Raw genomic sequence first — 72089 nt, 5'->3', positions numbered from 1 at the left:
TCTGGCTCCCTCCGGAGAGCCCACTCCCTGACTTCTATACCACTGCCCTTTCCCTTTGCTCCTCTAGTCTGCAGGTAGTACCAGCTTCCCTCTGGCACTAATCTCTTGATTGTCTCCCCCTGCCCTTCTAGCCCCTCTGAAACAAGACCCCATATTAACTTCCCTATATAAATGTACACAGGACCTCTTCCTCTGGCTCGGAACTGACCGATTCGGTGGGGGGAAGCCTGGAGACTGCCCCACCATCTCCAACTGATCGACACGTGGGTGAGGAAAAAAATCCAAACCTGCTTCCGGCCTCACCCCGTGATCAGCCTCTAGGGGACCATCTGGCGAATCTGCCACAACCCCATCTATTCCACAATACCTTTATCTCCTCTTCCCCCCGGAGAAAGAAAGCCTCAGCCGTGGACCTGAGTACATCGTGAGACTCTCTGGGAATCCTGGCAACACACCGGTAGGACTGGGATGGAAGGTTGAAAAACCCCAAAGGATATGGTGACAAAAAGGCAGAGAACTTCAACGGCACTGGGGAAAGAAGGACTGTAAGAATTACAGAGTGATACCTTATAAAATGTATGGCTCCTTTAGAAAACAACAACAAAAAAGGTGATCTAGTCAAAGCTCAAATTGTTTATTCTAATGGAACTTCAAGATCCCAGCCTAATGACTCCTCCAACTCCAACCTGGCCATCCTGCTAAGTTACAAGTAACTTGACATCTTGGTTATGGAGCATTTTACAATGATTTCTCTGCAAATTATGAATGCCTCCTCAGTTTTTCACGTGTACAATATTTTTTTTTAAGTTTTTTAACGTTTTTATTTATTTTTGAGACAGAGAGAGACAGAGCATGAACGGGGGAGGGTCAGAGAGAGGGAGACACAGAATCAGAAGCAGGCTCCAGGCTCTGAGCTGTCAGCACAGAGCCCGACGCGGGGCTCAAACTCACATACCGCGAGAGCGTGACCTGAGCTGAAGTCGGCCGCTTAACTGACTGAGCCACCCAGGCGCCCCACATGTGTACAATATTAACAATGTCACTGCTTCTACTTCTAAGCATTTGGTGTCACTACTGAATTGTGAGTTTTCCCCTTGTGTGTGCTGCTTCCCAAGTATCTTTATGGCTTTTTAAAAAGCATAACAGAAATGGTGACTTCCATCAGTATTCAACAAACTCCAAAGACCATAAGTGAAAGGTGAAAACTCAAAATGCACAAGATCATCGTTTTCACATTAAGTTATGTGGGTAGAGGTTGGAATGGTATTGGCCTTTGGCAGAGGAACACTGGCCAGGGCGAATGAGGGAGCTTCCTGGGATGCTGGAGGTGTTTGACATATTGATATGGGTTTAGTTACATCAGTGTGTGTGTGTGTGTGCATATGTGTGTACACACACACACATATATATGGGGTGTACACTTGAGACCTGTGCTCTTTATTGTATGTATGTACACATCAATAAAAAATGTGAAAATAATCATTTTCCAAAAGACCTACAACTTCAACCCCTGAACAGTGGAAGTAGAGATTCCTTTCCTAAAATATGATTGCTACACCATCATTTTAAAGGACGGGCATTTTCATGAAATTTGGCAGTTGCGATGGACACACAAGTTAGCCCAGGGTACATCTACTGGAGAGCAAGGGGTGGGGGGCCAACTACATTAGACCATGTCTCTCGGGTCTCAGGCTTGTCTAGGAAGGCCTGGAATTGCTTCTTGGGCACCACATTGAATGTCTTAATGGGAATGAGTCTCAGGTATGGAGACTCTGTGAGGGGTATTTCCATGCAAAGTTTATTGAGCAGCGTGTTCGGGATGGACACTGTCTTTGGTGGGGTGAAGGAAGCAGGGTCGGGTTGAGGAAGAAGTTGAACTGTGATGCAGATAAAACCAAGGCCTCATCTGCGGGGGAGCTCCAGAATGGGATGCAGTCTGCTTCTGCAGAAAGGGGTTTACTAACCTGGGGCAACTACCAGGGAGAGGACTCTGTGAAGAGCTGTCAGCTTCCAACATTTCCAACCACCAGGGGAATGAATGCTTCTGTTCTGAAATAGAGGCTGGATCTGGATGGTGCCGGAAGATTCCACTAACAGGGTGGAGGCAAAATAGACTTTGCTCTAACAGTATCTCACCACCCAAAACATGTCAGCTATGTGTTTAGGAGACCTGGAGTGAAGGTTACAATCACGGGCAAAACTACAGTAGTTCATTCAATAAGGTTGTCATTTGGCATCTAAAGTAGCAGGATACTGAGCCTGCAAATACCATGTAGTGAAAATTCGATGGCCTGAGGCAGAAACTCAGGGGCACCTTCTAGTTCCTCCTGCCCATGACCTCTTCTGTTGGGTCACAGCCAAGAAGGACAACCAGAGCTGCAGGCTCATCTACCCAAGGGGCATTCCCCCTGAGTGCCGCCATGTTGGGGGGAAAAGCATCTTTGTGCAGGCTGCAAATGAGTTTTCGTGAGGGGACAGGAGTTAATTAGTGTGCTTGGGTTTGGGAAGTTGGTGACAAGCTGCCACTTTGCATTCAGCAGTTCCCTTTCTGAACAGGTGGCAACTGACTGACAGGCATTCTCTGAAGTGGAAGAGGACATCTGTGTTTTTCACACTGTAGAATACTGGATATTTCCAAGTTGCACATTTGGGAAAACAGCTGAATTGCCTTCTAAGTTCCTCATGTTATGATACAAATATCCATCTGATGCACAAACATGTAAGAGGCATGTAAGCGGGGTGGGGGGCGGCAGTTTAAGCTAGAAACAACTAGACCAAGTCTATGAAAATACAAATAAAAACCTAAGGAGTGGAGACTATTGATATCAGAAGAGGAGATCTCCGCAACTAAAAGAAAAAGATATGGAAACAAAAATTATACATACAATGGTCACCAAAATCTACACTAAAAATTTTCCACATTTTGTCTCTCCATGCACACACACCACACACACCACTCACAATCTGAGACTCTGGAACAGACCTGCCTCCAGCATGAAATCAGCCAACTGTCTCAGAAGAAAAGCTAAGCCAGCAACTCACAAGAAGAAATCGTATCGTACAATGAGCTCCGTAATTCTGGAATATTTAACCAGTCTCCCTCCTTCCTCTCCAAACTGTGCTGTGAGTGCTCATAATTTATAGGCCACCATCGATAATCAAAGCCATCGTGGGATTGAAAATGACAATCAGATCAGGCATCTAAATTAAATGGCAATAGGAGTTTCTTTCAGAGGATCCATTACACTGAAGGAATTCTGCTAAAGACACCAAGACATTCACTGAGAACACCTCAGAGCAGGACTCAAACTGTGAACAAAATGGAAAATGTCTCAAAGAGCTCTCAAAATTAATTAGAAAAATTAAAAGAAACCTGAAAGAAAGCCACCATGTGGGGAGGATGGAAGTGGAGAGAGTCAGCCTAAGCCCACGTTTAGGACCACACCCAACGTCTCCCTCAGGAACCCAATGTCTCCCTCAGGGAGATGACCCTGAAGGTACCAGCAAGAGACTCTACTGACAAAAGGTTTGGTTGCTGTTATGTACGATTTAAAAAAAAAAAAAAACAAAAAAACACCAAAAAACAAAGAGCCATTTATTTACTTTGATAAACTGTGTCTCCCACAAGCAGCAGGTTATCTCTCTTTTCTGTTTCTTTCTACCAGGAGGTAAAAACCACTAGAAGTGGTTGAAGATACAGCATTAAAAGTCACTGATCGGGCAAAAAAAGGGGCCATAGATCAAGAAACCTGTGGTTAGTCCATTTTGAATATAAATGGGAACTTCTAAAAGGCCATTAAGGAAAACAGCCTGGGAAATGCACATTTTTTTTCTTAGTTTTCCTGGATAAAGCCTTCTGCCAAGGGCCAACAAGACCTGCCAGGCAGTGTTAAGTTGAGGAACCTGGGACATTTAATGACCAAAGTTATCGACTGAGAAACCTAGGGGCCCAGCCTGTTTCCATTTTGAAGGGGTCATCATGCCTCCTTTGTCCTTTATGGCCATAGCAATTGACAGCGATTGACAAGGTCAGAGATGGGCCCCTGATCCCAAGATAATTGTAGGCATTGGGACAGTGGCCTAGGAAGCAGCCTGACCTAAGAGGCTCCATGCACGACATGGAGACTAACCACTCAGACCCTTGCTCGTGGGAAGTGTGGACTTCAGACCTATCTAGAGGGTAGACAATGCAGAAGCTGAGATTCCCAAAGAAAGAAGGTAGCAGCCATGGGCAAGGGAGAGGACAGAGAATTGGGGGCAGTAGGAGAAACAGAAACAGAAGCACAGAAAGAAATTAGTGGCTCTCTCAGACACTTGGTCTAAGACTCCATGGATTTGGTAGAGTAGGAGCAATGGGCATCAGTGGCTGGAAAAAGTAGAAAGACTGGTTTGGTAACCCCATAAGATGAAGACCCCAGGAGATACTGAGGCCTCAAATGCTCAATCTCTAGAGTGACTGCATGTCTCCAAGCGATGCCCAGTTCTTTCCCATCCTTAGCTGTGTACTCATGAAATGGCTTCCTTTTGTCCTCATTTCCTTGGGTATTATTAAAATAGACTTGATTGACTGTGGTAAACTCAGAGAGTCTTGGCTCCTTGTAACTGCAAAGCACCTCCTTGACACACTAGCGTAATAGTGTCAGACATGATGGCAAACATTGCTTATAGTGCATTCACTGATGTGTCCTGTGACTCCATGGCCTAGTATGATCAAGTCCGTTGTGTTGTACGCACTTGCAACTGTTTATCCCCTTTCCTACTTTCTTGGGGGTTGGGGGGTGGTTATTGTGATCAGAGCTAGATGATGTGCCCATAAAATGGGAGTCAGCATTCACACCATAGGGCCTATGGAAATCTATGATTTCATCAGGGAGGTATTTGTGGCCACCATGATGAGGTAGAGGTGCTTGTCTATATATCCACACTCAGCTGTGTGTGCCTACTGTTCCGGGGTCTGGATGTTATGGTCTCTGAGGTACACAGCATTGGCAGCCCCAGGTAAATCTACAAGGTACATTTGTTTCCGAGAATGTCTCGGACATTTGGTATATGGACATCTACAGGCTTCCATTTGCTCCAAGTCATAAATGTTAACAGATACAGGAGCTGGCTGAGACACGTCACATGGCTTGAGACCTGTCTGCAAAAGGCATTGACTTCGTAACGTCTGCTCTTGGTGGTGGGGGCTCCACAGTGGCACCCACCTCATGACATTGACAGCTGTGTATCCATTCTCCTCCGCTTCCCAACCCAACTCCCTCAGCTTTCAGTTACCAACATGTCAATTACAGGCACTGTTACAGTTTAACTGGATGTGCTACTTCCTGAAAGGGGGAATGGGAGAAAAAGAAACTGGGGGTTGCCCTTGAAGAACAAAGATACCGAATGCCTATCTACATGACACACATTGTCAAAGACAGATGGGGGATGCTTCCTCCATTTTGGAAGAATGTAATCACCTGAATTGGCCCAGTTTCAGACTGAAGCCAATGGATGCACAATGGATGCACCATCAGTACTTTTTGTGATATTTTTTTTTTTACCTGCTTCTTCCAAAAACAGAAATAAATCCTGAAGGAATAAACTGGGGTTTATGCTCCTCAGAGGAAGAAATAAGGGTGAGAGTAGCTCATTTCCTCATTAAAAAAAAAAACAATACTGTTCTGATCTTGAAATTGCTCTTTCTTGTAAAACAACAAAAGGTGGTGGGGGGGGGAATGGGAAAATATGTTTATTATTTGAGTCAATGACAGGATTAATAAAAGTCTGATTAATAAATAAACAGAAATGGAAAAAAAATGATACAGTTTTCTTATGGCCCACATTCCAACCATTTCTTTTTGTCCCCTCTTTTTCTTTTAAATATCCCCCCTCAGCACCCCATCCTACTCCCCCCACCAGCTTTGGGAAGACAGTATTATTTTAATATTAATGTTTTCTTTTAACAGCTATGGAATAATCGGTGGCAGGATGATAAACCGAAGGAGGAAAGAGACCACTGAACTCAGAGAATTCACATCAGTTTTTTGAAAAGCGGGAAAAACAAAAATATCCATCTCAAATCTCAACCCCCTATCTTCCCGAAAATGTCTTTCTTTGGATTTGCTCTTGCATAAAAGTCTTTACCTAGGTTTGAAAACCAATTCTCCTTTTTTCCTAGAACCAACCAAACATTGAGTGTGTGTAAAACCATGGTAGCTTTAAAAAAAAAAAAAAAAAAAAAAAGATAATTATCAGAGGGAAGGAGGAGGAAGGAAAGAGAAAGAAAATAAAGAGATATGACACAAGGGAACTGGGCCAAATGAAGACAAAGCAATGCACTTAACCCACCTGGAGAGCAAATCGGACCAGCAAGGCGCTCTCAGCCAATGGCCTGGGTCTGCGGCGGGGAGGAGAGTCGGCATGGGTTCATTTGGCCGAGGAGTGTGTTTCATAAACCTTACGGTGCAGCTATGAAAGCTATCAGGATCTTCCCACGTTTCCTGTCATTCCGTGGAGATTGGCTGCTGGAGTGTTGTGTGGGGGGGAGTGGTGGGGAGTGGAAGTGGAGGGGGAAAGAGGGTGGTTGAGTTGTGGAAGGGGGGACTGGCTCGGTGGGGAGTGGAATCACACAAGAATTTATTTTAGGTGCATATACAAAATGCAATGAGGAAAAAAAAAAACCCCAGTGTATTCCTTTTGGGTCATGTGAGGGAGCCACTGGCAAAGATAATAATATACGCGAGGGGGAGAGAGAGAGCGCGAGAGAGGCAAAAGGCTTTCTATTATTCGGGACACCGGTGAAGCACACTGAGGCAGCTGGAAGATTAAATTAAGTATTATATCTGCTGACCCTATTGCCATGGTTACCGGACAGCGGAAAATATTAATCAACCCAAGCCTTTTCCGATGAATGTGCTTGAAAAAATACAATAAATATAAATATATATGTATATCCTCCCTGCTCTGCTGTCTAAATGCAGAATGCCAGCCAGTGAACCACCTGATAGTGGAGATAAACAAATAAAAAAAAGAAAAATTCTTGCCTCTCTGGGAAGGCTTACGTCACCTACGGGAGGCAGGGCCTGAACAGCAGGGCTGACCATTTGTTCACTTTCTCTTTAACTGATTTCTTCTCCTATCCCCTTCAATAATGAATTCTAACGTCTGGTTTGATTGTGAAGTCAAGGGGCTACAGCTCTGTCTCCTTATTCTGAGAGGAGACCTGTCCACCAACTACCTGGCCAGTCACCCTTGTGCAGTAACTAAACCTGAAGTGCACTGGCCGGGAGAGAAAAGGCAAACGGGATACATATAAGTAAAACCAGAAGCCCAATAAGTCAAGATAAGATTGAAGAGATTTTAGTCTGCTTGGCTGTGAGTCGCAAGGATCCCTTTACTTAATTACTCCCCAGGCTGAAAACTTTGCTTCTTGTACCAGTGTCAAGTCTTCACAGCCGCGCCCAGTCATTGCTGGTCCTAGATTTTGCTTCTGCTCACTTTACCCCCAGCAGCGGACACTGTGAGACTTTCCTGCCTGCCTTGAAAGGTACCGTCACTGTTCCCACGATGGAAAACTTGAGGACTTGCAGACTGGAACCAAGGAATATGGCCACACTAACACCAATGAACTCACTGGAGCAGAATCTTTCCTGCTCGACGCATCAGGATAGATTGCCACTCTGCTACTAAATAGTTTCTTCTCTTCCGTTCAGTATTTCCTGAGTTCCCGCTATGTGTGAGGCATCCCGTTGGACAGTGCATGAGGGATATGGAGACAGTAATGACTGAGGAGCTTAAATTACAGCAGGATCGGCGTCAGGGAGGTGGGAGCCTTGAAGTTCGTCTTGTTCAAACTTCACCATTTTACAGATGAAGACCTGGAAACCCCAAGTGGATAAAGGTGTGCTTCAGGTCCCCAGATGCTTTGTTGTAGAGCAGATCTTGCAGAGAATCTCCTAAGCCCTGGGCCTGATCTGATCTGAGATGCCAAGATTTTTTCACAGCAAGTTTATCTGTCTTTTCATGAAATGCTACCGGTTCCAAACCCCCCACGGTGCCACGCAGCCTGGCCCTGACCCCGATATTTAGGGATGCCGTAGGAAATCTAATGGATAAGTCCCCTCCCATTTTCTCCGTCCTATCCCTTTCTATATCCCATACCTTCCTAACTCTGTTCCCCTTGAAATAAGTAGGATATTTTGGACATATAGACTCAGTTTCCAGATTTCTTTCCCTTGCTGAATACTCACATCCTGTCCCAAGAAATGCTCTGAAGTTTAGCACAGATGTGCTAACAGAATGCCATGCAGTTTAGCCAGAATGATCCTGGCTATGAAACCAAAGCCGGTCTGTCAGGCCTGGCTCTGACACCCCCTTAGCCAGAAGCCGCAGGGGTTCGGATAGCTTTTCTCCTACTTAAGCCTTCACCACATGTAGCCCTGGCCAAGACCAATCAGCCCTCTCTTTTTGCTGAGGTGCAATTTTACACAGTAGGTGACATTAACTCGGTAGCCGAGTCCCCACGTGCAGCCACGGCAACCACAGGGTCCCAGTAGATGACAGGAGGCAGCGGGTTGTACGATCCTGTAAATTATTTCCCCATAGTAACAGCAAGATTACACACTTTAATATGCATGTGGCCTCAGAGAGCCTTCTCCTTGGCTGAACCAAGGCGATAATGTGCATTTTGTGTCCAGAAATCCATTCTAAGCCATGCCGTGTGAAATAGTCAGCATTCCCTGAAGGGTTCCAACATGACTCTTCTCACCTGGCTCCTTCCACAGACTTCCACACAGAGTGCTTCTTCCTCCTCAGCCTCCCTTTGCTTCTAGGTTCTCCAGTTTTGTAATGACTATCTTGGGAGAGACTTCGTGCCCTTCCCAGTTTCAGCAAAGCTCTTTTGTTCTCATGTCTGTCTACACTTTTTTTTGCCTCTTTAGACAAACACAACCTGAGTTGGGTGTCCTCTTTTTTTAAGGAGAAGAGCAAAATTGTTTCAGTAAAGAAAAAGGGGAAATAAAATAGAAAAACAAGGTGGTGTAGATGATCCAGAATGGATTGTACCTACTGTATACATGATAATCCTAGGTTTATGAGCTGAAAGCCATATTCCCTTAAGTTCAATACAAAATACCTCTCACCCTGTAGTGACTTAAAATTTTGTTTTAAATGTTTATCTATCTTTAAGAGAGAGAGAGAGAGAGAGAGAGAGAGAGAGCGAGCGAGGGAGGGGCAGAGAGAGAGGGAGACGCAGAATCCAAAGTAGGCTCCTGGGTCTGAGCTGTCAGCACAGGGCCCTGTGGGGGTCTCCAACTCACAAACCATGAGATCATGACCTGAGTCAAAGTCGGAAGCTTAGTCAGATGCATAACCAACTGAGCCACCCAAGTGCCTCCCGTAGTGACTTTTTAAGTAACAACTTAAACTAGAAAGTTCAGAGGCACCTGGGTGGCTCAGTCAGTTAAGCATCTGACTTCGGCTCAGGTCATGATCTCACGATTCATGAGGTCGAGCCCCACATCAGGCTCTGTGCTGACAGCTCAGAGCCTGGAGCCTGCTTCAGATTCTGTGTCTCGCTTTCTCTCTGCTCCTCCCCTGCTCATGCTCTGTCTCTCCCTCTCTTAAAAATATATAAATATTAAAAAAAGCTTTAAACTAGAAAGTTCATGGTACCTGACCTAGCGACAGATACAAGGGAAAGGGTAGTAGATTCAGTGGCAGAGAAGGAGTATGAAATTCAGCTCTATAACTTTTTACTTGTAAGACTAGAGACAAGTTTTTAACCCATGTAATCCATAGTCGCCTTCTCAATAAAATGGAGTAATTATAATGAGCGTATAAAATGTTTGTAAAATTAAATTAGATTAGTGCTTAAATATAATAGATGCTCAACAAATATGAGGACCAAGGCAGAAGGCAAGGGTAATAATACACGCAGTCCTTTTGCGAATGCCTAAGGATGACAATTTGGTTTTGATATAAAGTCACTTTCCCCAAATACCCATTGATCCTATTAGCTAACCAGACCCCTCACAATCCACATGGTGCTCTAAGAATATCTCCCAAAGCCCACAGATAGAGGGATTAGTGGGTTCATTCTGCTACTAGGATGCTGAATTAATTTTCTTAGGCTTCAACTCCTTCATCTGCAAAATGGGGGAGATGGGCCACGTGGAAGCTCTGGAGAAAAATGTCAACATTTTATGAAAAGAAATTAGATTGCTTAGTGAGGGCTAGTTTTTGCTCCTCTTCATATGCCTTAACACAAAGGGGTGGGGGGAAGTTGAAAAGCATGTTCCCAGGAAGAAGATTTGAGCATACTATCATGGAGTACTCAATGCAGGTAAAAGGATATCATACTTGAAGCACGGACATTCATTTCTTCAGTACCGTCATTACACAGATGTGAGTTAGGCAGAGTAGAACATAGAAACAAGGCTTTCATTTTATCACATGGAACCAGTTAGGGAAATAGCATGACACAGTCCAGGGGAATAGGACACAATGGAAATATACACAGATGCAATGGCACTTTATTGTCCAGACATAAATGAAAACTTTGGCTTAGCAAGACTTAGGCTTTAAGTGGCACAGATTGAAGTAGTATGTCTCTTTTCCTTTGCTAAAGGAGGTTGTGTGTCTTTGACATTTCCACCAAAATAAAAACTGTGCTGAAGGTCCATGATGTCTGTTGGATGAATCTGGGAAAAAGATAACCCTGTGCCAAATGTATAAAGGCTCAAACATGAACACTCAATGCACCCTTCAGACTCTTGCTCAGAGAAATTCAGTGCCAATGGGTCAAATCAATTCCAAAAGCAGTTTCATAAAGAAATACACATTCGCATAGTTGATACTAATTAATCAGATATTTTCAAGGTCTCATCTCTGGCACAGCTATTTTGACTTTGGCCTTGATATTCATGGGTACAAATTTGTTGTAATGGTAGCTACTAGAACTGAAAGACTTCATTTGTCAATTGTTTCTTCTTTTATTTATTTATTTTTTTTTTAATTTTTTTTTCAACGTTTTTTATTTATTTTTGGGACAGAGAGAGACAGAGCATGAACGGGGGAGGGGCAGAGAGAGAGGGAGACACAGAATCGGAAACAGGCTCCAGGCTCTGAGCCATCAGCCCAGAGCCCGACGCGGGGCTCGAACTCACGGACCGTGAGATCGTGACCTGGCTGAAGTCGGACGCCTAACCAACTGCGCCACCCAGGCGCCCCAATTGTTTCTTCTTTTAAAAATACCCTTCCGCCTCCCTATCTGAAGAACTTCTACACATCCCCTAAAACCCAGATCCCTTTCTGTTTCTGTAAATGGCATGACCACACTACCATCACCTCGTTCTCAACTGTTCTTCACTGTGGTCCCCTTCTGCCCCAATCCATCAGCCAATCCTTTCAATACCCTTCTAGAATAAAAGTCACCCCACACAGTTATGCATGATTTGGGCTCTGACTACCTCTCCCACTTCATTCCCTTCTACTCCCATCTTGGTCTAGACAATCTTGCTTTCTTTTTGTTTCTCAAGTGTGCCTAGAACATTTCTTTGAGATTGTTCTCCGTCCCCACTCTTGTTGCTGATAGCCTGCTGACTAGGGTTAGACTTCAGGAGATTCAAGAGGGGGAAATAATGGTCTGCTCCAAGAATAGCTTATTCACGGAAAGAATTCAAGTTTTTGTAGTAGAGCATGGAGCATCCAAGAGAATGGGTCTAAAGGGTGTTGAAATAGGAGGGTTGGAAAATAAGGCAAATAAAGGGAGAAGTGAGAATACTCTGTTAAGGTCTGACAAAGAAACCTGGACCCAGTCCTCATACTTGCCCAGGCTAGTTCCTAAAAGCTTAGGCATGGTGATAGCCTAAGACAAATGGTAGAGAAGTAGAACTGCTTTGACACTGTATACAGGGGAGGGTCAGGAGGATCAGGAGGTAGGAATGTTAGAATAGACTTATTATCTGAGACTAAAGAACCCACTGCCTGAGTATGTTGCCTAGGAAGACCCAGAGAACACTCCCTTGGTTGAATCAGTAAAGAACACACTAGTGAGACTGGCAGTGACGTCCCTATGAAACTAATTGGTGGCTGTCCTCTACAGGTCAGGGTAAACAAAAGAAAATGCTATCTTGGAATAAGATTTCACTAATTTTAATGAGGAATACAGGATTCTGGAATGGTAGCGGTCAGACGGTGGTATTTAACCATTCAAGGCAGGACGGTTAAAATTACTGTAATGGGCAGCAAGTCTGAACAGGCAATCAGAGATCCATGGAGATGGCTAGAAATCATGTTGTTCTCATGGGTGAGATAGATGGGGACAGCTCTTTGAGAAGCAGCCCCTGGTGTGCAACTGAGCCTGAGTAGTGACTGAGAATCTGATCATGGAACTCAAAGTAACTGTGTGACTGGAATTGCCTTTCATGAGTGGGGTATAAGTAGAACCATTAGTCGCAAGGTTGGATAAGCAGTCCAACACATAATTATACAGTAGAAGTGGTAGGTATATTTAGGCATAAGAATATCAAGAGTTACGTGAACAGATGGCCAAGATCCCCAATGTCAACTAAATCTGTTCCACTGACACCTCCCCTCAATCCATACCATTTGCTCATAGTAGAGGTATTTCCTTAGGACCAGATGATGGAGGAAGAAAGAACTTGAGATTGGTTCATGGATATGTTGACACAGCATGTTAGCATGAACTGTAAATGATCTGAGAGCCTCACTTAAGAATGGTCTACAAGACAGTGGTGATGGGTCATTCTCCTGTAAAGTGGAGAATGTCTGGCCATAAATTTGGGGTGAAGATAAAATGATGGTTTGAATTAAGATATATAAATACTCAAGAGCAGTGGCAAATGCTTGGTTGGTCAGGAGCCTGGAAGGAGCAAGACTGGGAGATTGAAAACAAGGAGAGCTATGAAAGAGACACAAAGCAGGTGGATATTTTGTTCATGCCCACCAGAGCGGAGGCAACAAATAACCAGGAGGGCTCATCCTGCAAATATTAGCCATTCTCTCTCTTCTGCTAGGTCAGGTGACCAGTTCTGTGGGGGCAGGAAGGCTGGACGATGGAAGGAAAAGGTTTCAGAGAGGAAGTGATACTTTAGCCATAATGAAAAGGAATCTGTATTTGGTAGGTGATGATTACCACCACCACCACCACCACCACCATCACTACTACTACTACTATTAAGTAGCATTTATTGACGGTATATGATGTGCCAAATACTAGTCTAAGCATCTTATACCCATTTTCCAATTTATCCATCACAATAACTATGAATTAGATCCTATTATTATTACCATTTTATAAATGATTAAGTTGTATATTCTGTTTTATTATTATTATTATTATTATTGTTATTATTATTTCCTTCAACTAGTGATACTAACAATCACTGATAAAGAACAAACTTTGCATCTATCATCTCATTTAATCAGTAATCCTGATTAATCAGTAATCCTGAGATAGGTATTATTATCCCTGTGTTACAAGTGATGAACTGAACTTCTAACTGCCAGATCTAAGAGTCGCCTCTGCTGAAGGACTTTATGTCACTCTTACTTCTACCTGTAAGTCAGACACAGAAGGTTGGGGAGAGTGGGCCACTGAGCTTGATCAAACTGTTATGAGTGAATGAATGAATGAACAGAGATAAAATGTCAACGTGACGTTCTTGATCCGTCTTAAGGATACTGCTGTCCCTGCCTTCCTCCTTCTCCATCCCTTCCTTCTCTTTCTCCCACATATGTGATGATGACAATTTGAGCTGGTTGAGCTGGTCTTAGTGATCTTCACTTTCTTGATATTTTATTCCAATTTCTTTTTTTTTCCTCATAAACCAAAGAAAGGACTCACATTTTAAGAAACAAATAAAAATAAAGACAACTCTAGCATATCCATTGCAAGCTATGAACCCCAAATGTTTTTCTACGGTTTTCCCATGCTACTTCCCACAATGCTTTGACTCTCATACAGGCCAGGAAACCTGTTTTCTGAAGGCTTCCTTTCCACGCCTTTATCTACATAACTTTCAATGACCTAAATCGGATTTGTGTGTGCAGAAGGGCAGCACAATTGAGGCTCTGCAAGTCTTGTCATCTTTTTGTTAAGCTTCCCAGGCTGCCAATTACCAATTCTGTGCACTCAGGGATGTGCAGGACACAGCACATTAAATTGGAACAGAATGTACTGGCTAATAATAACCAAGTCAAATATGTAAAGGGATTTCTGGGTAACAAAGATGGAGTTGAGGTCGGAAGCCAATAAAACAGGGCTTAAACTAGGATGGGGAAGCAAAAGGAAAGGAGAAGAGAGGAGAAGACAGAGTGAGGAAGAAAGAGAGAGTAGAGGAAGAACAAATATGAGAATCTGAGGATATGGTTTCTTTAGAAGTACGTAATGGAGAAGAGTCTGGAAAATAATCCCTTGAAATGATTTATGGCTATAGGGAATCTGGGACCATTTAAAATCTGTCATGGAGGAATCTGGGACTCTATTTGAGAGACATTTCTTTGAGCTGTATCTATGTCTAACTATTTTGATCATTTGACCAGCTGTTTAAACAGAATGATTGTGTGGCTGGACGGATGGGCTAAATCAGTCAAACAAGCCCATCTGGAAGATGATGTAGAGTCAGTTAAAATGTTACATTCTTTGTGCAAATGCAAATGCGTCGTTTCCATTGGTCATTTGCCATTCACGGGCTAGAACATGGAACTAAGTAATCCTTATGAAATAAATTTACATTCAAAGACAGAATGCAGGGGAACACGTCAGCACCTCTACTGCTAACTTTTTGCAATAATCATTAAATATTGACCCGTGCACTCCTTTAAGAATACCATGCCATGACCTATATGAATGCATTTTGAAAAGTCGAGCAAGTCACACAAAATCCTAACGCTAAATATTGTCACTGCCAAAAAAGATAACAGCAATGAATCACCTTGTGGAGCCAGGGATGTACAGAGGAAGTTAAAGCAACAGATCTTCCTTTGTAACAGGGCTTACATTCTACTGTGACTGACATCCGCGGAACCATCTGGTTAGAAAAGAAAATACTGGTGTATAAACACTCACATACATATATAACTGTATATAAGAGATACACACACTGACATACATGCAGAAATATATTCAAGTACCCAAAGTTTATCATCTTTACACTACATGCAAATGTAATAGTTTGAATGCTCTAACTCAAGACACATTGCTGCCAATGGGCAGTGATTAGAAGTTTCAAATATCACCTCTCTGCAGGTAATGTTCAGCATACCTCTAGCTCAGCCCTTCCTCTGGAATGATAGTTCAAAGTGCCTGTAAATCATTAGGGATTTTCATTTAAACACTGTCCCTTGAAGCCAATATATCTAAAAATAAAATCATCACTTTTTCCCGAGCATAATTTCCCTTTCCTCCATTTCCCGTGATCTTTATCATGGGGACTCTTATGGGGCTTTGTCTGAATTGCTTACAACTGTATTCCCAAGGCCCAGAGCAGTGTCTGGCATATAGTAGGTACTGAGTAAACATGTGGTGAGTGATCTGCTTGGATGGATAGATGGATGGAACACTAATATCACTATTGTCCCTGCTGTGGAGCCCATCTCATACCTTCCTCTCCAGTTACACACAAACCCTGTCTTATCTTTCCTCAAAGTGCTTCTCTGCATGTGTTTACCCTGCTGGGGTGACGGTGGATAAAATGAGAGTGAGCACATGAAAATGCTTGATAAATTGTATAACACCATATACATTGAGGGTAAATATTCCTTTCAACTTCTGCTTGCCAGCACCCCAGTTGAGATCTTAATGATCTCACAACAAATGTAACGAGCTGCTTACTTTCAGAACTTCCTTTCATATCATCCCATATTCTGATTAAAGTAAGACCCTCCTAAATCTCTATGACGATTATGCCATATTCCACCAGCTGACACCATCAAGGAGAAGCTCCTGTGGCCTTTAAGACTGCAAAGCACCTGAGACCATCCATCTTTGGGAATCTGTCTATTTGTCTACCTGTGTCTCCCACTCATCTCCTTTGCTCTAGAAATACCTGTTGTCTCATGCTCCTCTAACAGGCCTGGTCATCTCTGCCTTCACAAAGTCTGTCATTCTCTACATTCATCAGTAAAATTCATGGGTAAACAAGTACACAGATGTAGGTCCTTCCCATCTAACTTTACAAATCTCATGCACCTTTCAATGCCACGTACAACTCTATAGTCTTCTTTCCTGACTGCCTAAGTTTGGGTTATCAGTACATGAGGCCAGAAATCGGAGAGCAGACAGTTTACTTGGGAAAAGCAAGGAACAGGAGCACGAGAATGGACCACAGTGGACAGCTATGGGGAAAGCACTGGAAATGGTGCAGAACATGCACCTTGGAACTATCTCATCTGTAAGGTAAGGGAGCTGGGGTATTTATACACCAGCTCCTGAAAGTTACTGGTTCAGGACCAATACAGAGGAGGGAAGAACATTAATTCCCAATTACTGCCATCTACCACAACTTTAGAAAAAGCTTTCGGGTACAGAGATGTAGATCCTGAGATAGTTCACGGAATTTTAAGTTTTCTAGTAGCCCCATGTAAAAAGGCATAAAGAGATTTTTAAATTAACTTCAATAGAATGTGTTTTTATTAGTTAATATATTTTATTTGACCCGATATGCTACCCTAACTATTATCACTTCAACATGTAATTAACATAAAAAATTATTGAGATACGGTCCATGTTTTGTACCAACTCTTTAAAAGCTGGTATGCGTTTTATGCTTGGAGCACATCTCAATTAGGACTAGCCACATATTATGTGTGTAAAACCAACATGTGGCTAGTGGCTGCTATTATTGGACAGTGCAGGTTTAAGATACACAAGCAGTTTAGGCCACTCGGAGCGCCTCCTACACAGTTTCTAGACACTGAGATCATCTTCTTTCAATTGACTATTTAAAGTACTGATCTAAGACTCAGCATACATTGTTTAGAAATGTTATTTACTTTTTCATGTGGTTAGGTCTTATGCCCCTGAATAAAAAGTATACTTCTAGGATTTACTTGTATACCTTCCCATCAGTTCCTTTTTATTGCTTTGTTCAATTACCTTTTGCCAAATGATTGAGTGCTGAAGTCACTTTATCCACAGATCCTTAGCCTTCTGCAAAAAGAAATCACTGTTAATTCCCCATTCAGGGAGGGGAAGGGAGATGAGCCTGTCCAGCTCTCAGCAGAGGGACACAGTTAGCTCTGTGGCTGGCAGCTAAGAACCCCCTTGCCCTGAGTAAGACATAGTCAACCACTTCACAGACAAGAATTTTAAAGACTTCCATGGAACAAGATATCGCAAACTCCTCCCATAACAAACTGGAGTGTTTTAACACATTTTTCTATGTGAAAACATTTCCATTCCTCGAACCTAAATCATCCTTAAGCTGTTTATCTGTTTGGTTTGGTTTGTCTGCTCTGCTCTATTGCCTGCCTTTATTTCCAAGTCCACAGAGGACTTTCAAAAGGACAGGATGGTCACTTGGTGACCAGTTTGCCATTAAAAGGTTAACATGTCTTCCCAGCCCAAAAGAACAGCAGCCATTATGCCACAAAGCAAAAAGCACTGAGATTTGTGGCACCAGAGAGGCAAAGCAGCAAAGGCAAAGAGAGTTTGCAAAGTCCAAGAAAATCTCCAAGGCACTAACTGGTGTTCATTGTCTGCTAATGGAAAAATGGGAATTTCTCAAATCTCAATTACGTAAGCAGAGAGATATAAACATTTCCAAACTATCAACTTCTTAGGAAAAAAAAAAGGAGTGATCTGCTAAATTTCAGAAGATTCAAAATGACCCATCCTTCTTGACCTTAAGTCTAAAAATATTTCCAGTATCTCTAACTGATGGTTATTTGTGACATCCAAACCATCAGTAAATGTGAATATGGAAAGTTTCCATTAAAAAAAAAAAGACATAGGGGCGCCTGGATGGCGCAGTCGGTTAGGCGTCCGACTTCAGCCAGGTCACGATCTCGCGGTCCGGGAGTTCGAGCCCCGCGTCGGGCTCTGGGCTGATGGCTCAGAGCCTGGAGCCTGTTTCTGATTCTGTGTCTCCCTCTCTCTCTGCCCCTCCCCCGTTCATGCTCTGTCTCTCTCTGTCCCAAAAATAAATAAAAACGTTGGAAAAAAAAAAAAAAGACATATTCTCCATTGTTGGTTATTATAATTGGATCTATAGACCCATTTATTTCCCCCTCTTTCTTTACCTAGGATTAAATGCTCAACCTTTCACTAGTCTCTTTTAAGATTTTCTATAAAATCTTCATTTTATTTTATTTTATTTATTTATTTATTTATTTATTTATTTATTTATTTATTTATTTTTGAGAGAGAGATAGAGATACAGAGTGTGAGCAGGGGAGGGACAGAGAGAGAGAGGGAGACACAGAATCTGAAGCAGGCTCCAGACTCCAGGTTCTATGCTGTCAGCCCAGAGTCCAACACGGGGCTCGAACTCACAAACCGTGAGATCATGACCTGAGCCAAAGTTGGATGCTTAACCAACTGAGCCACCCAGGTGCCCCATGTTCTTTTTTTAAAAAAACCCCCCCCCCCCCATTTCTCTAAAGTCGTATTTACTTTTAAATTACATACTTGTGTTCCCTTTTAAAGATGTTTCCTTCTTTCTTAACTCCTTTCATTCTTCTCTACCTCGGGCCTATTATTCATTCTCATTCATAAATTGCCCTACTTTCAGAATTGTGTACATTCAACCTTTATCTTGGTCAAGTCCAAACTTCCCCCTTTCTATTTTCTACCTTCCAGGTGAGACCACCTTTCTGTCCCTGACTCTTCCTGGCCACATGTCACCCGTCTAGTCCTTCATTTCCTTGGGACTTCAGAGGCTGAGAGGCTCAAAGGAGACCCATCACACCTCGGTATTCTCTACAGAGTAAGGTGAAATGGGTAGTACCCCCACTCCTAGGAACCCTGCTTTTACCAGCAGTCACTTGTCACTAAGAGACAATGTGAGTAATAAACTCTGCTCAGATATCTAAGTGGCATTGATCACAAACTACTAGGAATTAAGGCTATCTTGTTTTCAAACCAAAAATTTCTAGGAAATGTAGGTGTATGTGTAGTGTATTGGGAGTGGAAAAAAATCTGATGCCTGTTTTTATAAATGAAAATTATGGTATTTTAGGTACAAGGCAAATCACATATTTAAAGATAAAAGAATGTAAGAAAGTGCTGCCATTTGTGGTTGGTTTGTAGAGACCGAATGTATACCTTATTTAATTTCACGCCAGGCACTTTTTCACAAATTCAAGTTTGGGATGGAAGAGTGAGGTTTTCTTTTAGATAATGAATGCATTTTAAAAGTGTTGCTTCATGGAAGATGAGCCACAGACTGGGGGGAAAAATATTTGCAAAGGACTCATCTGATAATGGACTGTTATCTAAAATATACAAAGAACTCTTAAAATTCAATAGTAAGAAAACAATCTGATTCAAAACTGAGCCAAAGACCTTGAAGACACCTCATGAAAGAAGATGTACAGATGACAAATAAGCATATAAAAAGGTGCCCCCCATCCTATGTCATCAGTGATTTGCAAATTAAGACAATGAATATCACTACACACCTATGAGAATGGCCTAAGTCCAGAACGCTGACAACACCAAATACTGTCGAGGACGTAGAGCAACAGGAATTCTCCTTCACCGCTAGTGGGAATCCAAGATGGTACATCCAGGGGGAAGATGGGTGATTTCTTACAAAAGCAAGCATGCTGTTACCATATGACCAAGCAACTACAATTTGCATTTATCCAAATGGGTCAAAAACATGTGCACACAAAATCCTATATACAGATATTAATAGTAGTTCAATTTATAATTGCCAAAACTTGGGGCATCTGGGTGGCTCAGCTGGTTAAGTGTCTGACCCTTGGTTTCAGGTCAGGACATGATTTTGTGGTTGGTGGTTTTGAACCCCTTGTAGGGCTCTGTGCTGACAGTGAAGAGCCTGCTTGGGATTTTTCTCTCCCTCTCTCTTTGTCCCTCCCCAATTTGAGGTCTCTCTCTCTCTCTCTCTCTCTCTCTTTCTCTCTCTCAAAAAATAAAGAAACATAAAAGAAATATATAATTGCCCAAACTTGGAGCAACCGAGATGTGCTTTAGTAGGTGAATGAATAAGTAAACTGGTTACATCCTGACAATGGAGTATCATTTAGTGCTAAAAAGAAATGAGTTATCAGGGTGCCTGGGTAGCTCAGTCAGTTAAGTGTCTGACTCTTGATTTTGGCTCAAGCCATGATTTCATGGTTATGAGATTGAGCCCTGAGTCAGGTTCAGTGTGGAGCATGGAGCCTGCTTGGGATATTCTCTCTTCTCTCTCTCTCTCTCTCTCTCTCTCTCTCTCTCTCTCTCTCTCAAAATAAATAAATATACTTGAAAAAATGAGTTATCAAGTCATGAGGATACAGAGAAACCTTAAATGCATATTACTAAGAGAAAGAAATCAATCTGACAAGCTACACAGCATATGATTCTATCTATATGACATTCTGGAAAAGGTAAAACTATGGAAACAGTAAAAAGATCAGTGGTTGCCAGGGGGAGGGTGGAAAAGGATGAATAAGCAGAACACAGAAAATTTTCAGGGTGGTGAAAATACTCTGTATGATATTATAATGATGGATAAATGTCATTAAACGTGTATGCAAACCCAATGAATGTGCAACACCAAGAGTGAACCCTTGGTAAAACTATGAACTTTGGATGATTATGACGTATCAATGTAGCTTCATCCTTGGTAGAAAAAAAATGTACCATTGTGACGAATGACATTGGCAGTTGGGGAGGCTGTGAATATGCAAAGGCAGGAGGTACCTGGAAAATCTTTGTAATTTCCCCTCAATTTTACTGTAAGCTGAAAAGCAACTAAAAAAAATCTTCAAAAAAGTATTGCTTCATATCTCATTTTAAAAAATATTTAATTGAATATTATTTTGTCTTTCAACAATTGTTATATTTAATGATTAGTGCTAATCCCCAAAGTTCCATTTTCTGGAATGTTCCATAAATGGCCCCCAATTTTATCAACTAGAATTAGAATTATATAATCTTTGGTCTTTATCTAGAATGAAAACTAAAATTATAAAGGCACACCTGAAGAAACCTGTTTGAAGTTTTCCTAAATTCATGTATAGAGGCTTCACTTACAAGAAATAGATTTTTGGAAAATATCTTATAAAATCACTGTTTTGGTCAACTTCAACTCAAATAATTGGTCTTCTTTCTTTGGGTTTAGAAGAGCAGCTGAATTGCCTTTCAAAGCCCCCACCCAACTTCCTCACCTTCTAGATAATTCGTTTACTTCTTCTCAAGTAAAATCAATATTTAATAAAGGAATCAGCATGGGTTATTTATGGAGTGAAATGCAAGTTTAGACAAAATAAATTTTATTTAACAAATATTTATTTAGCATATACTATTTACACTAAAAAATGATGTCTATGGAGACCTAGATTCTGCCTTCAAAGTGTCCATAGAATAATATAGGGAAAAGAAAGACAGAAATAACTATATACTGGAGTGATATTGATGATATGTTGGGACAAGTTAATATTCCTTAAGAAAAAGGAGATATAAACTCTCGGTTAAGGTTAGAGGAACCAGGAACCAATTTTAGACCCTTAAGAATTTCATAGTACTGAATACAGCACTTCAGAATATCATAGTGCAAAAGATTAAACCCAATAAGCAAATCCTAAATAGCTCCATGCTTTTCAAAGTAGTTAGGGAATCTTAGTCTTCCATTATCAAACCTAAAATAGGTCTCCTTGTTGGTTGGTTGGCCAGATACCATACAATAGATGAGAGCAGAGATGTTAAAGTGGCTCTGTCGCTTTCTAGTTGAGGAATCTCATCAATAAAATGCAGAAAATAATATCTACCTTAAAGGGTTATTGTAAAGAGTTTGCAAAGGAGTTTGGTATATAACGTTTCACGTTTCGATGAATGTGAAATTGTAAAGGTGAATTAATAACAGTAATAATAGTTATAATCATTTGTTCTACTAAGTCACTCTGTCTCTAACTCTGAATCTGTCAGAACAGCACTGGTAAACTTTATTTATTTTAACAGACAGACCTTGTATACAGGTTGGGGGAGGAGTGATATCTCTGGCTCACACTGAACCCCATACTTGTCGCACCCCAATCCTCATTTCACCCTCCTTCTCCCCTGGTGACTCTCATGGAAGCCACTGTGAGAAAATGCAGTGAATGTAGAGAAAGGTGGAAATCTGCGAAAACTGAAAAAACTCTAAGAATAGGTTTCCTTATTCCCTAAAATAGGGGCCCTGCTCATAAAGATGAGCTCTCACACTGATCAACTTTTTTCGCTTCTGCTCATTATGGTGCCTAAACTTCCACTGGCAAAAGCAGTGGTCTCCAGCCCTGGCCTTAAAATCCTGAGTCTACAAAAGTAGTGTCTTCCCACAACAGAGATTTCACAAGCCTTGATGAAAATGCCCAGTCCCTTCCCCTGTGGCTAAAATTATAGCATGTTTGCAAGGAAGCCTTGGGCATCCAATTATTCACAGTTCTGACTGTTAGTTACATATGTCTGCACTTAATGAATACAGGAAGAATTCATCATTATTCACTCAATGACCATTGGCATCAGAGCATGAATGTTCCTTGTTTTGGGGCATAACAAATATACATGACTTGCCAATAAAATGATTTGGGATTATTTACACTTTGAAAAGATTTTTTTTTTTAAGGCTATTAAGAAGCAAAAACACATGAAAGCTATTTAGCATACAACTTTTGGAACACAGTACCTGCCTGGTCCAATGAGATCTCTTACCATGCAGATTTAAGCCCCGACACTAAGTGGATTTGGAACTTGTAACCACATGTACTCTCCCTGGATTTGCACACTCTGCTAACTGCATCTGAGGTGCCATTTTAGGGGTGGGGTTGGTACTGTCTTCCGGGTGATTGGGTGTCCCTGTCCCATAGGCAAAGCTCAATGATCCACTCGGGAGCGTGCTCTGCACCGGGGGCATTTTCTCACATGCCCAGACAGCACCATCAGCCTTGCAAATGGCCACTCACTCTGGACGCTTGGCATGTTTCACTGAAATTGATGCGGTGCTGAGGGAAACAAAGTTCAGTTTTTTTACATATGTGCTCTGAAGGAAGGGATGACAAAAACTAAGAAAGGAGATGGAAAATGTTTTCTCTCACACCTCTTCCCAAAGTTTCTCCTCCTTGATTTTTGCCTTGCCTCTTGTATGCTCCTCACAAGAAGACATTCCTGTCTCAAACTCTATCCTTTATCAAAACAAACCAATAAACCTATAATATTTAGATGTAGCAACTTAAGACCTTCATCACTGAAAATACAGAATGAGGGATGCCTGGGTGGCTCAGTCAGTTAAGCATCTGACTCTTGATTTCAGCTCAGATCATGATCTCACAGTTGCTGAGTTCAGACCCCTTATAGGGCTCTACACTGACAGTGTGGAGCCTTCTTGGGATTCTCTCTCTTCCTCTCCCCCTGATCCTCCCCAACTTGCACTCACACTCACTCTCTCTCTCTCTCTCTCTCTCTCTCTCTCAAAATAAATAAATAAACTTAAAAAAAAATACAGAAGGAGATGCTTAGATAAAAATCTAGCCAACTCAACGGCAATACAAATGGGAATCACTGATTTTAAAAACTTAGGTAAAAAAGCAAATGAAACTTTCAAAATCTCTATCATTTTAGTTTGAAAATTCCTCAGGTCAATAGTAGCCTCATCACTAGAATTATATTTCAGAAAATATAGTAATAAATAATAAATAAACAGTTCTGCTTGAGCCAAGAGCCATGGTAAATTTTGAGTAATGGAAGGTAAATGAGTAAATGTTTGAGTAAGGGAAGGACAGAAGGGTGAGTGCAGATAATGGATTTTAATTGAGTGATATCTTGTCTGTCAGCTAATTCCTTCCACAAACCAGTCCCACCCATCTTTGTGGGCACCTACCATGTGCACGGCACACAGGCAATCCTGACCATTTTTATATGTAAACACATTCTCTTCCTATGACTTGGAGTTATCCTCCATGAAGTGCCAGGAGTCCTCTAAAATTACAGTAATGTCATGCTGGGAAGAACTGCAGAGATTAGCAAGTCTAAGCCCTTCATTTAAGACTTGTAGACTCTAATGCTTCCGGAGAAGCCATGACTCCCTTGCAAAGTCGGAGCTCAACGGGGTGGTGGCATCGGATGGAAGGGAGGACTGTGACTTTCAGTTTTGTTCTCTTTCCATTAGACTATGAATGCAAAGAAAACAGGAAGATGGGGGTAAGAATCACTTTCATGGCAGTTAGTTTTGTCGAAGAGCTACAGAACCAGCTTCACCCACGTGTTCTGATCATGGAATGAATGGATTAATCACGTTACTCAACAAATCTTTTTCTTTTTTCTTTAGTGCCTACTGCATGTAAGACACTATACTTAGTACGGTAAAGAATCTAAAGATAAAAACAATGTGGCCCCTGCCTTCCGTAATTTCCACTTTAAAACAAACATGGTGATATGAATCTTGTTTGGATCAGCATATACATGGTCAGTGTGCATTCTATCAATCTGCTTTCATTTGCCAGAAGACTTCGTTGTCTACATTTGCACACAGTCTTCTACCAGATGGGCTGAGGACAGAATGATTATCTGTCCTATTTTCATAGAGGGTCAATGTGCTTGAGCAATTAGACACAACCTCTCCTCACCCTTCCACCAGCTACTGTAACGTAATAAGGTCCCGTGATGGTGATCCCCAACTGCGAAGGTGAGCTTTGACCTGTAGAAGCTCTTATGCCATACAGACCTCAGGAAAAAGGACTTTCCCTATGTTTGGAGGCACTGTCCAATAATGATAAACAGACACAGGCAAGAAGCCTGGAGCCAGCAAGAGGAAGGAATCCCAACTTAGGTTTTACAAATACTTAACTCTCTGCGCCCACCACCGCCCCCACCCCCCCCCCCCCCCCCCCCCCCACCGGAGGTCCCTGCTGGTGATCTTTCTTCTTTGAAGTTTTAGTACATACATTTAGTGATAACTAGTGAATGTCTATAGACAAAGAAAACCCAGGACAAATCCAAGCTATGCCATTGTATTTATAAAGCTTCACACACAAAATCCAGCCATTGTAGCTTGAGCTATGCAAAGGTATGCTATTTATTTGACGAATTTTAGCTAATGGGAAGAATCTCCCTCTTAATTCTTTCGCAAACCCAAGTGTGGTGTAGTAAAACAATGAAAAAGACTTTTTCACAGGAAAAGAGCTCTTAAAATTCACTTAGTTTCAAGGAGAGCAAACAGTAAAAGAGAAAGGCGTGTATAGGTTCTGAGTGGATATATGGTGCTTAATTTTAGGTACATATAATATTTATTCTGGTACTAGGGTATGACTTTACTTGCACACTAGCGTACCCCAAGATACCACTAAGTCTAAATATACCACCATAAAAAGTAAAAGGATGGAAGTCCCCATCCTTGCCTATTCCCCTCAGGACCAGCAGCCAATATCTCCCTGACCTCCTAGAAAGACCCAGAAAGGGTTCAGGCTTAATCACTTGTACACAATACACCCTTTGCAGCCTTTTAATATTTCCAGTAATTTTTCTCTTATGAGTTTCGAGCTAACATAATTCTCAAGACACTTCCCTTTTAAGCCTTACATCAGCAGAGGCAACAGCAGTGTGCATGGAGACAAAGCAGGGTACAGCCGGACACACGATTTACCCCAAGCTTGTGGCTCTTGGTGGCCTTAATGACAAAGCTTTTAACTTTGTACAATCCCTGCCTCTCAAACAAAGACGTGATTAAAAGCAGGTGGGGGGAAGGGAAGTAACATAAAGATGGAGATGTACAGGAGGCCAGCTTGGTCCCTGTCCGGCACACAATCCATTCCCGGCCAGGAAAATGATTGCCGCACAATGGCCGGTATGGCCAGCCCAGGGCAGCTGTGAGATATAAATTGTCAGCAATGACCATAAGCACTCAGAGAAACAATTTAATTCCTCACTTCCGCCATCATGGGCTGATATATTCTTTCAAGGTCATTACCCAAGGCTAGAAGGGTCGCTTGATTAACGAGTGACAGGCCCAATGAGGGCCAGTGTGCTCGAGCAAGGCCTTATATTAATTAGACAGAAGCTCGGGAAAATAAATGTTACGGAGAAAGGAGGGGCCAAGTCTTTGGCATAAGCTGTGACCTCGCCACCCCCACCCCATTCACCCCACAAAAGATAACACCCTGACCTTGATCCTTAATGCTATACTTTAGCTTTGTTTTAAAACCTATAAAATACAAAACATAAACCATGCTTCGTTTCATATTCAGGACGACCCAGGCCCTGGCCTCCGGTTTCCACACTGCCTTTGTCTGACCCTTACTCATTTAGTTATTCTAATTTATTGGTTAATTCTGGGTGGAGATGGGGAGAACTGCTTGCTCTGGACTTCACATCTCACAAGCAGCTGAAACCAGGTTGATCTGAGCCAAGGGAAACAGGAGAGTGATGACTCTTCAGTGTTTTAAGCCCAGTAGCTAATAATCTAGCAATTGCTCTTTAATAAAATGTTATTATCTTGCTTAAGGAGTTAAGGAGATTTGGCGGTAACAGTGGACTTGCAGGGCAGAGGACCATTCGAAGCAAAAGGGGCTTAAAAATACCCTCTGCTCCTCATCCGGTCCACTCTGTCTCTTTGATTGTATCTATCCTGAAAGCCTCGCTTTAAGAGACACAAAGGAATAAATTCCCAGGGGATTTCAGTCAATTCGAAGCATTCATTTCCAACACAAGAGACTACTAGTTTCAGAACCGAGTTTCATTTCCACCAAACATCAGGAAGGAGTTTTCCTTCCTCCACCCACAATCTCACCATTTCAAGCCCTGATCCCATTGGGAAAGTAATCCTGCCACCTCACAGGGTCCCAGCTAGAGGTATACGCTGTGGGTGTGGAGTGAAGCTATACATCTGTTTGAATTTCCCAGAAATTCATCACCATCTATCAGAGAAAGCTCGGGCAGTGAGGTAAGAGGCTTAGGTGCCACTCAGGATGTGAGGAGTCGGTAGAACTTTCCAGCAAGAAGCCACATCTAGCTTTGCATTCTGTCAAAATGGAGAAGAGATTTTACTTTTGGTTCAGGCGGCTTCTGTGATCTTCTATTTGGCACCACCTTCTGACCAACACTGTATGTACAGACGGGCAAGAAGCAGCTTGAAGATGGTCTTTCTGTGATTCTTGGGGCTCACTGTGATCCACAGTGTTGGAGATGGCCCTCAAGGATCCTCATGCCCTGGTACTCCAGCCCTGTGTCATCCCCTCCCCTTGAGGGTGGGTGGGACCCAGCAAATTATTTCTACCAATGGCAATGGGGTGTCACTTTCAAGGTTAGGTTACAAAAAGACCACGACTTCTGGGTTGCTGTCTCTGTCTCTGTCTCTCTCTCACTCTCACTCTCGCTCTTCTGGGGCCTTTGGTCCAGAAGAAATAAACTGGCCTAGATAAGCTGCCCTATGCAGCCCAAGTCTGGGAATTGGTAACTGCAGCCAACCACCAGAGAGAAGCTGAGACCTGTCAACAGCCATGTGATGGCTTGGACTGGATCCTTTCCGGTGGAAAGACAGCAGCACCAGATGACCTCTAACTGCAGCTTTATGGACACACTTAGGGTCAGAGGCATCTAGCTAAACTGTGCCCAAATTCCTGACCGAGAGAAACTGAGAAAACCAACATTTGTTGTTTTAAGCTGCTAAATTCTGGGGTAATTAGTTATGTAGCAATAAGTAACTAATACACTAATGCCATTAATCCTACTATGTACTATATGATCTTATGAAGATCAAGTCAATTGCTCTGTGCTTTTGTTTCCTTGTCTTTAAAATGGGAACGGTCTCCTGGAGAGGCTTTAGAATGAATTAAATATCTATGAAGATGTGGTTCTGATGGTGGGAGGGGAAATTCTATGCATCATCAGCATCTTATGAATAACTGATGTACAGTACTTATCAAATTTATCAGTTTGTGGAAGGTGTAGCATTGTTATCAGACATGATTATAACACCATATTTTACATCCCTGGGTTATCTGTCCTTGATGGGTACCTACAGAGGTCCTAGCCAACAAATTTGCAAAGACAACCTGCACACTTATTCATTCATCCATTTTTCCAACCATCCATCCTTCTAATCATCCTTTCAACAAATATGGAGCACTCAAGAGCACTATAGGAGGTAGAAAAATGTATTCCATACGACTTATGTCTTCAAGGAGTTTACAAGCTAGCAGAGAAGACAATATGTGGACAGGAACTGCAGGAATCCAAAGTGACAAGTCTCATGAGCATGTGTAAGTGGGGAAGCAATCCAGATGCAGTGGGTAGAATTCAGCTCTGGCTGTGGGTGGCCCAAAGAAGGAATCGACACACACACTAGCACTAAGATATACGCTGTGAGTTCTTATTCCTGAAGTATTCTTGATGTGTCAGTCATAGCCCCTTGTCCAGTCTCCTTTTGACCAACACCACACATCTGAAGTGTAGCACCAGAATAGAGTTACGGTCTGCAGCCAGAGCACCATGCTGACTGGCACCCTGGGAATCACACCCAGGACCCCAGCATCATTACACCGGCTACATTATAATGATACATTACTGAGCATCAACCTCCTGGATATAGGATGGGCATCTGGCTGTCCAGCCCTTCTGAATTGAGAACAGCACATAATGAATCCCCAGTTCCTTAACGTGTTTAACAATTAATAAGCTAGGGTTTCCTTGAGGACGGCACAGAATAAAATATGAGCATACCAAGGAAGAGGTCACACAGTATAAATGCATTGTATGAAAACAATACATATGATGAGGCTGGGGGATGAGTAGAGCTTTTCCTCTACTTTGAAAATATGGTAAAATATATCAGGGATCTGAATTATCCAGACGTGGGTAGGTTCTGTATTTCATTCTGCCGTTTAGACCCTCGTATATGTAGATGATGATTTTGCCCACTGGACAGAGTGGCTGCTGAAAGAAAAACTACTCTGGTCAAAAGAGTTACTATTAATTTCAGGTAAGCTCATAAAGAAAGCCTATATGGGAAAGGAGAAGAATCAGGCAGTTTGATGCCAAGAAACAGGATTAATAAAAAATATTCTGGCTCTTCGAGAGAAGCCAATTCAGCAGCTTTCATTATGTGATGTCTTCAACCAGCGACCCACTGAGAGAAACAGCATGGCACCCACCCACACTGGTTGGGGGGCAGGGGAGGTGGCTAGCAGCCCCCAGCAGTGGTATCCCTGGGAGACAGAAAAGGCTCCGCCTGGCCCTCCTTCTCCAAGCCTGCTGAGGTCAGCTGTCAGGCCTGACAGACCTTCTCTCTGGCCTCTGCCCAGTTTCCTGGTGACAGATGAGAAAGCACTCATCGGAATCTGTAGTGAAATCTGAGAAAGAGGCACACTTCTGAGGAAGTCAATGGCAATGTAACTGTACTCCTGCACCTAGATAGTAACTTAGTGGGAAATAATTTTCATACTCTAAAATTCGGATTTCAAGTGCTGGAAATAATTGTGCCATTTGTGCTCATTGCTGTGACATCACAATTGATGCACCTGCTTCTTCTTGGTGGCTTAATTAGGCGATCTCAGGCTATGTGAGGACATGCGGTGACTGGGCAACAGAAACTTCTTAGAAAACAATTCCCCTCATCTCCAAGATTCAGCCCCCTGAGGGAATTCATAGCAGCCATGGAACAGGTCCCACGTGTCCCCAGTTAATCATGCTCCCTAAGCACTGTAGTGTGAGTGGGACTTCCAGAGACTCACTCACATGGCCAGAAATCTGCTTCCCTTATCCAAAGGTTAGGACACAACTTCTCAGACTGTAACATGCATACAAAACTACCTAAAATGACGCCAGGGCTAATGGCGCACAGAACCCTCTCTGAAGGGGGAAGTTCTAAATTACAATTTAGAACTGTCAACATTCCTATATTTTTCTGGAAGTTTGCATTAAGATAAGCTCATTATGGCTTCCAAAGTGCCATCTTTTATGTATTTTACTGTCCATGCACTTTTCACACGGCACAATGATTGTTTCTTCACTTATCTGTGTTATTTTTTTTTTTAAGCGTATTTATTGTTAAGAGAGGGAGGGGCAGAGAGAGAAGGAAAGAGAGAGAATACCCAACAGGCTTCACACTGTCAGCGTGGAGCCTGATGTGGGGCTCAAACCCACGAACCGTGAGATCATGACTTGAACCGAAATCGAGAGTCGAATGCTCAACCAACTGAGCCACCCTGGTGCCCCTTATCGGTGTTGTTTCTATATTTTGATCTTTGTGAGGTCAAGTCTGTGTTTTATTCACCTTCATAACCCCAGTGTCTGGCACAGAAAATGCTTGACACTCACATGTGCATCTGAATTCAAATCTGTCCCTTGGTGAAGGCTCAACCACGAGTTGCCAACTGGGATAGTTCTGCATGGGACACATGCTAACACGCCAACAACTTAGGAGGGTAAAGCTGCTGATTAACGGGAGGGATGAATTATAATTATTTTTGGTCAAATATGCCAAATAGCTGTTTCTTCCAAACCATCATTATTTGATAGGACACTTATCAAATGTGTGGCTTTTAAAAGACTCAGGATATCTTGTCCTGATGGGAATCTTTGTTTCACATATAAATGGTTGGGACCCAGGCCTGACATGGCAGAGACATCCTTCTCTGCCTTCTAGATTTGTTTAACAGATCCCCACTGCCCAATGTGTTTAGATAGGTTTCTTCTTACCTTCCAGATCGGCTTCTCCTACTATTTTAAATGCTTTTGAAAACCTTTTAATAACAACTTTCCCCTCAAAAGATTCTAATCCAGAACTTACCTGCCTGCTTTTCTTATCTGAGAATTTTTACATAAGGCTAATTTTGTCTTTTTAATTAAGGCTATTACCTTCGACAGATCTGAATTATGCCTTTTTTTAATATTCTAAAGATAAAATGCTGTTATTTTAGTAGTCATTATAAGAAGCAGAATCATAGTTGTTTATTAGTTAATTCTAATGCATATCGTGTGGTGCTTAAGAGGGAGGATTCTGGAGCCAGATTGCCTGAACTCAGATCCTAACTCTGCCGCTTACTAGGTGTATAAGCTTACGCAAGTAACTTAACCTCTGTGAGCCCAGATTTCCGCAGTCTAACGGAAAAATACTCATTGTACCCATTAACATGACTGTCAATTTCAAGAGGACCTTTTATGCTGCCTAAAGATCACATTGTATTTATATAGTTCATTTACCATTTCATTCTTTAAAAAAAAATTTTTTTAATGTTTATTTATTTTTGAGAGAGAGAGAGAAAGTGCCAGTGGGGGAGGGGCAGAAAGAGGGAGACACAGAATCCAGAGCAGGCTCCAGGCTCTGAGCTGTCAGCACTGAGCCCAATGAGGGGCTCGAACCCATGAACTGAGATCATGACCTGAGCTGAAGTTGGAAGCTTAACCAACTGAGTCACCCCCGCACCCCACCATTTCATTCTTCAAGGATGACTATATCTTCTCCATTCATCTCAAACCATCATTGCCTTCTTCCTCATCCTCACTCTTAGCTGAGGACTATGCTCCCTACTTTACTGAGAAAACTGAAGCAATGAGAAGTAAATTTCCAAAGACTCCTAACTACCACATTCACCTACTGGCTAGCAACTGCACTTTCATTTTGTGCCATCTTATTACCACACATAAACTCCTCACACTCTTATCGAAATCCCTTCACTTTACACTAGATCCTACCCCTCCTGCCAACTGCAGACTAACTCTAGCTAGTCTCCCTTTCCTCTCCTGCATCAAGTTTTTTCTCTTTCTTCATTATCCTCATTGACTGGGTGATCACAGCAAGTTCCATGGCTTTAGATACCATCTATGTTCCAAGGATTTTGGAATTTACATCTTTGGCTCAGACTTCCCTTGTAAAATCCAAATTTCACTATCCAATGGACATCTTCACAGAATTGTGTGTGTGTGTGTGTGTGTGTGTGTGTGTGTGTGTGTATGTGTGTGTGTGTGTGTGTGTGTGTGTGTGAGAGAGAGAGAGAGAGAGAGAGAGAGACAGCATGAGAGGGGAAGGGGGAGAGGGGGAGAGAGAGAATCCCAAGCAGGCTCCATGCCCAGCACAGAGCCCGACATGGGTCTCGATCTCATGAACCATGAGATCATGACCTGAGTCAAAATCAAGAGTCAGACACTTAACCAACTGAGTCACTCAGGTGTCCCTCACACGGATTTTAAATAGCCATCTGGAAATCAACTCAGCTAAACTATTTTTCTCCCCTAAATCTACCCATCCCTCAGCCTTAGCTACCTGAGGTGATGTCAACTTCAACCTCTCAATTGTTTAAGCTAAGACAAAAGCACTGGAGTCATCCGTGAATTCTCTCTTATAGCCCTCCTCTGAATCATCAGGATATCTTCTCAGCCCTACCTTTAAAATGTACCCAGATTCTGATTCCCAACCACTTCTCATTACAGTCGTGGTTGCTGTCCCGGTCAGAGCTAATGCCATCACTCACTTGATTCCAACAGTAGGCTTTGGACCTTTGCCCTCTGTTTTGAACCCAGAAGCCAGAGTGGTCCTTTTGAAACTTGGATGAGGTCAAGACCCTCTAATGGCTACCCCTTCTATTCAAGGTCAAAGTCAAAGTTCTTCTAAGGTCTTACCAGGTTATCTATACCCCCACCTACTTACCTCTTTGACTAACTGTTAATATCCCTCTTGCTCCTCAGGCTGTAGCCACAAATGGTCTCCTTAATGTTTCTTCGACACACCAGACATGCTTCTACCTTAGGGCCATGCCACCTGCAGTTCTCTCCGTCTAGAACAGCCTTCCCTCTAATACCCAAAGAAACAACTCTCTCATCTCCTTCAAGTCTTTGCTTAAACATCTTCTCAGTGAGTTCTACTCTGAACACCTCACTTAAAATTGCAGGCCATCCCCATCCCCAGACATCTCAGTTCACCTTACAATGCTCTATCTTGGGTTTACGCCACTGCATATATCACCTTCCAATGAACTCTATAATGTGTAACCTTACTATGGGTATTATAGGTCTGTCTCCCCCCTCCCCAGATGGAATGAAAACACCAGGGATCTCTGTCTGTTTTGCTCACTAACATCATCCTATATGTATAGAAAAGAACCTGGTATATTTCAGGTGCTTGATAAATATTTGTTGAATTAAAATGAATTCAGTTTGAATGACAAATGTTATGAGGATAATACAAGATCATGTGTATAAAAAGTCTTAAAAGAGCTCAAAAATGTGAGCTATCGTCATCATTACTGTCATCCCAGTTACCAGATAATAAAGGTATCTGAGTCTTTCTCGGGGTATTTTTTAGCATAAAATATACAAACAAATGAACATGCACCAGGATACTCAATGTGTAAAAGCGAAATCTTGAGATTTTGGTCGGTAGAGTCCAGCTTATAGTGATTCTCCTAATGGTCCTGTCCCCCTGACCCATTCAAGGTTGGGATGTTGTCACCATTCTTTCTACAGGGAAAGGGACCTCTAGGGCCAATAGCCACCTGGACTGGAGCAGACTAGGCTGAGTGATGTGCTGATAAATGTTTAACAACCAGATCTCCAGGAAACAGCACTGCCACCACTCTGATGTGTGAGTGTTCACCAATTTCTATAGTGTAAATTTTCCCACCATGGCTGTTTCAAGCTTCCAACATTATATCACTAAATAGAGCGTTGAGAAGAGATGTACAGTTGGGCACCACTATTCAGGAGTTCTACCATACGGACACAATATACATACAAGGACTTCAAGAGAATAAATAGTAAAATGAAGAAAAGTGACTAAGAAGTAATTTGTTTTAAGGAATTATTGCATTAAAATTTAATTCATTTAACCAGAAGTTTAAGTAATTTACTTTTCAGTAATTGAATTTAACAACCGGCTCACCCAAATTCCTGAAAACTCAACTACTGGCTCCCAGGAGCTAGTATGAGCAAGCATCAGTACAACAATGATTAGAGCAGACATCTGACCCAAGCAGGGCCAATCAGGGTCCCTTTCCTAGAGACAGTGAATAAGAGCCGAGAGAGCCAGTCCTTCACATCGCTGGAATATAACTTGGGAACCACAGACAGCCATCTTCCATATCTCATGAGGACAGGGTAGCAGGAAAAGGTAGTATGCTAAGAGAGAATTAAAGATCTGCAAAGAGAAGTGGGGTAAGAAGACCAAAAGAAAATTTTTGGTGGGGCATTAGTCACCTTCCAATTCCTGGATCCAGCTGTTCCTGATGTTGGCATTTGGGTTCCATGAGATGTCTGTCTGTATCTAAAATAAATTCCTTGTCATTGGTCAAGCTTCAAGTGGCTTGATGTTTGCTGACAACAGTCCTAAGGACAAGTTAAGCTTATTAATTGGGGTTGGCTGGAGTTATACCAATGTAAACAGTAAGAGTGACTGCTTTATGATTATTGGGTATAGATATCTTATTTTTCAAACATTTTCTTTTATTTTAGAGGGGGAGGCAGAGGAAGAGAGAGAGAATCTCAAGCAGGCTCTATGCTTAGCACACAGAGCCAATGCAGGCCCTGATCCCATGACTCCTGGGTCATGATCTGAGCCAACATCAAGAGTTGGACACCCAATCGACTGAGCCACCCAGGCGCCCCAGGTATAGGTATCTTTAAACAGACAAATGAATGACTGCAAATTGAGTGTATTTGTTAAAGGTGAAAAAGATATATTTTTTTTTAATTTTCTTTTTTTGAACGTTTATTTATTTTTGGGACAGAGAGAGACAGAGCATGAACGGGGAAGGCAGAGAGAGAGGGAGACACAGAATCGGAAACAGGCTCCAGGCTCTGAGCCATCAGCCCAGAGCCCGACGCGGGGCTCGAACTCACGGACCGCGAGATCGTGACCTGGCTGAAGTCGGACGCTTAACCGACTGCGCCACCCAGGCGCCCCGAAAAAGATATTTCAAAAATGAGGTTTACACCAGGAGAAAAAAATGAAATGGGTTCTTGAAGATAAAAATTTCGGGAGCTGCATGGGGCGCCTAGGTGGCTCAGTTAGTTAAGCGTCTGACTCCAGCTTAAGTCATGATCTCACAATTTGTGGGTTTAAGCCCGCATCCGGCTCTGTGCTGACAGGTCAGAGCCTGGAGCCTGCTTTGGATTCTGTGTCTCCCTCTCTCCCTGCCCCTCCCCTGCTCACACTCTGTCTGTTTCTCTCTCAAAAATAAATAAACATTAAAACATTTTTAAAGAATTGGGGAAGCTGCAGCCTCAATTTATAGTGGCCAGTATTACCCAAAAGGTCTTCATTTGCCAACTTCTGATATTCTTTTTTTTTTTTTTTAACGTTTTTTTATTTATTTTTGGGACAGAGAGAGACAGAGCATGAACGGGGAAGGGGCAGAGAGAGAGGGAGACACAGAATCGGAAGCAGGGTCCAGGCTCTGAGCCATCAGCCAAGAGCCCGACGCGGGGCTCGAACTCACGGACCGTGAGATCGTGACCTGAGCTGAAGTCGGATGCTTAACCGACTGAGCCACCCAGGCGCCCCCCAACTTCTGATATTCTTGTACCACTTCTATAATTCTTGTCATAACAGTGCATCATCAAAGTCAATGTACCACAGAAAAGAAACACAATTCATTCACTCTGCATAAAGTGCGACTTCACTGAATTGCAGCCTAAACCCAAGCATCTATAAAATTGTGAATTGAGTGTGTTAATTTTATTTTAACGTATCTTAGAATAAATAAACTATTCAGAAATGCCACTGAGTGTGCCACGTGAACTGGTATCCAGGATCTACCAGGGAGAACACCACTCTAGTTAGGCCACCATCCCAAGCGTTTTCTTCTAATCAAGATTCTGGATTTGTCAGGATTTGAGTCTCTGTTTTGTCCACTTTGAGTCTCCATGATGGGAAGACCCAATCTGCTGTTATTCAGACGAAAGCAATACATGGCAGGCACACATTTAACTAAGGCATCTGTGTTTTATTATTTGGGAAGATGTATTTGCAGAGGTTAATTCAACGAGATTCTGTGTTTCAAAAAGAAAGAAACTGGTGGGGTGAGCATTGGCCAATCCTACATTTCAAGTTCGTGTTAATTTGCCTGAGTGTTTATCTGACCTGAGTGTCAAAAACATACCAGCAGTAAGTTCTCTATCTCATCACATGCTGGGCAAATAAGAGACCTGACTCAGTTATGACCAACTGAATTAATTCACTCAATGTGAGGTATCCAAGCCCTGAGTAGACATGATGTTTCTGGCTGATGTTTATCTTCAAAACTTCAACAGCTGATGGTTCAAAGTTCAGCATCACCAACACTACTTTCAGCCCTAAGGGAAGAAAGCTCGGGAGTGTTTTCCTGCGTTTTGATCCCAGCTCTGAAGTTATTCCTTAATGACTTAAGGGGGTAGCCTCTGAGACCTATAAATAGAAAGGTCATAACTGTGCTGACTGGAAAAGCAATGTCTGAAGGCCTTGAGACCAGTCATTCTAAGCCCTTCAGCAGACCTGGAGGAGCTCAGCCACTCTTCAGGAACACCATGAAATGATGCCAGTGCATAAATCTGCCTTCTTTTACACACTACCAGGAAAAGCTGACATTCGGTAAAGAGAGCAAAGCTGATCAGTTAGGCTCATGGCTTTATTGAAATCTTATGGACTTTCAAGCCACAGAGTAATATACTAAATCTGCACAAAGAGTTTGGGACTTACTGATGCAGTATGGAAAAGGACATTGTGTAAAGAAACTTTTCTCCCTGCCTTAATCCTTCATATATGGACTCACAGCCTTCCAAGTTTTTTGGAATAATACTGACTAGTCATTACTATACTCTGTTGTTTTTTTCCCCCCTCCTTTGGTCTGAGTAAATTGTGAGAATTAAAGAGGTGGACCAACCAGGTGATCACAAGAGAACATTCTGAGTGGTGAATGTGAGTAGCACATTATTACCTAACATATGTACCTATCACATCAACGACTGTTGTATCATTGTTTTATTAATTTTTTCACTCACCAGACTAAACTAAAAAATGAAAAAGGCTTCGTGCCATTGTCTCAAGTTTCTCATCTTATGCCCTCTCCTGTTTCTTCTGCTACAAAGGTTTTTTTTTTTTTTTTCTTAATTTCACCAAGGAGTACTGGAATAAAATTTAATAAAAAGTCTATTCAAAAAAACACAAAAAACAGAGGGGTGCCTGGGTGGCTCAGTCAGTTGAGCGTCTGACTTCGGCTCAGGTCACGATCTCACAGTCTGTGAGTTCGAGCCCCGCGTCGGGCCCTGTGCTGACAGCTCGGAGCCTGGAACCTGCTTCAGATTCTGTGTCTCCCTCTCTCTCTGCCCCTCCCCCGCTCATGCTCTGTCTCTCTCACTCTCAAAAATGAATAAATGTTAAAAAAAAAATTAAAAAAAAAAACAAAACAGAAAAAATCACCCTGTACTTCAGTACTAGTAAATTCAAACTCCAGCTCTGAAAGTGCACCAACGATAAGTGCATACTGACCGCATTCCAGAAATAAAAATCTCAGTATTTATTTCTAAAATCACATCTCTCTGAATAAAGTCACAGAAATTGTCTTTTCTTTCCAAGGAAACAATCCTACCTCTCATCAAAGCAAGCGTCAGAGGAGATGTCCAGACGGTAGACGAAATATACAAATGTCACCGTCTCCTAGGCCACTGGTCCTGTTCCGGACACAGCGCCTAATTCCTCACTCCCTGGCACACACCCATCTGTTTACACAGTGGAGATGTGGCCATTCAGAATCACCTGACACCCCGCATGGATGCAGTCCGAAAAAATAAACAGGTAGCTCTGCCCTGCTGGTCGTCAGACAAAATTTCAACAACAGCACCTCCTTCTGCCATTTTCTCAATAAGCACATCTGTTGCCTCGGACAGACATGCCATGTGAGCCACAAAGAATGGAAAGTGGTCATCTCAATAAACCAGTGACGTGCGTAGAATCCAAAATCACCAAGATATCTTCCTTGAAGAAACACCACTGGTAACACAGGATGCAGAGGGCATATGCAGAGAGGTCTGCCTGAGAAAGTGTGACCTGTAGGGAAGATTGTTGGGGTGGGGGTCGGGGGAGGAAGGCCAGCATCTAATGTCAATTTCTACTAAAAACAGAAACCAATAACCATCAAACAGGGGTTTTTTTGTCTTGGAAAACTGGGAGAGTTGAACAAGCATACCTGTGGCTTTGCTCGTGTTTTTTACATGACCATTTGGCCCCGTAGACACGTATGTCATATGCTCGCATTCAAGCGATGGTGTAAATGAGTTGGTGAACGCCTGGAATCGTATTTTTATTGTCACTGGGTGGAGCTGATTTTACACCCTTGCTTACGCGCCCCCACCTCTTCCGACAAGCCCCGAACCCTTGAACGTTTCCGAACTCCCTTGTTGCTATGGCTGCTTCTCTTCTTCCTTTATTTTTTTTTTTTTTTTTTTTTTTTTTTTTTTTTTTTTTTTTTTTTTTGTAAGGCCTCTGGCCTTACACTGCTGTTTATCACCTAAGGCAAACTCTCTCCCTCACTCTTTTTCCCTCTCTGTTTCTTTAAATCTCTAAACCACAAAGCAGCATGCGAGCAACACCGTGGGTCAAGATATCAAAAGAGGGAACTTTTATGGGTTTCCTCAATAACATGGACAATGAAAGAAGAAGGAGCCAAAGCAGCATCACTGACCTTATTTGATGCTGTGCAGTAAAGAGAGACGGCTCTTCTGCCGTCTGCCCATGCGGGTCCGGGCCATTGGTGTGTGAAGACAGGAGCTCTGGATCAACGCTAGGTCTGGGTTTTCCTATACTCTTATGCCAAAGCTTTCCAAGTGTCTTCAGCAAATAATACCCAAATAAACAGAAGGTTACTGAATACATTAAACTCACTGCAGCAAGAAATTGCTTTTTGACGCCCTGTATATACAGATACTGTTTTTCTCTGCACGTTCACCTACACAAATAGAAGAGCTCAGAATTGGCGGTGGCTATCCATGCCACAAGGGCACAAGTCTACATTCCAAACATTACAGATGTTCATCGGCTCTGCCTCTGCAGCCACAAGCTACATATTCCAGTGACTCACGTTAGAGTAAAGGTTTTGGAGCTCATTGTCATAATTTGGAATGTAGACACGTTGCACGTAGACAAAATTTTCCTGTGGTGTGACACATCTCTGGCTTCCTTGTGAGATGGGCCTAAGGGGACAAAGGCTTCAAGGGCCCTCAGATATAACTGCTTCCAAAGCCACTGGGCTAGTGCAACTCCTAGATGAGTGACAAGGAAGCAGATCATATATGTTTGGCAGGTTGCACTTTTTTTTTTTTTTAATATAGTCACTTTTATAATCTACCTTTGGGAAAACGTATCTTCTCTCTTGATAAGAAGCTCCATAAAGGAGATGACCAACCCTTTTTTCCTTCAGGACCCCAAAGATTTCAAATCCTACTTTTTGGTCTCACCAAAAATTTCTAGAGGATAGTCCATATAACCTACCTTCTTACCCTATCAGAAAATGATACCCCATTTCACCATCAGCCAAAGAGGAAAAAGACGGAATAGTTATATTTTCCTCTGGAGAAAAATCTATTCCCTGATTCTTAAGAAGACACCTATACATTTTTTTTTTTTTTTTTTTACTTTTTACGTATTAACCATGCACTGTTTTCCCCGCTTAAGAAACAGTATCATTCCAGGGTGCCTGGGTGCCTCAGTCAGTTAAGTGTTTGACTTCGACTCAGGTCGTGATCTCGTGGTTCTTGAGTGCAAGCCCCGCATCGAGCTCTGTACTAGCCTGGAGCATGCTTCAGATTCTGTCTCCCTCTCTCTCTCTCTGCACCTCCCCCACTTGTGTTCTGTCTCTGTCTCTCAAAAATAAATAAAAACATAAAAAATTAAAAACAAAACAAAACATGGGGCGCCTGGGTGGCTCAGTCGGTTAAGCAGCTGACTTCGGCTCAGGTCATGATCTCGCGGTCCGTGAGTTCGAGCCCCGCGTCGGGCTCTGTGCTGACCGCTCAGAGCCTGGAGCCTGTTTCAGACTCTGTCTCCCTTTCTCTGACCCTCCCCCATTCATGCTCTGTCTCTGTCTCAAAAATAAATAAACGTTAAAAAAAAATTTTTTTTTAAACAAAACAGTATCATTCCAAAAACCACCTTACCGAAACATCACCTTCACTGTTTTCTAGATCAAATACCATACTGGACTGCAAATACACCTTGATTACAACCAAGACCAGGAGTACCATATTTGCAGGTCGGCAGAATCAACCATCGGTGTGCTCACTGCCTGAGGTCTCTGTGGACACCAAGGCGAGCAGGACTGAGCCCGCGCACACAGGAAGGCATGGACATGCACTGCTGTGCCGATGCTTCATAAATAGAGGGGATTTGGGATCCAGGCAAACAAGAGACTCTTTCAGAAGAGACTCTGGCAGGGTCAAAGACCACATTTCCTCTGCTCTCCCAGAAATGACAGCACTGCCCCCTGCCCACCCGGCAGGAGTGATCCAAAGGCATCAGATCAGCCTGACCCTCTCTCTCTCCCCACTCCTCTGCATCCTGAATATTCTCGGCTTTATGAGCGCTTAAACTGGACCCGGCAAACTTACGTGAGATTTGACATGCCTCCTCCCACCCCCATACAAAGTACTAAAAACATGTGGACAGCAACACTTAAACAGAAATCTAATTCTTCTATGTATTTGGCAGACAAAGTAAAGGCTATGCAAACGCTCTCTGACCTCCCAGCTGAGAGCACGCACGAAGACCCTGCAGCCTGTGCCTGAGGCCTGGGTCCTGCCATTCTCCCTTCGCCTTTCACACGACACTCCAACCACAAAGACTGCTTGGCCCAGCTGACAATGCATGTGCAGAAATGTATTTCCCCTTCCTCCCTCTGCCTCCCCTCCCAGCTCCAGACTCCTGCTCTCCCGGACTCCTGCTTGGGGGTTAGCAGAGCTTCTGTGGTGATATCACAGGTCACTGAATGAGGTCAAGGGCTGAGCAGGGACAGACGACACACTGTCCCTTTCTCCCTGCCCGCTTTCCAGGGACCAGATCGAGGGCATGTCAAGGCTGCCACTGTCCGTTGCTGGACAAGAAGTTGTGAGCCTGTGCAGGGACCGTGGGGGGCCTGTGTGCACACCTCAGGTGTGGTCCGTGCGGTAGTGGGCTGACACACGAGGACCGTGATATCATGAAGATGGCACGGCCCAAGCATGTATCAACAGCTCAGGTTGGAGATTTTTTAATCCAGGGTTCTCAATTTTTCATACAATTGATGTGAATGGGCAGGAACCTGCCTGCTGTAACCTCTTCAACCGGTAGAGTTTCTGTGTCGAGACGGAACGAAACAGCTATGGACCGAGCGGGCACGTGCACCATGTACAGACACAGTATAACATCTCATGTTTCACTGTCACGAGCTAGACCTGGAAATGTTTGAATAAATCCTTTTATGATTATGTTTATTTTAAGTGACTTGCAATCCCTACCACCCCTCGTTTGCTTGCAGGAAATACCTAGATTTAAAAGGAATCTGCATTGGGTTGCCAGGCTCTGCACGTAAAACAAAACAAACAAACAAGATGCCCAGGTCAATGTGAATTTCAGATCAACAATGAATTTTTTTAGGATAAGTATGCCTCACACAAGAGCTGAGACATACTTATACTAAAAATTTTAAGTTGTTTATCCGAAATTCAAATTGAGTCGGCATCCAGTATTTTATCTGGGACCCCTAAGCCTGCAAAATTTGTAGGCTTGCATGTGTGGGGAGGATTGGCAGGGGGTGGTCAAGAAGGGGCTGGAGCAATGTAACTTCATTCTGTTGTGTAAATTTGGGGGGAAATACATTCTTAACCCCTGCCCCCTTGCTTGGATAAAAATATGGCCACTGGAGAGAAGATCAGATGAGCTTTGTAGTTTTTAGCCATCTATTTCCAGGTGCCTGGGGACCTCTCTCTGGAGGGAAGAAGGTTTCCAAATACGATACTGAATTACCGCGTTGGGGGAAGCTGAGCTTGGGCAGGTATGTTTTTCAACACGGCACTAACAGAGCACGCACAGGTGATTAACATTCTCTGCTGAGGTTTATGACTTCATTAGAATATTTCTCATCATAATTGAATAGGTAAAAATACCTGGCTATTAAATACAAGCCTATCCCTCAGGATGACCAGATTATCACTTGAATTTAAAATCTTTCTGAATTTTTAATAGTGCATAACAAATACGATTATTTATGCACTTTCTTCCAGTGCTCAACTTGCCAGGCCTACAATTATTTGGAATGCCTTCAGTTTTGATGGGAGGGATTAAATTGAGCTGTGCTGCTCCCTGTGTATCTCTCTCCAGTTTCTCTGAAATATTTAGCCAACAGTTTCCCCTTTACCTTGTGACCTGGATAGAGGCCACTCAGGATCCTTTGGGGTCCCTACGTTATTTAGAAACCCTCGGTAATTAGCAGCAGGGAGATGGAAGGAGCTGTGGTGTGAAGGGAGCAGCTGAGAATCCATAAAGCTGGCTGCTGAGAAAGTCAAGTGGAGGCCTGCCTAGCTGAAACCTCTTCAACAGATCTGTAGTCTGGACTTGAACCCTGCCCTCTCACCTCGGGGTCCAATATTTCTTTCTTTTCTATTTCTCCCCCCTGCCCCCACCTTCTCTTCTCCTCCCAGCTTCTCTATCAAGGAGTGATGTACTCAGACTGACTGAATAAATGTGAGTGACCCCCATCCACCCACTCCCACTTCCCTGAGCCTGAGAGAGAGAGAGAGAGAGAGAGGGAGAGAGGGAGAGGGAGAAGAACCAGGAGGAGGGAAGGGAGAAAGAGAGATACAGGGGGAAAGGAGGGTCCTGACTTCCTCACAGGTAATTAAAGGGACTGTTTTCAAGGTTGCGTGGGCAAAAGACAATTCGGCCCTAATGAAGCATCGATCGACTGGCACTAAGGTAGAAAGGAGCTGACATTCACTCAAAGGTACCTTTAACTGATGTAAGACACTGCACCGGGAATTATTCCTTCTCTGCTGTCACTGCCTAGACCCTGGGATAGGGGGAAAAAAAAAAAAAAGGGGGGGGGTGGGAAGGATTTGTTTTAAATTTATTTTATTTTTGCATTGCCACAAATGTGTGTTTGGGCTTTGTTTTCTTGCTTTCTTTTTCTTTCCTTCTTGCAAAAAATATAATGCATCAGGGCACATTCTATTTGGTTGTAGGGAGGGGGCTCTCCCCCGAGGGTAAATTTTCTTCATTAGTCACGTTTAAAAGCCCACCAATCAGGCCTGCAGGTCTGGATTCATGAGGTCAGAGACAGCAAAGCAAGGACTCCGGGGGTAGGTAGCAGCATCGCTGTCTGTTTAGAAACCCAAACTCGTTTCACTCTGCGGGTTTGGCCGGTCTCTACTTTGTGCTGGTGTTTGCTATTTTATGGCAAAAACAGAAACCTCAAGGGACAAGGGGCCAGGGAGGGGAGGGGGACAGACCACCACACTGATCAGGGGGCTGATGAGGATGTGTGTTGGGGACAGAGTGAGAAAGCACCGGCCAGGACGAGGTCTGGGCAACACGGGCAGGGAGATGGGGTTCTCACATCAGGAACCAGAGCCAGGAGGAGCCCCAGGTAAAGGTGTGGGGGAGAAGCCAGTACAGCATCCCGTCCCAGCCCTCCTGGCGGCAGGTTTTCTGGGCACTTCCTCCTGTCTGGACATGCCCGGGGACCTGGCTTCTCGTTTTCTAGTTTTTCTCCCTGAACCCTAAAAATGTTTGCATTTGGAGACCATCGGAATGATAATAAAAGGATCGGAAAACGCTGGTCATGTCCAGTAAACTGGGGTGGGTGACGGGGAGGAGAGGCAGTATCAGTTCCAAAACAAGTTGAGTGTTTTCTGAAGAGGCTTCGCCCACAGCCCCCAGCCTGCCTGGATCTTACAAGAGGCCCCGCAGTCAACAATAGCAGGTCCCCTCAGAGCAAGAAACACAAAGGGAATTTGCTCTGGTTCAGTCCCCACAGTGAGGCCCTTCGGAAGCTGAAGAGAGTCACTTTTTTCCCCCATGATAAAAATAAGGGGGGAAAGAAAGAATTCTCTTGTACACACTCCCGTATAGACACGCCGGATACAATGAGCTGAAGAAAAGGAGCCCTTTGACAGGACATTTCAAATCACCGGCTCTTTCTTATAATTTTCTTTTCTTTTCTTTCTTTCTTTCTTTCTTTCTTTCTTTCTTTCTTTCTTCCTTCCTTCCTTCCTTCCTTCCTTCCTTCCTTCCTTCCTTCCTTCCTTTTCTTCTTTCTTTCTCTCTCTCTTTCTCTCTTTCTTTCTCTTTGGAGAATTTATCATTGTTTCTTGATCTTGCTCTTAATTTTGGTTTGGTTTTAGAGGGAGGGGTGGCAGGATGTATTATTTAACTTGATAAACAGCATCAGCGCACTGCCTGCCGCCTCCTTCCCTCGGCCCCTTGCTCCTATTTATTCATTTGTGTTTACATTTCTAAGACATCCCTTTAGCTGAAGGAGGACACTTCCCACATATTGCAGTATTGGTCATTAATGCAAGAGGATAATTTATTGGTTAGACAGCCTCTGAAGTTGAATTTTTAAAAGAAAAATCGGAGCCCGGTTTTCTTGGGTTCGCTGCATTCATATTCATTTGGTTTGTGCCTTCCTCTCTTTTATCTTTGCAACAGTTTGTAACATTCTATTTATCAATCTGATGCTATTTCATTGTGGTTTTATTTTAGTTTATTTTATTTTAAGGCAAAGAACAGGTCAGGAAACAGAGGCAGAAATTGCATGGAACACCTGCTGAAATAATAATTATGAAAAAAGTTTTCCTCTAAAAATGGCTAAACTGTAGCCCAGCAGATCCTATCTGCATTAATTTGGCTGAACAACAAGATATTGCAGGGGACAAACTCTGAATAAAGCAGTTCCGAGTTCCCAGAATTGGCACAGCTCAGCCTAAACAATGGCTGCTTCCTATTCACCTTAACCCAGCTTTTCAAAAGAACATCCCCAGAAACACAAAGCATCAGCGGGAAATGGCAATTTTATGAATCCTAATCAATCAAAGGGCTTATTAACTCAATGTGAAGCCAGATTAAAATCTTTAATTATAAATCGTGCTAAAAGGAAAAACAAAATGTACTTATGGTACATTGAAAATTCCGGATATTAACATAGTTGCTATTATCTCTTGCAATATTAAATTCCCCCCACCTCCCCCTCAACAACCTCACCTTTTTCTATTACTAAAGAACAGGGCTACAGGACCAAAATCATTTTTTTCCCCTCGATTTATTAAAATGTATTCTTTTTCTCCCCCTGTGCATTCAATAGGTTGCTGGGAAGCTGCGTTGGTGTTGCAGGAAGGGGTAGGAGAAATCCCATTACTGAGCTCCGGGCGGCTAGGGTTTCAGTGTGATGCTGGGGGTAGTTTGGGAAGCTGTTTATTAAGGGGGTAGAGTTGTGTTACAGGGTCGGTAGTTTGTGGGGTTTTTTTGTTGTTGTTTGTTTTTTTGTTTTTGTTTGTTTGTGCTTTTTTTTTTTTTTTCCATTTTAGGGGGCCGTGGGGGCCGGCAATCAGATGTGGAGCATTTTTGGTGAATGCAAACAGCGTGTGTGTCTGTGCTCGTGGGATTGGCTGGCAGGAGTAGAGACTGGCAGCTCCAGGAAGGGCCCTGGCTTTAAGTCACAGTGCAAGCGAAGGCTCTGGGTGCTGCTGATTCTGCTTCTTCTGTTTCTTCTTCCTCTTCTTTTATCAGGCAGACATTTGGGAAATGACCACAGCAAATTTAATCACAGTTGGGGGGGGAGGGAGGAGGGAAAGAGAGCAGAGACTGTGATTCACATGTTTTATTTATTTGTTCAGAGTCACGGCCATCCTATTGTGTGTCCCTCATTCTGTCATTTCAGGCCCCTCGGACCCACCCCCTACCCCTGCCCCCATTGTTAATGTAAGAGGCAGAGAATATAACCACATTTTATAATAACAACATATCCAACATTGCAAAGCAGGAACCTCATTTTGAGAGGGGTCCTTGTCTTATACTGAAATGAGAAAGAAGGAAAGAAAGAAAGAAAGAAAGAAAGAAAGAAAGAAAGAAAGAGAGAAAGAAAGAAAGAAATCTTTCTGTCCTAATGACAATGTAGGTTGGAGAGATTTGTTCTTTGTGTAAGAAATTCAGTGATCTTCATAGCTGGGGTATCTGCCCCCATCTCCTCCCCTCCTGCACATGGGCTATTGTGCTATTCTATTTTTATATTTACAGAACAAGCCCCATGTTACCAAATTGGCTTTAAATTAAAAATAGAAAGAATGAAGGAAAGGAAGGAAAAAAAAAATGAAAACCGTGCGACTTCTTGTATACAATCAAAGCTAATAAAAGGAAGGTAATACTTTGGTTTAAATTAAATCCTACTTCATTCTTTTTGTTCAAAGTTCATACTCGCTTCCTTTCAGCCCCTCTACTCCTGAAACGTGGGCTTTCTTTGGGTTTATTCCTTTAGTTCCAGGGACAAGAAACCCTCATTTCAAAATGAGGTCTCCCAAGGTCCCTGTCACTTCCCTTCCTAACCCTAGAACCAGATTTTATCCATGGACGGAAGGAGGGAGCAGAAGGTGGATTGGAAAATGGGAGAAACAGCTCTTGCTGAAAATCTTGACAGTGAATAGGGTTTGATTTTCATAATACAAGGTCGACTTCGTGCCCTTTTATCTGAACAGTAGGTTTAAACTGCCTTATTGAAACCCGAATGAAGAAAGAGATGTGTCATGGGTGGATACTAACCAAGGCTGCCCTGATGGCACGTCCTGGCCCCCTCCTGGCTTCCCTCAGGCACATACGGTCAACCCCATGCTATATTCTTGTAGCTCCTGTATCTGAAGTGCAATACCAATTTGCTGAATTACTTCGGAACTCCTGAACACAGACAATGCCCAATGAATTTCACTTTAAAACCATTTACAAACATCTTTACTGAGGGTTGAGCGAATAAAGACACACCCAGATGCTTCTGTAGCCTCTGAAAAGTTGCAGGCTCTTATTTCGGTGGCCAGCTCTGTAACTCTGTAACCACACCTACACTGGGCTCCTTGCTGTAAACAGAGGAGTGTGATCTTTCTTTTGCTAAGATGTGTAATTTTTGTTTAGGTCCATCTCTGCTTGATATTTCTACCTTTGCGGCCTGATCATTTGACAGTTATCTAACTGTACAAACATAGCTGGAGGACAAAGAGTGAGTAAAAGGTCCTAAATCAGTTTTCATGGCTAAAGTGCACACGGAATCCATTTTGGCAAAAAGCACTTAAATTCTCAGAATTCCTCTAAATCCTTAAATGCCACACGGCTGTGATATTCCTTTGAAGACGAGCATTGGACCTAATAAACCGAATACTGGAGGCACAGATCTCGTCTTCTTTAGTTCTTGCAACAGCTTTTCACTAAATTCAAAAAAGACCTTTTGTGCTTAACTGGGTTTTCATTTCATTGCTTTTAAATTTGTTAAGCTTGACTTTTGACACTTTGGGTGTTTAGCCTTTTTTTTTTTTTTCCCCACTGCAATTATATAATAAATATTTGTCCTTCCCAAAAGGAAGACATTAATCTGTTGTTAATGCTAGTATACAAAGAATAAAATGTACTTCACTCTTTTGTTATCAATAACCCACATAAATATGTACATTTTCTAAACATCATCTTTAAGCAACTAATAATATAAACTATTTTTGAAATAACCCAGTGAAACTTTGTATACACAATATATTTACTCCACTCGGCTAGAAAGTGGAAACAAAATAGGAAAAAATTAATAAAGGCAAGAAGGAAAAATAACATATAAATAATGACTTAAATAAAATGTGATTCTGAGCTGCTATTTAAACAAATTAAACATCAAATGAGAAAAACCACTAGTAAATTATAAGTCTCTATTAAAAATAAAAGTATTGGACACTTTTCCCGTTGATTTATTTACATTTCCAGTTCGCTTCAGCAAATGAAAAAATATGAGTTGAGACAGCGATCATCAGCCAAAAAATGAAAATAGATATTTGTTTTTAAAAAAAAAAACAAAACTGAATATGGAATTTTAGTTTCTTCTCAGAAATTACAAAAGGGACATTTAGAAATTGTTCAAAAGGTGATGCCTTGAAATTAAAGTTTTTGATATACTTTTTCAAATAGTCAGAAGTCATCATACTCTTAGATGAGGAATGCCAGTCTGGATCTAACAGAAATGTTTTCTCCTTTTCTGCCTTAAAGAAATTATTTGAAAATGACTTTACAAAGAAATATTACATTAAAATCAATATGAGAAATGACATTATGATTAGTAAACGGAACATAATTCTTAAACATTTTAATCCACTTGTTTTGAGTATTCCAAATACACTTAAAATATTTTCACATATGTTGATTTTAAATAATTTTTAATTAAATCTTTCTTTAAAAATATTTTTCACGTATATTTGTCTACCCACCACAATCCTTACTCGGGAATTATTACGGGTTTGTATTTTTTTATGTCATGAAGAAAATGACAGTCAGGATAGCAAGAAAATATGTACCTTTTCTATCTAGTTTTGTTTCAAATCCAAATAAATAGGAATGTAAAAATGGTTTAAATGGTTATTTTAGAACTCTGCAGGGAATCTTCTTTTTAACAGTATTTGAAGCCTTTTCTAAAGATTTCTCACATCAGTATTACGTTGTTGGTTTCCTTTTGAAAAATACTCAGCGTTTTAAAGAACCTTATAATTTAAATTTATTTCCTATGCACATGGTTTTGTCAAAATCCCAGTCCAAACACTGAAAATGCCCTGTGTCTCCTTAACACCTACAAAGCTAATGTTTACAGGCCAGCTTAAATCTGAAGAGAAATATTCACCACAACTGCGGGCTTCTTTTTTTTTTTTTTTTTTTTTTTTCTTCCTTTTTTTCCCTTTCTGGATCAGTCGAGCTCTACATTTGATATACAGACTGATTTTTTTTTTTCCCATCAAAATTACATGAGAAGCAAAAAGCTGGAATCTAAGAGTCTCGACAAACTGGGCGGTTCTCTTCACTCCTCCTGTCTTTTCTCAGTGTCAGACTCTATGTTTAGATAAAACAATTTATCTTTATCATTTTCAAGCTGGTCCGATGGCCTAGGGGGTGGGAGGTGCAAAGAGGTGGCGGGGTGAGGGAAAAGGTGATTGTTTTACTTGTTGTCAGAGGGCATTGATCAGCCCCGCTGTCTGCTGGTCTCAGAGGTGAGGCCATGTCCCCTAGGAGCACTTCGGGGCTGGGCCGTGTCAGTGCAAAGCTGTATTGAGTCATGACCCAAATGATGGCTTATTGAGGGAAACGGGTATTGGCGTCCAAATCATTCTGAGACACCCTCAGTAACACTTAAACCAGTCCACTCCGTTAATGTCAGGTCACGGGGGACACATTTAGCCCCCTCAGCTGACCATTAGGCCCTTTGATGGAGTGGACGATAAACTTGACGGGACAAGCTGGACCCCGCTCTTGAGCCTGGCTGTGTTGACGGCAGGCCCAGCACGGGGCCGCCTTTGAGAGAATGCAAGGGGTCCCTGTGGTCAGGTCCTCTAGGGCCTCTGTCCCTTTTCCACCAAACAGGACAAAATATACCTACAACTAGTTTTAATGTCACAGCGTCAAAGGGAGAAAAACTTGCCACTGTGATCCTTCACAAAATTTTTCAACAATGAGGTCAGATGCAAATTGTGGATAAAGTGGTCAGGCTCTACCATTTTGTAATTTTTATTTCTTGCTTTGATTTTTTCTCTTTCTTCTAAGCACCGCTGATACAGTGCAGGTATTTTGAAATCCATTTGTTATACCTTCTGTGGCAAAGAACAAAAAGAATTCCTTATTGTTTCCCAGGGAAGTAGAGAGGAATTCAACAAAAATTCACTCCATTGTGATCCTAACGTAGGCAAGGCTGAGTCCTGGAAGGGAATTATTTTATTTTGTATTTCCAAACATCAAATGTGTTTTGGGGGGACAGGGGCGTGGCCCACTAAAGCTAATTGCATTTCCCATGGATGGCAGCGTTAGCCTAAGACAAACTTGGCTTGAAAATGAATCAAAAGCACAAACTAACAAAACCCAGGTCTTTGTTAACATTCAAAGGGTGAATTAATAATCATTATTGCTACTATTTAAACAAATTATACCTAAATCTTCTGTTACGCGAGAGATCGCTACTGTTTACTTTTTCCGCTTTCTCACCAGCAAAGCGGCCTCTGGTTTGACAGAGCAGATTTTCTGGTATTACAATGCTTTTATCCTAGTTTTAACACCTTGTCTGGATTCCTCTTGAGAATTAACTGATACTGCATGAGAAGGGAAAAGGAGAGGGAATTTTTAAGTGGCCCCCACAATCGAAAACTCAATCCAACAGAAACAACCCTCTCTTCTTTAAACAACACTAGTGAGTAATACACAATTAGCAAAAAAAAAAAAAAAAAAAAAAAAAAAGGTTAGTACAAATGAGCTAATAATTTGACCAAATTATGCATCTGTTTTGTCTTAAAAGTAGAAATCTAATTAGCAAGATAATCTATTTACTGAACTATTAACTACCCTTCTGATAAATAAGGAAGCAGCTGTGCGATATGTTTAACCAAGAGTGAGGGAGGCAGAGCCACACGCCTGCCTTTCATTGTCCACTTCACATTATCCAAACCTGAGAGAGACTTTTCCAGAGTTCATACGCTTTGTCCCCTACCTAGTGCAGTTTGGAACCCTTAGAGCTTGCTAAAATTCAGAATGATTTCTTCTGAAAGGAGTCAGTTTATCGAACCATGCAGGTTACATCTAATTTTCATATTGATTTCAGTACTGCTTTAGTCCAGAGAAACTGGATAAATTAACAGACACACCCACACTCTGCCTTATCGTATCTTGTTCTCAAAGCTTCCACATAAGGATTTGGAGACTTCAGATGATTTAAAAGGGCTTTATATCTTGATATGCTTTTTAGAAGAGTTATAGTAACTCATTCTCTTTCAATATACAATTGATATCGTGTGTACAGTGTGTGTGTGTGTGTGTGTGTGTATGTATGTATATACATACACACGATACATACATACACACGCACACCTATCAATATTTGCCAATTCCATCTTCAAGTTTTATGATGAGAGGATATGAATAATCCCAACACAGATATGTGTTTGTGACCAAGTATGTGTGTGTGTGCACACATGTGCATGTTTGAGAGACAGAGAGCGTGACATAGGGAGCACATGGTCATGCATCTTGTACTCATCTCATCCAAAAAGACTTCTAACTAGAGCCCTAACTCAAGAAATAAATTGCATTGATCTGGTATTTATAATGGGGCAACCTTGAGTTTTTAGTGGGACGAGATACCAAAGGGAGATTACATCATTGCCAGTAACCTTCTCCGTCCACCCTGCTTTCCATCATTTTCTCCACGTTCTTCCTTTCAACATGCAAAGCTCAGACAGCGCACGATATACACCTGTTATGCCCATTATGTGCTCGTAGCACCTAATAAGCATGCCATTAGTTTAAAAATGAGTCATGAAATTCTTACTACCATTCAGCCATTTCATTCAGAAATCCTTGCATCCTGACCCAAATGTAAGTTTCTGAGGCAGAAGCTGAAAAGCCCTAAGACGTGGAATCCACTAAGTTAAAAAAAAAAAAAATCAGCCTGATTTTTGAAACAATTAGAAACCATCATAATGCCACACTTACATTTTCATCTTATCCCTGCGATTAAAATTCTAACTGAAAAATCGGTAGATTAGGATGGGTTCGGCGCCACTCCACAATCTGAGATATTTTTTCTGAGAACCAGAAGCACTGAATTTCTGCCTGAACTCTGTTCTCTGGGGCCCTTGGTACAAGTGAGAGAAGCAAAGCATTTTGTCCAGTAGCAAAAGAACATTAGATATCTGCTTGTCATGCTACATTTATATTCCTTTTAATGTATTAAACAAACAACAAACAAACTCCAATTTTCCTGCTCACGACTGATATTTCTACTTGTAAGATGCTGGGGAAATCACCTATCAGTCTTCATGCATTCCTGAAGGCAGCTAATTCTCAATGTGACTCTCTTTCCTTATGACCTAGGTCTCATTCTCTTCACCCCCATGTGGCCATAAGCCTGAGGATTCCAGGGAGACCTTACGCCTGAAGCAGGCTCTGTCACATGTCACTGCGCTCTGCTAACTGCCCTAATCAGATCACCTGTGAATCTGACCCAAAGGGTGACAAGGGCAATGTATTCCATTCTCTGATCCCATGAAAAATCAAACATGGGTGCTTTACCCCAATAAAATAATGCTTCCAAGCGTTTTAAAATTGATACCTGGAAAATGAGTCTCATAGCTCCTTTTTTCTAAGTTGACTATTGAAAAGCATCGCTTATTTGTATTTTTTTTAAGTTTCAGATTTCACCTAAATCGCAACACATTTTATTTTATTTTAACGTTTATTTATTCTTGAGAGAGGGAGAGAGAGAGCGAGAGAGCGCACAGGGGAGGGGCAGAAAGAGAGGGAGACCCAGAATCTGAAGCAGGCTCCAGGCTCTGAGCTGTCAGCAGAGAGCCTGACACAGGGCTGGAACTCACAAGCCTTTAGATCGTGACCTGAGCCAAAGTTGGACTCTTAACCAATTGAGCCACCTGATGCCCCTAAATCTCAACACATTTTAAAACAGATCACCGAGCTTCATTCTCTGTGCTCTTGGTCACTAGAGGTCACAATGAGGTCCCTAGGCTATTCTCTGAGAAAATGTTACACAATATAAAAGCATACATATTCCAGAGTTTCAACACTGTCGTTGGAACTTTAACTGATATAATGTGAACGCATAACAGAAAACAACCCCACTCTCCACCCAAAGGCGAGCAAAATGTCCAGACCAGGGCTTTGGCTTGCCCTTTGAAACAGCCCTTGGTCCCTGTGAAGGAAGGGATGGAATTCTGATATACATTCCTCAATACAGCCCAAACCAAGCGGTCACCTCTGATGCTCTTGCAATAACTTTTTCTCTCTATTCAGCAGTACTTAGACTGTAATCTATCCTGTAAAGACCAGCCATATTAATCAGCTCATGATGACTTAATGGCAATCCCACCTGCAATGCCACCTTGAGGAGAAGATGGAGACAGAGTGTCTGGCACAAGAGAGGATCCCACGTGGCTGGAAGACAGTATAGACCCCAGGCTCATCACCGAGTATAGAGCAGAGAAGGGGCTCTTCCTGCTTCTAGGGGCCCGGGGGGAGCCAGCTTTTCTCTTTTTTGTATACCGTGCTTCATCCTCTGGTCACTGAAACGCTGCATGTAGGTTTTCAGAAAAACTAGGGCAGATGATCAGAAAAAAGTGATAAATGGAGGCCTGCATTTCACACAGTTGTTTATAACAAACTAAGTCTAAACTCCTGTACTGAGAGTCAGATTACAAGGGGGGAAAATGTATGCAGGCAACAGGGAGTTAAGTAAATAAATTTTTTCTTTTCTTTGTCGATGTGTTTAGTTCTCTTCCTGCTAAGATTCATCTCACTCTGCTATCTTGTGAGAGACACATATGGTGCAGTGAAATTGCCATCCAAGAAAGCATGTCCCAGCCTGTTGAGACATCATCAAATAAGATTAAAGCAAAGTAAAAATAAAAAGATAGAACGATTTTTTTTTTCTTTTCCTTGTACAGAGAACATCTGATGAAAGCCACAGAGATACTTGAATTGCTTCTAAAGGTTTTGCAGCCATTTCTTTACTTTGGATGGTTAAGAAAAAGCCAGGAATAACACGACAATATCTTCTTTTCTTTCTCTGAGTTAGTGGGGAAAAAAATATGCTTCATAATAAACCAGATGTATATGAATAAAATACAATATTGCCTTTGGCACTTCTGTTGCAAATAACACTTAAACATGCTGTAGACAGATTTCAGTCTTCGCTTCTGATCCTTCCCTCCCTAGATTCTACAGATTAAAACTTTTCACGGTGGCATAGAATAAAACTTCTTTTTTGTGTGTTAGTTACCATATCCAGATTCTTTTGAGGGCAGAGTATTGCCAATTTCTTGCTTTTAAGACCTCAGTGTGGGAAGGGCTGAGTGCCATCTTAACCCAGCTGGCAGTTATCTTTCCTTCCTAGTGTTGAGGGTCAGGAGACAGGGGATTTACAGGTAACTAACTAGTCTTCCTAACCAGCACCACCTGGAGAAGCCTACAAGGGACAGTGCCCACCTTTGAAAGCATGGGCTCACCTATTCTCATCAGCTGTGTACATGACACTTCATATCCAATATGGCAGGAAATTATAAATGTGTCCGCCATTCACCAGGTCCCTGGTACCTGGCAATACCCAGACGGTGGTGTTATGAGTCGGCTAGATTAATATCATGGCCACCTCCAGAAGGCAGCATCTTTTTCACCCAGATTCCCCCAAGGTGGAGACTGACAAGAATATCAAATTTCTCAGCCTGTGCATTTTCTACTTTAAGAACCTGCTGGCTCTGGGTGAATTTGTGATGGGGGCAGGGAGGGGGAAATCCACATGCTACTTCCTCTAAGTCTCTTTTCTAGAACATGCAAAGCATTTCTGATTTTTCAGGGGCTTTCTTCCCCTTCCCTCCCCAAGTGGGATTTCAGGAAGTACTGTAAATTCTTTGAAAGGATGCAGTTAGGAGGTAAATAATACCGTGCTTCACATCAGAGGTGGGGCCCAAAGCCAGGCTTTGAAATTAAAATAAATTTTTTTTTAAGTGTCTGGAGAGGAAGGGTGGCAGGCAGTGAAAGACACGCATGTCCCTTTCTTTACTGCAGACACACTGTTCTCTGTGATATGAAGTCAGTTTGCATTCAGAAGCAGAAATGAGGAAGCAGCCTGTGCATTTGTTTGCAAACTGTCCTAGGCAAGGAGCTGTAGGTTTACAAGATCTTGTTTCCGATGCGCGGCCCTAATTGGACCTCTGGAAAGCAACAATGCATCAGTAGAAGAGATTATCACTGGCCTTAATAAGCTGTTGTTGGCTTTCATAACAGCCCCAGCCTAAAAACGAGGCACACTGAGCCCAGAAACAATCTCACCAATTGCCTGGAGCAAGGATTAAAGAAACAAGGATGCGAAGGAAAGAAAGAAAGAAGTGGGGAGGGGGCAGTGGCAGAAACAGGGGGCTAATGTAAAATCGTTTCCATATTAACCTTCTTCCCTTCTGACAATGGTCAAGTTCTGATTCGAAATACAAATTATCTCCAATTACTTCAAAAGAGGCAGTCAGAGAGGTGTCATCTACCCTTCACCATCTGTTTGCCTCAAAGGAAAGTGCTACAGCCCGCCATGACAAACGCAACATTCCATCCATGCTCTGGATGGGCCCCAAAGATTCAGGCATAGTATTCTCTGGAGAGAAACCTACGGGGGGGCTTTTCTGGGGAGGAGAGGGGAGGTGGTCAGGAAAGAGGACAGAAAGAAAACACAGAGGCTATCTAGGGACCAGAGGAAGGTGTTCTGAGAGGGGGCTTAATTTGAACTGGGGTGATGTCTAGGTGTTGAGTGGGTGGGCTGACCCACCCTCGGGATCCCTGCTCACTGAACATCCTCTACTGGAGGATTTGTTTTAAAACAAGACTGGCTTGAAGAAGGTCACTGGGAACTAAGAATTCAAGGATGGGTAGGACAAATAAGGGCTCATGGCACGGCTGACCCTTCCACCAGGTCAGCCGTGGTGGGAAGCCAACCCTTAGGAAAACAAATGCTATGGAGCTACCCAGAAGGTAGGGAATATCCAGTGAACAAAGGTTTTCTGACACCATCAAAGAAGCAAGACTGTAAGACAGAGAGAAATGGGGCTTTGGGAAAAGAAACAATCTGTTAGTACTGTGCTGTCTGATAGACAGTTTGTGGGCTGAAAACAAAAAGGAACAAAACAAAACTTACCCACTAGACGAAAAACCCAAAATCACACTATTCGGGATGGCCAGACGGAGACCAAAGCCATTCTGGAATCTCTCAGTGGAGACATAACGTGTCAGTCCATATCAAAGCAATTACAACTAAGAAAACAACCAAACGTAATCATCCGAAGTGGTTCTTAGTGGGCACTCCCTCCTTCGGGAAGGTGGTGGTTAAAGGAACAGAGAAGAAGAATTGATGAAGATGTCCCAGAACCAGGCCAAAAGGACAGCAGGAAGAATGGCTTCCCAACAGGCCATGGTGAAATAACAGGGTGAAAATTTCTAAATGCCTTTCATTTTATGGGAAAGTTCTAGTGTTTCTATCCAGATACATTATATTATTTCCACTACCTCTGATCTTTATTTTCCATTTTACAGCCCACTGAGTAACAGGTTTCTTCAAGAGGGAAAGAAAGAAAATAGACCCTCTATAAATGAGGACAACTTTGCCTCATAAACAGTTTGTGTGTTCAGAGAGCAAAAGCACCTGGAACTTTCTAAAGGAAAGCGCTTCCAAATACCAGCGCCATGTGGCGGTAGGGTAATTCTTTCGCTTGTCAAACAGTATTGAGGCTTGAGATTTTTTACCACAATGCCTGGAGTAACTACTGGGGCCTCTTCCATCTCACTGTAAAAGCAGATGGGGACAAGTCGATTGAATACAGCAAGCCCCAGTGCTCTTAGTAACAAGAGTCAGATGGCAGTGGTGGGTGTGAAGATGAGCTGGTGGCCGGCAGGACCACTGTGAAGGGGCGAAGCCAAAACATCTGTGGATGAGCTCTGTACTCACACACACCCTGCCCTTACACAGAAGAGAACGCCTCTATTTCTATTTTCCCTTCCCTCTTCTCTGTCCCCTGCCCTCCCCCACCCTGTTTCCAAATATAATTCAAGGGTTCTTTTGGCAGGTCACTGTGAGAGGCTCAATCTAACCGATGGAAATAGCTGTGTGACGCTTGGCTTTAATGAAACTACCCTCTTTCCGCTCTTCTCACAGGTCTGTGCATCCTTCCAGGTTCAAGTGAGGAGAGAGTAGACCACCTGATGAGTTGCCAGAAGAGGGAAGAAGACAAATGAAGACACACACGCTTCCCTCAGGTCCAGATGTGGCGTCTGACTTAAGCAGCTGCGTCTGACGGGCAGCTCTCCTCCCATCCAGCCAGTGCTGACTTGCTGGCCACCGCCAACGCTCCATGTTCGAAGCAAACACGGAAATATAGAGCAAACATGGCGGAACTCCTCAGAATAAAAACACGTTTGGCAAACCCTGGCTCTCCTCAGTTCCTCTCTCCACCACCGCCGCCACCATGGGAAGTGATACGAGACCAGTGAGAAAACTGATTGGAAGAAGCATCTGGATCTGAATAATTGACTAGCAGGAGCATCTGCAAACTTGTCAGGACTGAGCCCCTGACGAAGTCCTGTGTGCTGGGTTGTGCTCAGGATGGAAACCAACTGTCAGTTCTGTAAGACAAATATTATCTGTTCCTCTTCCAGGATGCTTGTTATTAAAAGTTGGGTTTAATATGGGGCGCCTGGGTGGCGCAGTCGGTTAAGCGTCCGACTTCCTCCAGGTCACGATCTCGCGGTCCGGGAGTTCGAGCCCCGCGTCGGGCTCTGGGCTGATGGCTCAGAGCCTGGAGCCTGTTTCCGATTCTGTGTCTCCCTCTCTCTCTGCCCCTCCCCCGTTCATGCTCTGTCTCTCTCTGTCCCAAAGATAAATAAACGTTGGAAAAAAAAAAATTTTAAGTTGGGTTTAATAGAAGAACTAAAACGGCTTGTTTCATTTGACATTTCATCCACTAACGACCTGGGGGGGTGTGGAGAACCCAGGGCTATGATAACTGGAGGCTTGTCTGTCAAGCGTCCCCCTGTTGTGCTTCCAACTAGTTTTCCATTGACTGGTTTTTGCACCAAATGTTAAATAAGTCACAAGATGCTGATGATTTCCCAATTCCGGAAGTCTTTTCACAGCCTGTTTCAGGGACCACAGATGTGCCAAAGATCTTCAGTTTATTATCTCCAAGTAAATATCACACTAAAAAACAAGACTGCCCTCCTCCCCCTCTCCGGCATACAGGGAGCAGAGGAAACAAAAACAGAATCACTTAATAGACCTGTCAGTGTTCCGACTGGCTGCAAAGTCCTTTCAAAAGTCAACGCCATTTTATCATCAAGACGTTGACAGGGCTGATTTTTTAAAATGCCTTTTGGAAGCCAAATTTCCCACTGATTTCATGCTTGTGCTCTACATTTATGACTCTGTAGTTCTTTTCTTACGTTACCTCATCAAGTCAGTACTTCATAAAGCCTCAATCGTCATCTCTATCGTCTTAATTGTCAGGAATGAGCTTGGAGTGGGTCCAGGTCAGAATGCTAAAATCCTTGGGGACTTCCAAGGTGCTAAGACAGCAGCCCCGGTTGGGACTTCAGTAGTAGTCTGTGAACTCTACTTAGATCAACAGTCCACAGTGCCAAGGATCCTATCTGTAAGTTAAAAGTAAGGTCACCATAACCAGGAGATGGGAGGGTGATAGGTCTCAGATGTGGCCTTTGAAATTTCACTTGTGTGAGTTGTTTCTACTTCATGGTTCATTAGGTCAGAGGCAGGACAAGTTAAAAATACTCTCAGAAACTGGGAGATGTTACTCTGTCCCTTGTTTAAAACACAGAGACCTTGAAGTTTTGATCGATTAGGCAAAAAGTATGAAATTACTAGAGAAAAGGCAGAAACACAATCTAAATCTCTCCCTAATTAGGGTCATCACTTAAACTACAGGACGTATTATATATATAGATAATATGTTAAAATATTTAGTATATTTAGTATAAAATATTTAGTGTAAGTATGTCTAAATGTGGGACATACTTACATAAAAGTCGTTTACCTGAAATTCAAATTTATGTGCGTGCTCTGTGTTCTTATTTGCTAAATCTGACAATCTCATACCGTGATTGAACCAATTTGATTTCCACAGGCAGGAGACTGGAGTTCTGGACTTTTCTACAGACAGTAGACCTTAGGTAGGTAATATGTTTCAATTTCTATGTATATGCAGACTTGAACTATGTGATAAGGTCATTCTTCATGAAACATCTAAATTTTAGAATTGTACTTTATTTTTTAAAAATCAGTTTTACCACTTTTACTATATATACAACTGCCTAAATCACCAAAAATAAAAAGAAGTGTTTCTAAGTGAAAGGCCTTAGGAAGGATATAGGTAACTAGTGTTAAAATTTTGCATATCACAATTAATCAGATCAACCCCTTAAAACCAGGTTGGTTACTTTAGCTCAGAAATGCTCCATCGTATTTTTTGTCACAGTCCATATTTACAAACTGAGTGCAAAAGTAACCAAAACCTAGGGGCGCCTGGATGGCTCAGTCGGTTAAGTGTCCGACATCGGCCCAGGTCATGATCTCACGGTTCGCGAGTTCGAGCCCCACATCAGGCTCTGGCTGACAGCTCAGAGCCTGGAGCCTGCTTTGGATTCTGTGTCTCCTTCTCTCTCTGCCCCTCCCCAGCTCATGCTCGAACTCTGTCTCTGTCAAAAAAAAATAAACTTAAAAAAATTCTTTTTAAGTAACAGAAACCTAAAACTTCTCCTAACCGGGTCAAGTTACCACAAATTTAGAATTTATCTAATACAAAATAATTACAGTTTGTTATTCTTATATTTTACTCAAAATATAACTCCCCCCCCCCCCCCCCATGATTGCTTTCTCTTTTCCCTTCAGTTTACAATAAAATCGTATTACCAGATACGGGCTTATTCTTGAAAAGTAAATACAAATACCAAATTCTCTGAAAGAAATTCTAAACCAAAGTCTGACTGTAATCGTCCCAGGCCCTCCCAGTGTATTTTTTCCATGTCTACGGGCTCTGCAGCGACCGAACTGGGCTATGGCAGCCTCGCCTGAGTCCTGGAGCAGGTTTGCACTTTGACTTTGAGAAAAACAAGGTTCCTGAATTTCCCCAGGTTCCCCATCCATTGCCTTACTTGAGCAAGATAAAATTCTCTAGAGAAACTCTTTTGATAAGAGTAGATATAGTTGTGGGGCACCTGGGTGGCTCAGTCGGTTGAGCGTTCGACTTCGGCTCAGGTCATGATCTCGAGGTTGGCAAGTTCCAGCCCTGGGTCAGCCTGTCAGCGCAGAGCCTGCATCAGATCCTCTGTCCCCTTCTCCCTGCCCCTTCCTGGCTTGCACTCTCCCAAAAAATAAACAGTAATAAAAACAAAAGAGTGGATATACTTTTAAGCCTCCAGATGGGATATCATCATTAACGCCCCTTTTCAAAGAAGGTCCTGTAAATACATCTACTGACACAGAATATTTGGGGAAATCTGTGACAGGGATCCTGGGCAGGCTGTCCCAAAATGTGCCACTTCCCTGGGCCCCATACTATTTTAGATTTGAATATTCCCTAGGATCTGCTGGGATAGCACCTGTGTTAGAAATTTCTCTGTTAGAGGAGTCAGTAAAATATCCTATGGTGAAGGCTGTGCCCCCGCAGTTCTGAACTGCAAAGTGCCAGGATGGGATGCAGCTAAGAAGAGGCTATGAGAAGCATCTTTATTCACTTGTCCTACCAGGGAAGATAGAGGAGGTGTCTCCCTTTTCAAAGATGGCTTTAAAATGACAATGAGAGGGTCAAAACACAATAAACAAATTTTTTTTTTTTTTTTTTAAGTACAGGCAAATCCAATGTATCTGTGTTTTTAACAGCCTTTCTGTGAAACTGGTCCTATTTATTAGTAGTGAAATATAAACCATGTTATCAAGAATCTTAAGGAACTAGATTGCCATTAAGTGATACTTCAGAATCTACCCCCTAGCAAAGCTACTGTACCATTATAGGAAGATAAGCAGAAAATCCTTGCCTCCATTAAAGAAGACCTTGGCCGGAAATACTGTAAACCATTCAGTTGCAGTTCTAATGCCACTGATTCAAAATATTGCTCTGGAAAATTTCAGTTAACCAGCAGTATCCAGAGTATTTACAAATGAAGGAAAAGCCCAAGACTGGGTCGATAGAGCGGATGTCAAAGAAGGTGATTAGCTTCAGAATATGCAGTCTTAAAGGTCCAATTCTCACATGCGTTAATGTCACATGTGATAATCTATGATATTAGGGGTTGTGCTTGGTTGCTGCGTGACTCCATGTTGAGTGAAACAGCAATAATCTAAGCATAATATCACTCTTTACACTCTTGCCAGCCTCCATCCTGCTGTTCCCCATCCCTGGCCACAGAAAGCAATTGATTTCCACCTGGAATGGGTCATGTACCCAGGCCTCAGTTCTTAGTCTGTTTTGTTTTTGAGTCCTACCACTGTTTTTTGCAAAAGCAAAAAAAAACAAACAAACAAACAAACAAACAAAAAACTTAAGGTATAAATATTACAGTAAAAGAGCTTATAGTCTAGGCGGGAACATAAAACAACGACAAAAGAAATGACAGAGCAATGTGTTACACAAAGACCCTTACATTAAATCCTCAAGTAACTGAGAGCACTTTTTTTTATAATAAAAAAGATGAGTTTCTTCAAGGATGGCTTTAATTATAACCCAAAACAAGGTATGTATTAGGGATAGGTCAAGGGCAAATCCAACAGTTCACATTTGCAAGTCAGATATGGTTTTGTCACTTGGTCATGGCTAGGACTAGGGTAAGTCAAGCATGTATTTCCTACCTGGTCACAAGTCCTTCTCTGTAAGTCTAGAAGACTTTGACCTCTGACTTTAACCTCTCTCCATCCTGAGTTCATGAGAGATAAACCTGGCAATGTGTCACTATCCCCATCCTCACTTTCCACAACAGCCCAGCTTCCCTGGACCGAGTGCTTAGTACCTGCAGACCTACTATGCCCAGCCTTTTCTCACTTACTGGAAACAACAAACTGCACCCTGTACCTTGGTTTACATCCAAGTTCCCTTCTACAGTGATTAGCCTCTGCCTCATCTCCACTCCTGCCAACCCTTGGTTTCATCCCCTTAAAGATAGGCCTCACTCCCTCTAACCTCAGATTATACCAAGTATCCTACCACTTGAAGATATCAGTTCCAACATCATTACATTTCATTATAGTTATCGCCACAATTTTCCAAGACTCTGGCTCCTATATTCCCTCCTTTCTATCTGTCTTTTCTATCACCACCCCGACTAATTCAAACTCAGTATGAACAAGGGCATGGATTAGACTCAACACATCATTGTACTCTATCATCAGGCCCTTTGGCCAAACCATGGCATTAGACCTTCAAATGGGTCTGTTTTCTAGCTTAATCCACTCTTAATTCCCATACTTCAGAACAGTACTGCTGAGGTCTCTCTGTGCCTGATGGTCAAGTCTGCTCAGGTTCTAAGAATTAGACAGAAGTTTCTTCAAAATCAATTCACATTATGATATGAAATGTTGGTAGCTAAGCAACGTATTTAACTTTGGAGTCCATCTTTGTTCTCTTAAGAGAAAAATACTGAAATTAATGAGTCTGAAGATACCTCTCAGTTGCCATATGCATCCTGTGCAATAGAAACAAACACACCTACTGTCAAACATTTGCTCTGATGCCAATTTTAAGAAGTCGTGAGGGATAATTTATTCAATTTTCCTTTTTGTTTTCACATTGACAGTCTAAGGAAGAAAATTCCAGAGTCCTTCAGGGACCTCTGATCCATTTTATAATGTAGAACTCTAAAATTCAAGAGGAGTAGCTTGGACACAAGGTGGTGCTAAGGAGTAAAAAATTAACTGGGGTCCTTTTCCCTAAAGGTGACCTCAAATACTTAAGGTTTGCAGGACATCTAATTGTTTCCAAGTTATTTTCATACACATTATTTTGTTTATTCCTCAGAACTCAGGGAAGAATAATCTACTTTCACTTTTCATAGATGATGAAAATAAGGGTACTATGGCTTAAATGACTTATCCAAGATCACCCAGACCAGGCCTAGTCTTCATTCCAAATCTGGGTTTAGCACTTTCCTATAGTGTACTACACAGATGAGTCCCTGTTTTATGTCAGCATATTCTCCAAGTTGGCTACCATCAACATCTGCCAAGTTGCAGAGTTCTGAACACACAATGCAACCTAGGGTGTGTGCCTAACTTACACTGCTATAATGGGGAAAGGTGAGCACTTGGTGAATCTCTCCGTGTGCTCATGATTCCCTGGCTACATTCCAGGGCATGAGAGTCATTTTTTGGTACCTAAGAGACATGTGTAGAATTCACATCCACTTGGGTAGAAGACTCCTTGTGGAAGCTTCCTACTGAATCTAGAGCCGTGGCAATTCTGGAGCAGGGCTAGCCTGAGACTTTCAGAGCACCCTCTCCCGATGATAGCTAAAGATCTGTTTTGGCATGCCAGAGGACCCTGGGTCCTGTTAATACCCTAATAGCTGTGGGTCATATAATCTAGACCAAGAGGGCTCTGCAGATAGCAGATAAAAATCAGATTTATCTCCTATGTATCTGTATTTATCAGGATCATCTCCTGGGCTTAAATATGCAAAATGGCTACTGTATTTCTGAGTGTTTTGGTTTCCGAGGGCTGCTGTAACAAATTGCCACAAAGTTGGTGTTTTAAAACAACATAAATTTACTGTCTCCTAGTTCTGGAAGCCAGAAATACAGTAACAAGGGGCTTATAGGGTTGGTTCCTTTGGAGGCCCTGATGGAGAGCTTTGCTCCTGGCTTCTGGTGGCCAGGAGAATGCCAAGGATTCTGTGGCTTGTAAACTCACCACTCCTATCTCTATGTTTGTCTCTACATGGCTTTCCCTTGTGTTTCTCTGTGAGATACCTCCTTCTCCATTTTCTTAGAAGAAGGCTCATCATCTGATTTAGTGCTCACCCTATATCCTGGACAATTTCATCTTGAGATCTTTAACTAATTATATCTGCAAAGACCTTATTTTCAAATGAGATCCCATTCTGAGTGTCAGGGTGGCCATGAATTGTGGGAGGACCCTATTTAACCCACCATACTGGGAGATCCATTGCATGCACTTATAATTTTTCTTCCTTTGAACTAATTCTCTGTGTTTAGCTGAAACCCAAATTCTCCTGCCCTGTACTCAAAGAAGATGAGAACCATTAGCCACTGTCATCCCTATAGGATTTCCTCATTTACCTTCCTTGGGACATTCTGCAGGGGCTTCCTCTACAGGATAAAACTGGTCATTTTCAGCTGCATTTCCTCTAAACAGAACATTCTCATATGCCAAGGTCATCCTTTTGAATCAGTGTCTGCCCCAGTATCTTCTTTTTCTTCAGATTCCACAATACTCATTCAACAGGCATCGGAAGACGGAAAATACCTTTCAAAGTTGGAGGACAAAGTTGGACACTCACAGGCTTCATCCATTTGTTTTGTTCCGTTCCAAGTCAGGATCTCCTTGCATATCCTCTTTCCTAAACACTCCTTAATTAAGACATGACTTACAAATCACTTTCATGGCAACGGGCTGCAATGTTATATGCCTTAGAATATTTCAATAATGAGCTCTGAACAGAACAAACTCTTTGTTTCTGTGAGCAATGCTAATTGAAGGAATTTATTTATTTTTTCCAAAAGGACATTCAACAGAAACCTATGTACTAAGCAAAATGTAGATGATGCCTCCCCTTTTATATGCTGTTTCTTGAAACAGAAAACAAAACACAACTCCAAGCAAACCAACTGACCTGGCAGGAAAAAGAAATAGCCTCGGAATTTGTATTCTGTAACAAAGTCAGTAAGGAAGGAGGAAAGGTGAATGCTGCAAAATACCATTCAAAGCACCACAGAAAATAGCCAGTTCGGTTTCTCTCGGCAGCTGGAAGGAAATGTCTCAGCAGCCCCCTCCCTTTTTAATTTTTTTCTTAGTTACCAAATTCCTTTATGTTTCTTTTCTTAGAAAAGTGACTTTATAGGTCATTAAACAACTATTAAAAACACAAGTGAGCAAAACCCAAAGCGTGGGCCTTTTTCCTTTGATTTTTTTTTTCTGGTTTTCAGAAAAGCGTTTTGAGAGTTGGAATATTTTTGTTAATGTCTTTGTGGGCATTTAAATAGTCTTTCCATTTGTAACATCTCCTAAATAAGGCAGTTATAGGAAACCTGCCTTGCATTAGCACACCTGCTGGGCCAAAACATGAACATGTATTACCCCAAATGGGACACCTCATTTGCCAAACAGACCCGAACCTACAATTACCTGCCTCTCTGGACTGCTAACACCCGGTTTTCATCAACCTGCATGGGACTTTTCTGTGTCCTCTCTTCATCGCCCAATTGGACAAGAAAGCAAAAGGCAAAGAGAGAGAATGGAGGGAATTCCTCTTTAAACCCAGGTGAGTCCAGGTGAGCTCCATTTACCAAGGTCATCACCAGGCTCCTGCATGGCGTAGCCCTTTCAAGTCACAAGATAAGGCTGGCTTCAGGGTGTAAGAGTTCCCTTCACTTGCAAGTTTCTTTGAAAGTGAAATCAATCAAAGGAATCTCAAAAGAAATTACATGGTAAATTATTGTCTCTGTTCTGGCCTACTCTCTCTGCCCCACTGTTCAGCTTCCTCAGCCATGGGTGAGCTACCGGTGAAAGGCTGCAAGATAAGCAGATTAGAGAATGTCAAGTGCCTCCAGCGACTCAACTTCACAGCCAAACTTCTCCAGCCCAGGCTGTTCATCTGATTCATATGGGTCACAGGCTGCTTCAATCAATGCCCGTCTAATGACTGAAGTTTGTTCCCTAACGTGAAGGGGTAAGTAAATAGGAGTCGGGCCAGGGACCTGAAGCATCTCTGTACTCTCCCACCCTCTATCTCGAAATGCTCTGCCACAAGCTGACTTATAAGAAAGGAGGAAATGGGCTTGGAAAGAATATAGAATTCCTTTCAGACAGAAAGCTTTAATGTCCCTTTCCTATCATTACCAGTGCAATTCTGTGAGTCTTCCATGGCTTGTGTGTCCTAAGGTACTGAATAACAAGCCCTGATATGAAAACAGAATGCGGAAAACAAATTAGCATTTTGAAAATAAAAAGCCTGGCTTTTAATCCTATTAAGATGGTGGCTGCTTGTTTTTTTTTTTTTTTTAATCCCCCCCCCCCTCCTAAAAACTCTGAAAGAGATAATGATGTCCCCATTAACATAAATGCTGAAATCAGCATTTCCTTTGAAAGAAGTTGTTAATATTTGGAAATGGTTGGATTTCCAATCCAAGCTTTGATTGTTATTCTATACTAGCCAGCAAGTGCCAAGGTCACAGGGAGATTCACCTGCAGACTGAGCTAAATGAATCCACTCGGCCACAATGCATGTATAATTTAACATTCTCCTCTCAAGCACTTCCATGCATTCCTAAAAAATATTTTATTACAATAACAAATTGGTTTCAAAATCATGCATTATGTATTCTGAAATTAGGTCTGCCAGTGAAACCGGGATATACAAACATGTATACTCCCCAGCAGGGCCGGAAGAGACCCCAAATGCCGTCGATGCCAGGATGGAGCTTGAGAAGAACAGTGAATTCCACAAGGAATCCACGGTCGCTTCTTTTATTATCTTAATCCGAGTGTTTGGAAAGAAAAATAGCAAACTGATCATTTGCTGTAAATAGCAGTTAGAAACCAAATCACCCGTTTCCCTGTATTGTCTCCTCTCTGACAGGTAGAGGTAGAGTGTGCTATTGGGCAGGGGTATGTGGTATCCTAAAAATAGGCTTGCCAGGCAGTTTTCACAAGCTTTACTTAAAAAACAAATATTCCTTGAATTTTTAAAAGTCTTCTTTTCCTGTGATCTGACACTTTCCAAGTATACATTTTACAGAAACTGGACTTTAACAAAGCTTCTTTGAAACATTAAAGGTAAAGATATCAAAACCATCCTTACAAATTTGTGTTAAGAAGTAGACTTGCTCTGCTGTAAGCTTTCATCATAGAGTTATCCCAAAAAGTTAACATATTCAGAAAAATCCTTAGGATTCCCGTCACAGACGCAACCCCCTATAATGTTTCCCTAATAGATGCTTGTTTCTGCTCTCCAACTTTCATCTGAAGTTAAATACACATTGGTTTAGCATCCTTCACAACATAGGCATGGTTTTCTCATGCACGATACATGTGTTTCCTGAGATGTCTATATACAAATCCTTCAAATTAAAATGCTTTCCCCATTCCTTCAGGGTTGTTTTTTTTTTTCTTTCTATTTTTGACATGTATATCATACTGAGCAAAGTTCAGCCTCAGCGAATGGCATCAGTGAATTCTGAAAAGGCAAGATTTCCCCCCAAAATGGTGAGTTCCATGATGCGGGGGGCATCCGATCTTAAAAATGTGAGAAAGAAATTTAGCAGAGTTTTTCTATTTGAAAAGTTTCTTAAGCATGAACTCGATCTCTCTATATTAAAAGAAGAAAATATCCAGTTTATTTCAATAGGGGATTTGTTTTTCATTAACTTGCAAGCTAAACGTCATTGGTATGTTTCCATTGGTCTACTAACTTGGGGAATAAGACAATAAAATTCCTAAGAGAGCCACTTACAAATCTCTTTAAATTAAAATCAGTCTAATTTTTATTATAAGACCAACATCATGTTAGTCTTTGTATTTTTAAAGCAATGCCCAGACCTAAAAAGTTTAATTCCCTGACAAGAGCTTTTAATAAAGACAAATCATGGGTAAAATTAGATGCTGCAATCGTTCCTTTTCAAAAAAAAAAAAAAAATCTGCAAACACTCTGTTAAGAAACCATTTCTCCTTAATTTCGTTTCGATGTAGTGATATGACTAGACATATAGCTTTTCTATAGTGAAATTATAAGGAATAATTTTCTCTAATCTAATCAGTAATATCTGAAAATGGGAAATGTTAACAGCATAATTTCTGATTTCTTTTGTATTGTAATTTAGGCTGACACGTTAAAGCTTTGCTTTTCAGGAGAACAATTAAGAAATTATTGATAGAAATTAAATATTACTGACAATTGAAAATGCATTTTTCCTGGTTTGCTGCATCTAAAAATACCACTCCCACCTCCCATCAAAGATAATCTAAGCTAAGATAGTATAAAAGTAAAAATGAACTAAGAAGCGTGTGGTTTTGTGCTAAACAAAAAGGTGATTTATACAAGTAATAAGCAAATTCCAGAATACAGAGATATATATATTTGAAAATCCTCTACAAATGCCTTAAGTTGTAATCTGCAGGCTAAATGATTAAACTCTCTCTGGGTCTGTTGGCTGAAAAGCTATATCCTTCATTTTAGCTGTGGGCTATTTTAAGCTGAATACAAACTGCTTTTTTATTTGTTATTAAAGGCAGTTCAGATCTTACACCACTCTGTGTGTGCACTATACAAGCCAATGTATGCCATTTAGGGAAATATTAAGACAGGATTAAAAATGGAAAAAATAAAAAGCCTTCAGTAATAATTAAATTTCATTCCCACACACTACGACAAACAGTTCCACAGCCAACTTTTCTAATACTGATATGACAAGTCTAAGTGATCATTCGTGATGTAAATGGAAATGTGTTACAAACTTCTTTTCAAATCGGGCTTACAAAGGTGTTCCAACAACCACGATGCATTCTGATGGTGAGTCATAAATAGAGATTCACATAAGAGAAAATACCTAAACTCGTAGACGTTCAAAATTAAATCAGTGAAAAGGACTGAATAAAATGACAAATTGGAGGCCAGAAGTTCTAAGGGAGAATGCCAGAAGTCAATGCTTTCTGATGCTTCTTAAGCAGGACAGGAGTTGTAACACAATCCTCTCTTAAGAGCTAAGGAGGTAGGATTTGAAGAGACTAATTCCCTAATGCCACTTAAAACAACAAAACAAAACAAAAAACAGTCCACGGGAAGCATCAAATGGGTTTTGAATCTGAATATTCGTACAGAAACTTTTTCCTGAATTAGCAGCTCCGAGGAGCCTCCGGCAGCTAGCATGGCAGAAAGGTCGGCAGGATCAACGTTGCTGGGGTGGTCTGGGGCTGTTTCACGAAGGAGAGTGTGCAGGAGTTCCAGTTGTGCAAGAGTCACAGCCTGAATTCAGCTGCCGGCTCCCTTCTGTCCCCGACCTGGCCATCTGCCAGAGAATGACACACTGTCAAGGACAAAGTAAGAACGGCTTCCCCGGGCTCCTCAGACCGGAGCTCCTGGCTGCAGAGCAAAAACTCTAAGGAGACTGAAACTTGGTCACTTTCAGCAGGTCAGGGTCAGAAAGAAGTGGGGAACGAGAAGGTGCCTAAAGCTGTCTGGAGCCTCCCTTCTCCGTGGGCCTAATGTCGTTTGGGCCACAGAACAATCACAACAATAAAATGCAGTGTGTCCTGGGGTCCCCTCTGAAAGAATACTGTCGGTCATGCTGAATACTGAACCCGAAGCTTACACCGCGGGGCTCGGTGCCTTGAGCGTGGCTGCATTCATAGGCGAGGCAGACAGATGCATGGCCTTTGACAAAGCCAAGAGATGGGCATTTCAAAAATAAAATCATCTCCCAATTACAGGGAGCCCTTCCTCCCGGGGACCCCACAGCACTCTATCAACCTAAATTGGAATCCCGTCTACCGAGCTGCCTTCAATGCAGCCACTCCAGTTATAAATTGGATCAAATGCTCTCAGATTAATTCCTGGAAACCTATATTCATCTTTGTATATCTTTATTACAAAACTAGCCACAAGACTGCTCTACAATTTTCATTACCAGAACTGCTCTCAGAGCTGGATTACGCCATGGTTTATCCCTCTGTGACCCCAAACCATCTTGTTAGCCCCGTTATTGTATATTCACGCAACACACCTGAGCCCAGGATAACAAGAGAGTTATCGTGAACGAGGGGAGGGGGTGCATTTTATTGCACGGGATGTGTTGCTTTTCTGCAAGAATATTTCACCTGCAGCCAGCACCCCCGGAGGTCCACACCTCCTGCCCACACTCCCTCTTGTGCCCTAGCACCACAGACCAGTACAACTCTCCCCATCCTGAAGGGAAGTGAAGATAACCGGAGACTGGCCTGGACTTCTCAGTGAGGGCCAAACTTCCTTTCTAAAGTGGGGGTGATGGATGGCTGTACTCTTGGGCTGATTCAGGCAAGGGAATGGAGGTGTGCCATCTGCAGCCATGGCAGTGAGAAACCCTGGCCCTTCATGGAAAAACAGTAGGTTTTTGGTCTGGAAAGGGAGGATGGAACTTTTATATGCATACAACAGAACACGGGAATGAGGGTAGTCCATGGTCTTGGCGGTAGCGACATTTAAAAATGTTTGTTTCTGGGGCGCCTGGGTGGCTCAGTCAGTTAAGTGTCCGGCTCTTGATTTCCACTTAGGTTGTGATCTCACAGTTCATGAGATTGAGCCCCTTGTCAGGCTTTGTGCTGACAGCACAGAGCCTGCTTGGGATTCTCTTTCTCCCTCTTTCTCTGCCCCTCCCCAACTCATGCACTTGCGTTTTCTCTCTCTCTCTCTCTTTCTCTCTCTCTCTCCATCTCTGTCAAAAATAAACTTTAAAAAAATGTTTCAGTGAAGTGTGGTTCTTAGAACACTGCTGCCACTAGCAGGCATCAAATAAAGTTTACTTTATGATGATTATTATAAGCTATTAGATTACAGTATTATCTATTGATATTATAGATAAACATAATATCTCCAACTATTATGTTAGAATGAGATGGCTTATTTTCTATCAGCTTGGTCATCTTTCTCTCTGTGTCTCTCTCCATACACACACACACACACACACACACACATACACACAGAAATATAAGTGTATATATATATATATATACACACACACATACATATAATATATAACTATATTCACATGTGTATATACATTATAATCATATACCATTATGTATTTATACATACACATATATGTATACATACACATGTGCATGTGCACACACGTAATTTAGGTGTAGCTTCCTATTTCCTCTCTCTCTCTCTCACAGCAATAGCCTTCCCTTGTCAAGCAAGACCTACAGTGACTCTCCAGCATGCTGCCTCCTTTCTTCCCACCCCCACCTTTCCCTTCCTCTCCTCTTTTCTCTCTTCCTTCCTCCCTTTCTTTTGAAATAATGCCAGCTTGGTTCTTAAGACAGGAAGAAGAACCTGCAGAATAATCCATTATTTATGTATTCCAGGGAGACTTGAAGACTTCTTTTTCTTATCCCTTTTACGAACTGTGAGGCTAAAGTACAATGAGACTAATTTCAAGTGTGGATGCAAAAAAGAAATAGTCTCACTATTTTATGGTCATGTTCTGGTTCCTTAAAAAAAAAAATCACCTCTTTACTTCTCATTGCTTAAAGAAATGATGTAAAATTTCCTGCAGACAGGTTACAGCACCTGCATTATTCTTGGACGTTAGAGCCTCTCCGGAAGTGGATCCTAAACATACCTGGTTATCATATCCACCAGGTCTTGCTAGGCAAGGCAGGGCCGGCACACCCTGCACCTGGGAGCTTGTTAGATTTGCAGCATCTTGGGCCTCACCCCAGACCCAATGAATCAGAACCTGCTTTTCAACAAGTACTTATGGACCGTACTTTAGACCTACTAAATCAAATTCTTTGTGATTAGAGACCAGGAACTTCTAGAGCCTCACGAGGAGGTTCTTCCCACTGTCATATCTCTGCTTAGGCTTCTTCAGTGGGTCTCTATTGCGTCTGCTTTTGGTATCTCTGTGCGAGATACGAGGGTCGTCCATCAAGAGAAGAGAAAACGCCATAAACAAAATTCAAAACTGAACAACAAACTCGGAAAAAGAATTATATCATATAAGAAAACGATTAATAGCTCTAATACATAGAAAATGCTTAAAGAAAATAAGAGAGGATAGACCCAATGGAAAACTGATGATATGAACAAACAGTGCACAAAAGAATACAAATTGTCAATAAATAGGAAGAAAACTTTTTTTTTAAAAAGAAACCACTTCCTTAAAATGCCTTTCAGCTCCTCTACCCACCCCACTCTCCTGCCTCAACCAGGCTAAATAGTCACCAACTGCCCTGATTTCTTAAGACCTCTCCTTTGTCC

Source organism: Herpailurus yagouaroundi, unplaced genomic scaffold, assembly GCF_014898765.1.
Source record: "Herpailurus yagouaroundi ecotype Mexico unplaced genomic scaffold, PumYag 190, whole genome shotgun sequence".
Lineage (NCBI taxonomy): Eukaryota > Metazoa > Chordata > Mammalia > Carnivora > Felidae > Herpailurus > Herpailurus yagouaroundi.
This window is presented reverse-complemented; position numbering follows the sequence as displayed.